General features: G+C 43.3%; 2 protein-coding genes and 1 pseudogene across 5 annotated transcripts; all 3 read left to right on the forward strand.

The window, feature by feature from the left end:
- Positions 1-5250: 5250 nt before the first annotated feature.
- On the forward strand, positions 5251-37152 carry LOC106584426 (histone-lysine N-methyltransferase, H3 lysine-79 specific). Of its 4 annotated transcripts, none has more exons than XM_014169747.2 (29): positions 5251-5612; positions 17075-17118; positions 17234-17308; positions 17729-17792; positions 17995-18223; positions 18326-18420; positions 18514-18576; positions 18672-18727; positions 18882-18964; positions 19373-19441; positions 19548-19654; positions 22612-22653; positions 22809-22892; positions 23040-23262; positions 23381-23494; positions 23592-23683; positions 23879-23980; positions 24086-24223; positions 24396-24521; positions 25629-26077; positions 26178-26280; positions 26425-26550; positions 26654-26696; positions 26806-27362; positions 27525-27727; positions 27825-27898; positions 30286-30966; positions 31757-32454; positions 32619-37152. In XM_014169747.2, exons 1-28 carry the CDS (start codon positions 5532-5534, stop codon positions 32341-32343), a joined length of 4710 nt encoding a protein of 1569 aa, XP_014025222.2. In that variant the 5' UTR covers positions 5251-5531; the 3' UTR covers positions 32344-32454; positions 32619-37152. The 4 variants fall into 4 exon arrangements, with proteins under 4 accessions (XP_014025222.2, XP_014025223.2, XP_014025224.2 ...); XM_014169748.2 differs by having other exon boundaries at positions 18885-18964; XM_014169749.2 differs by lacking the exon at positions 31757-32454 and having other exon boundaries at positions 5252-5612.
- Positions 37153-38617: 1465 nt separating this feature from the next.
- Positions 38618-40858, forward strand: LOC106584261 (uncharacterized; annotated as a pseudogene).
- Positions 40859-50742: 9884 nt separating this feature from the next.
- oaz1a (ornithine decarboxylase antizyme 1a) lies at positions 50743-62464 on the forward strand. The gene is given in 5 exon segments (NM_001142707.1): positions 50743-50902; positions 59992-60137; positions 60236-60411; positions 62002-62087; positions 62171-62464. Coding segments are annotated over 5 exon segments (657 nt in total). The 5' UTR covers positions 50743-50783; the 3' UTR covers positions 62302-62464.
- Positions 62465-72089: the final 9625 nt, after the last annotated feature.

Raw genomic sequence — 72089 nt, forward strand, 5'->3', positions numbered from 1 at the left:
AACTCATGACTCATCGACTACGGCAGTGGTTTTCAAAGCTCTCTTTGGGGACCCCCAGTTTCACAATTAGGTTGTAGCCCTGAACTACACTAAACAGAAATATAAACGCAACATGCAACAATTTCAAAGATTTTACTGAGTTACAGTTACAGAAATCAGTAAATTCAAGTAAATTAATTCGGCCCTAATCTATGGATTTCACATGACTGGGAATACAGATGCATTTGGTGGTCACAGATATTTTTATTTTTAAAGGTAGGGGCGTGGATAAGAAAACCAGGCAGTATCTGGTGTGACCACCATTTGGCTCATGCAGCGTGACACATCTCCTTTGCATAGAGTTGATCAGGCTGTTGATTGTGGCCTGTGGAATGTTGTCCCACTCCCCAATGGCTGTGCGAAGTTGATGGATATTCCCGGGAACTGGAACACGCTGTCGTACACGTCAAGCCAGACTCTAGAGCATCCCAAACATGTTCAATGGGTGACATGTCTGGTGAGTATGCAGGCCATGGAAGAACTGGGACATTTTCAGTTTCCAGGAATTGTGTACAGATCTTTGCGACATGGGGCTGTGCATTATCATGATGCCGGTGGATGAATGGCACGACAATGGGCCTCAGGATCTTGTCACGGTATCTCTGTGTATTCAAATTGTCAAAAAATGCAATTGTGTTTGTTGTCCTTAGCTTATGCCTGCCCATACCATAACCGCCACCATGGGGCATCTGTTCACAACGTTGACATCTGCAAACCACTCACCCACACAATGCCATCTGCCAAGTACAGTTGAAACCAGGATTAATCCGCACACCTCCAGCGTGCCAGTGCTCATCAAAGGCAAGCAGTTACCCACTGAAGTCGGTTACTATGCCAAACTGCAGTCAGGTCAACACCCTGGTGAGGATGACAAGCACGCAGATGAGCGTCCCTGAGACGGTTTCTGACAGTTTGTGCAGAAATTCTTCGGCTGTGCAAACCCACAGTTTCATCAGCTGCCCGGGTGGCTGGTTTCAGACGATCCCGCAGGTAAAGAAGCCGGATGTAGAGGTCCTGGGCTGGTGTGGTTGCATTTGGTCTGCGGTTGTGAGGCCGGTTGGTTGTACTGCCAAATTCTCTAAAACGACGTTGGAGGCGGCTTATGGTTGAGAATTTAACATTAAAATCTCTGGCGACAGCTCTGGTGGACATTCCTGCACACAGCATGCCAATTGCACGCTCCCTCAACAATTGAGACATCTATGGCATTGTGTTGGGTGACAAAACTGCACATTTTTATTGTCCCAAGCACAAGGTGTACCTGTGTAATGATCATGCTGGTTAATCAGCTACTTGATATGCCATACCTGTTAAGTGGATGGATTATTTTGTAAAAGGAGAAATGCTCACTAACATGGATGTAAACAAATTTGTGCACAAGATTTTTGATAAATAAGCTTTTTGAGCGTATGGAACATTTATGGGATCTTTTATTCAGCTCATGAGACATGGGACCAACACTTTACATGTTGCGTTTATATTTTTGTTCAGTGTAGCTGACCTAATCAAGGGCTTGATAATTAGTTGCTTAGTTGAATCAGGTGTGCTAGCTCTGGAATAGTTCAAATACATTACTGGAGGTCCCCGAGGAGAGGTTTGATAACCCCCTGGAAGGCACTATAGCATTCACTCGCGCAACATCGGTTGGCTACATTGGTGGCAGCGATGGGATGCCTATAGGTATTTGTTTACCTTAGAACAATGCCTAACGCCTAGTGACTTCATCAAGAGTTTTGGACCTTCTGGTGTAATGTGCAGTGACAGGTTTGAGCTGCCTTCACCCACCCCGAATTTGCTTCATTGGTCAGAAGTGGGGTTGCTCAAGACTTTATTTGGCTTTAATACACTATTGAGTCTTCACATAGGAATTAATAGTGGGAGATGATCAATAGCTTTGTCCATTCATATATACAGTCATTGAACTCAAGTTGAAGGTGTTAACTCTTGCAAGGCTGCCGGAACAGACGACATCCCTAGCTGCGTCCTCAGAGCATGCACAGACCAGCTGGCTGGAGTGTTTACGGACATATTCAATCACTCCCTATCCCAGTCTGCTGTCCCCACTTTCTTCAAGATGTCCACCATTGTTCCTGTACCCAAGAAAGCAAAGGTAACTGAACTAAATGACTCTTGCCCCGTAGCACTCACTTCTGTCATCATGAAGTGCTTTGAGAGGCTAGTTAAGGATCATATCACCACTACCTTACCTGACACCGTAGATAGACCCACTTCAATTTGGTTACCGCCCCAATAGATCCGTAGATGATGCAATCGCCATCGCACTGCCCTATCATGTCTGGACAAGAGGAATACCTATGTAAGAATGCTGTTCATTGACTATAGCTCAGCATTCAACACCATAGTACCCTCCAAGCTCTTAATTAAACTCGGGGCCCTGGGTCTGAACCCCGCCCTGTGCAACTGGGTCTTGGACTTCCTGACAGACCGCCCCCCCCCCAGGTGGTGAAGGTAGGAAACAACACCTCAACTCAGCCCCCTCCTGTACTCAGTCCCCTCCTGTACTCCCTGTTCACCCACGACTGCGTGGCCACACACGCCACCAACTCAATCATCAAGTTTACAGACAACACAACAGTAGTAGGCCTGATTACCAACAATGATGAGACAGCCTACAGGGAGGAGGTGAGAGCCCTGGTAATATCGACAAAACAAAGGAGCTGCTCATGGACTTCAGGAAACAGCAGAGGGAGCATGCTCCTATCCACATCGACGAGACCGCAGTTGAGCAGGTGGAAAGATTCAAGTTCCTCGGCGTACACATCACAGACGGTCCACTGCTCCATCGGAATTGGTCCAACCACACCGACAGTGTGGTGAAGGTGCAACAGCGTCTCTTCAACCTCAGGAGGCTGAAGAAATTTGTCTTGGCACCTAAAACCCTCAACTTTTACAGATGCACAATTGAGATCATTCTGTCAGGCTGTATCACCGCCTGACACGGCAACTGCACCGCCTGCAACCGCAGGGCTCTCCAGAGGGTGGTGCGGTCTGCCCAGCGCATCACCGGTGGCAAACTATCAGCCCTCCAGGGCAACAACCAGCCGAGCTACTGCCTGTTCACCCCGCTATCATCCAGAAAGCAAGGTCAGTACAAGTGCATCTAAGCTGGGACAGAGAGACTGGAAAAACAACTTCTATCTCAAGGCCATCAGACTGTTAAACAGCCATCACTAGGCGGCTTCCACCCGGTTACGTAACCTTGCACCTTAGAGGCTGCTGCCCTATATACATAAGACTTGAAATTACTGGCCACTTTAATAATGGAACACTAGTCACTTTAATGTTTACAAATTTGTGCTTTACTCATCTCATATATGTATATATGTATGTATGTATGTATGTATGTGTATATGTATGTGTATATGTATGTGTATGTATATATATACTGTATTCTATTCTACTGTATTTGAGTCTATGCCACTCCGACATTGATCATCCTAATATATTTATATATTCCTTAATTCCCTTTTTTTTAATTCCCTTTTATATATTCCTTAATTCCCTTTTAGGTTTGTATGTATTGTTGAGAATTGTTATATATTACTGCATTGTTGGAGCTATAAAACAAGCATTTCGCTACACCCGCAATAACATCTGCTAAACATGTGTATGTGACCAACTACCTTTTGATTTGAAGGCCGACTGGGGTAATCCAGGCAGCAATTAGCAACTAAATTATCATTATTACTTTTTCTGTGTGCGATTTTTTAAAATAATTGGTTCAAGGAAATACATCTGGTCTATTAGAAGCAATTATTGGTAACATGATTATCTTCAACATTTTTATTTACAAGAAGATTGACCATGAAGATCGCCATGTTTCGATTCACAATAATGGGTGATCCTGTTTTCTGCTAACAATGCCTCAGTACCATGGTTGGTCTTGAACTCCCTGGCTTCAATGATAGGGGGTAGTCGTTCACCCCTGCTTGAGTTCAAGGGCCCAGGGTTCGACTGCTCCTACAGTTTTGCTTCGGTACTGCTGTTTAACACAGAGCAGTAAGATTTTAACATTGCTAATAACACACATTAAGCATCACCTTTGTGCTCAAAACATCCATTGAATTATTCAAATCATTGTTGCTGAGGCCGATTTATTTTTTCTATCACTCACAGCCGAGATCAACATTTTCTATTCATACAATGTCTGCCATGTTTTTGGATGACGTGTTGACGTTGTGCGCATTTGACGTTGGTCCATATAAACCGGATGCAACCCGGATATAGCCGGTCCATGAATCGCCGTATACGAACGTGAGTAGATTGTTTTCAAGGTAATGGTCAGATATCTTGGGTGCATTCTCCAGTTGTTCTTATACCGCGGTGCTTAAGTTAGTCAATGCGAGGGGGCAGCGCTGACCTAGCCTGTAACGTCACTTCCTGGAGTAGCTCAAACGGTGCACGTTATGGGTGCGTTCCTCTGCCCACTCATTGCTGACACATACCATCTCTCTTATGTTAAAGTATTATTTTAGTCGATGACGTGGCATGCAACCATTGGTTGATGTATGCAATGTTTGAGCAGGGGATACAACCTTTGTCTCCATGAGAAACCATTTTTAGGGGCATATCTAGCTGGGATATAGCTTTTGTCTAATATATATATATATATATATATATATATATATATAAATTGGGGGGTTATTTTAGATCATCCTAACCCGCTGCGTTAATTCTCATGACCTGCTGAATAAATTAACCTAAACCTGCTTCAAAAAGTTAATTTTGACAAAAGCTGTAACCCTTCTAGACAACTCATTTTAATCGACTTAATTTGGCATCAATGCGCTATTGAGTCTAAACATAGTAATGAATGGTGTCACGTGATCAATGTCCATTCATATTATATACAGCCATTGGTTCCTTGATAAACACACTTTACGTAAATTGAGGAAAGCAAACGACCTCGGTCTGCTCCGTCCAAAACATTGTTTTTATTGTTCATTGTCATCACATGCAGTGAGTAGTCGAGTAAAATGGTATCTCCCGCCAGTTGTCCGTTATTGGTCCCGGGAAATTCTAATTCAAACTGTTTTATACAGAGGAGAATGGTTGGTTGTTTTCGTCATACTCATCTTTCGAAAAGTAACAATCCGGTTGTACAGCCCCGGTAACCGTTGATACTTCCCATGCTCCGACTGCCGCCCCCCCCACATAGACATTAAAACAGGTTCCCCCCTCCCTGGCGTTTCTGTCCCTTTGGTAGTGACCGATTTTCACGCCGGGCAAGATGGCGGCTGTACTGCCGAGGTGTAGGAGCCGCTCGGCATGAAGTCATTTTTTAAATAAATTGATTAAAATCAAACAAATATTTGAACACCGGCCTACAGGGAGCGTGTACCACTTACCACTCTTAACTTTCATCGACATCTAATTGTATTTGTTGTGATAAGGATTTTTTTCTGACAAAATGATAATTGTAGTAGCTCGCTAAACTAGCTAACGTTAGCAAACGCCGGAGAAAGTGTAGAATGGGAGAAAAGCTAGAACTCAAGCTGAAGTCGCCAGTTGGAGCCGAAGCTGCTGGCTACTCGTGGCCATTACCAGTATACGTGAGTATTTAATTAAATCAACCAAGTTGTCAGCTATAACTTGGCCAAGTGAGGATTAGATGTAGCTATTCTTCTCGTAATGTATCTACCTAGCTGTTGTTAGCTAGCTATGTGTATAGCTACTAGCTTGTGTGTTTGCTAAGGTTACATGCATACAGGCCAGACAGACGGTCCACCACAGGGCTAGCCAGAAGCTGTTCGAAGTGGGTAGCGTTAACGTTATATCCACCGATTCTCAGTGGAGTGTATAGCCAACAATGTAGCTACTGACTGTGCGGAACACCTTACTTGTAACTAGATAACTAACGGATTAAAGTACACACATCGTTAGATGGAGCATGACAAATTACACACGAGAAGCGCTGCACACTTGGCTGGCTAACTACACTACAGTCAGTATGTTAGCTAGTTATAGGTCCCGGTAACTCTGTCACAAGTCTAGAAGAAGTTCTCCATTTGGCTTCTGTTGGGTAAGTAAGTTAACTTAGCTAGGTACTGTAGCTAACTAGATAAGGTTCAACCACAGAAAGGGTTAGTTATTAATATATTTGGTAAAACTCGGCTAGCTAGCGTTCTTAACGGCTTTCTTTGATTCGCATTATAGTTCTGAGTAACGTTAAGCATTTATTTAGCTAATTTAGAACGCTAGCTCGCTAACTTTTTATTTTATGCGCCTATCCATGATTTAATGTAACTAGCTACCATGCCAGCGTTTTGAAGTGAGTCAGAGAGCGATGTTTTAACACCACTGTCATTTGCAATACGTGTAATTCGACTCATGCATGCAAGGAATTTTGCCAGAACTTAAACAATATATCAAATGTTGTACAATATGTTTTTCAAAATATTTTGCTGAAACATTATTACTACAGTAGCTGGACTTCAAATGGCTCTCTGCCTGGTGGTCACTGCCTTTATCTACTGTTATTGCACAGAAAGATTGTTGCATACTCCAGTCTGACTGAATCTAGGGTATAGCTGCCACCTGGAATTGCTCCTAAAATCCTGCACTCATGATGCAATCCTGCACTCATGCCAATAGGGTACAATCTGAAGGTATAATTTGCGTTAACATAGCAGGAACACTACAATTCCCCACAACTCTAGACCCTTATATGGATATATAAGTTGCTTTTCCACTAGGTCCAAGAAAACAAATAAATAGGGCTTCTGCAAACTACCATCCCATATGACTCACATGGTTTGACCAGTTATCCATCCCACTTCTAAAACCAGTTCCACAAATTCAGTGGATTAGCTGACAGACTTGAAACCTAGTTTCAACCATAAATGTGAACATCCAATACTGTTTTGCAGTATGTAGCTTACTCAAAATATGTTTTAGTTAGTGCAGAGGAGACTGCTAACAGCCAACTGAAAGGGTGTTAGACAGAAGCCTAATTACAACTATTTTGGGATCCAGAAGATAGCCTGTATACCTTGAGAAATCTTTGGAGGACTAGCCTACGTTTTGGTTGTTCGACGCAAATGCCACTGAATAAACCAGTAGTGTGGGTTGACTGTGGGCAAAGGCCTACTGAATTCCACTTCATTTTTTTGTTTTTACTTTTGCATGCACGTCATGGGTAGATTAAAAACAGTGATTCATTGCTGTGTATTATGACCAAGCTTCTCGATCTTCCATATATTGCTTTTTTGTTGTTGCATGCACACACTATGATGCTGTAGTATTTTAACCTATGTGGCTCTTACTAGATAGGCTATATGTAAAAACATATTTGCCTAGTTAGGCCCTAATGTGTTAAGGTAGAGTTGATTGTGTTTGCACCTTGAGTGTGTGCAGCATGCTTTGAACATATTTTTTTTTTTTAGCTGAAGTTCATGCAATAGTTTGCCAGATTGTACAAAGGGGAACGGAAATGGAAGCAGATGAAATAATTGTGGTTTCTCTGGTAGCTTCAAGTGTGTTTCAGCTGTTTTACTCATTTATAGTAAATTGCGGTAAGACGGTACTGGGGGGGACTACCTGAAAGTGTATTTCTCAGAATGGCGGAGTGTTGTCTGTGGCGCGTCTAGTGTTCTGTCACACTGGGTAATACCCCTTAACGTCAGAGTTCAGGAACTAAGCAGTGCTGCTGACGCAATCCTCTACAGTTGGCCTTGGCTGACTTCACTCCCATTACACCAGAGACTGATAACCGGACTGTTGCATGACTGGAATCCTCAGAAAAAGGCAACGCAAACAAATCAATAATATTTTATGTCACATGCTTCATAAACCGTTGTAGACTAACAGGGAAATGCTTGCTTACAGGCCCGTCCCAACAAAACAGAGAATAGTAGAAAAATAATAACACAATCAATAAATACACAATATGTACTGGTTTGGTGCTGGAGCTGCCTCACAACTGCTTCTGTGTTATACCATGGCATTGTTGAATACTCGTTTCTAATTGACTTGAAGGGCATTATAGAGCGTGCATTATTTAAGTGATAATGCCTGAGAAACTGATGTTTGGAGGATATATTGGCATGAGACTGCTTCGAGGGCATTATCAGTTTTACACAATGGGTTACCAACATATTCAAATAATGATTGCCATATTTTCATAAACTTTATTTTGATGAATTCATTCATACTATTTCATCCTTTCACAAGATACAGTCCCGACAAATATAGGGTTGCTACCTAAGCCGGCTGGTCGTTCATTCTATCGTTTCGGTTGCCAGGGACGCGTACCAGTTTTTGTTATAAATCTATGGACGTGACCAGATTGTTTGTTCTAAATGTTTCGTTTCCATGATGGCTGGCACCATTCATATCCCTTTCTAGCTAGCCAACTTTGGCTAACACAGTCATGTCAAACAGTGCAACCAGAATAACAGCGAAGTAGCTGCAGTTGCATTTATTGTAGCAATATGTAACTTTTTGGGCAAGCAATCAAATTCACATAGAAATGATAGTTACGGATCTCTCATTTTACTTGAAAGCAAGTTTAAGAAGCGGTAAATCTGTTCTATGTGTGCTATTTCTATGCTTCCCGTTAAGCACAGAGTTGTGGGGTGGCAGGTAGCCTAGTGGTTAGAGCGTTGGACTAGTAACCGAAAGGTTGCAAGATCGAATCCCCGAGCTGACAAGGTAAAAATCTGTCGTTCTCCCCCTGAAAACTGTTCCTAGGCCGTCATTGAAAATAAGAATTTGTTCTTAACCGACTTGCCTAGTTAAATAAAGGTAAAAAATAAACTGTCTTTAACATTCGGTTTTGTACACCAGCTTCAAAAAGCTGAAACAACATTATTTTTGGTTATGGAAAATATATTTCACAGCGGTTTTGATGGTACAATGATACTCTGAACTATACTAGCTTATTTTGTCACATAAACTGAAGTGAGGCAAACTATTAGTTTTAACAACCAGGAAATGTTGGAGCTATTTCGGTATAGTGTAACATTTTTTGGGGGGTGGGGGATACATCCATAACAATGCATGAGCTAGTGATGTGCAATTTCGCCTGGCATAGAACATGTTCTCTCTCTCCAGGCCACTCTTCAGAAGAGAGCCAACTAACACAATCACTTCAAACTGAAGCAGGAATGACAGCATACTTGCTGAATTTCGTTTTTTTTTATTGACATTTCTGTGTATATATCCATAAAATATTATGCCAGCTTATTCATGAATTTGCCTGGCGAGAAGCTGCCAGCCTGTCTGTTTTGTCCTAACTCCCAACGCGTTTACCATAGGACAGATGGAGATCGAATTTCAATATTAAAACAATGTTGCAGATATCGGAGAGACACAGCATGGTTATTACAAATCTCCGCTGTTGAAAACCAACTGCTCGTCGAACATCTCATTCCAAAATCATGGGCATTAATATGGATTTGGTCCCCCCCTTTGCTGCTACAACAGCCTCCACTCTTCTGGGAAGAATTTCCACTAGATGTTTGAACATTGCTGCGGGGACTTGCTTCCATTCAGCCACGTGTATTAGTGAGTGCGCGCACTGATGTTGGACAATTAGTCATGGCTCGTAGTCGGCTTTCCAATTCAGCCCAAAGGTGTTCGATGGGGTTGAGGTCAGGGCTCTGTGCAGGCCAGTCAGGTTCTTCTGCACTGATATCGACAATTTCTCTATGGACCTCGCTTTGTGCACAGGGGAATTGTTTCAGCATGACAAAGGGCCTTCCCCAAACTGTTGCCTCAAATGTTGGAGGCACAGAATTGTCTAGAATGTCATTGTTTGCTGTAGCGTTAAGATTTGCCTTCACTGGAACGAAGGGGCCTTGCCCGAACCATGAAAAACAGCCCCAGACCATTATTCCTCCTCCACCAAACTTTACAGTTGGCACTATGCATTCGGGCAGGTAGCGTTTTCCTGGCATCTGTCAAACCCAGATTGGTCCATTGGACTGCAAGATGGTGAAGCGTGATTCATTCCAGAGGATGATTTTTCACGCCCTTCCTGTTCTGTGAGCTTGTGTGGCCTACCACTTCGCGGCTGAGCCGTTGTTATGCCTAGACGTTTCCATTTCACAGTAACAGCACTTACAGTTGGAGGAATAATGATCTGGGGCTGTTTTTTCATGGTTAAAGCAAACAATGACATTCTAGACGATTCTGTGCTTCCAACTTTGTGGCAACAGTTTGGGGAAGGCCCTCCTGTTTCCAGCAAGGCAATGCCCCTGTGCACAAAGTGAGGCCCATAAAGAAATGGTTTGTTGAGATCAGCGTGGAAGAACTTGACTGACCTGCACAGATCCCTGACCTTGACCCCATCGAACACCTTTGGGATGAATTGGAACGCCAACTGCGAGCCTGGCCTAACTGCCCAACATCAGTGCCCGACCCCATTTATGCTCTTGTGGCTGAATGGAAGCAAGTCCCCGCAGCAATGTTCCAACATCTAGCAGAAAGCCTTCCCAGAAAAGTGGAGAGTTTTATATTAGCAAAAAAGCAGGACCAACTCCATATTAATGCCCATGGTTTTGGAATGAGATGTTCAACGAGCAGGTGTCCACATACACTACATGACCAAAAGTATCTTTTGGCATTTTCTAAAGGCAGATCTAAAATGCTTCTAATTGTAATTTCCGTACGGCATCAGACTAACTGGATTCCAGTCTTTATCTGTGTGGCGTTCTAGCCATGCTTTTAAAATAAGGGCCTCCTAGACTTCTCAATATGCACCACTGGGACTGGGAGGGGCAGAAGATAAGACCAGTGTTACAAAGCCCTTGATTAGCTGCAGATCCTGCCCGGCTCTGCAGTCTACGCATCACAAGCCTGTGGATGTTTCATTGGGGAGGTTTATTTTTTACAGTTTGATCTATTGAAGATGACTATGTGACGAACTCCTGAGCATATTCATGTATAATGGTGCAATATTTTGGTATTCATTGGGTTGAAGGGGTGTCACTCATTCCATAGATGACCTAGTGTCTGTTGGTTTTTGATTTTTCCTTTCAATGAAGACTTAGACAACCAGGTAAGGGGAGTTTCATACTAATCAGTGACTTTTTAATTCATGAAGTCCAAGAGAGGGGTGGAATCCCGCAGATCCTCGGCCCTCCGTGGAATGAGTTTGACACGTGCGTTAAGCCCAGTGGTCCTGCCCAGCCAAAAGATGCTGTACATCATACATATTCCAGTACTTCTGACCAAATTGCTCCACTCCCCCCACAGAGAAGGAACGTGCACTGTTCTGTTCACTGCACAACATTATAGTAATATATGCTGCTGCCTTGTCTCCCCATGCTGAAGCTGCTACCAATCACATGCTTAAACGCTCATTCTCTCACTGTCACCATCTGCGGATTTAAATCTGTAACTGCGTCCATATGAGGAACAGTTCTTGTGCTGCAGAGCCCTTTGTTCAATTATTTCCTTGGCTCTAACTAAAGCCAGAATGCTTTCGCACCAGACTGTATTTGAATCGATGTTATCTTGCCTATTTTGTGTTGTCAGATGTGTTTCTTCCAGTATTTCTACCTGTGTTGAAGTGAAACTAACAAGCCATACATCAATGAATTAAGAAGCACTCCTTGGGCCAACATGTGACCTGTGGTGTTATCAGGGAAGATCAGGCATGTTAAGGCAGTTCTGCCTAAGAACTAGACTGTGATGGATGGGTTGATGCAATCAGTTTTTGTCTGTGGTAATATCGCTGCTGCACCTGGTTAGTTATTTGTTCATTGGTCGTGAGTAATGCGTAGTGGAGCGATATTATTCCCCGGCAGTGCGTCATGGTGAGGTAACGAGAGAATGAAAAGGCGGGGAAGGTAGTGAGTGGTTGAGTCAGTTCCTTCGTCGTGCCCACAACAGGGGGCTAGGATGGGAAGAGCGAATGATTGGCTGTTAGAGTGCCTCTCAGGCGTCACACACATTCTTTCTGTAAGCCAGCATTTATTTTTAGAAGCAGCGCTGGTGTTGCTGCGTGCTGTCTGTGTGTGAGCGGCAGGAACTCCCCCTCTCGCCGCCTCCCACACACACACACACACACACACACACACACTGTGAAGAGGCTGATTTGTATGTGCACACGCTGTCTGTCTGGGACCAGCACATTAACCCTTCACACAATTGTAGCACAGTAAACTCATTGGAGCCCTCTAATTTTTGCTGCGTGTACAGTGCCTTCAAAATATTCATACCCCTTGACTGACTTCACATTTTTTTTACAGCCTGAATTCAAAATGGATTAAATAGATTTCTCATCCAGCCTTTTATTTTATTTTTTTACTAGTCAAGCCAGTTAAGAAATTTGTATTTACAATGACGGCCTACCCCGACCAAACCCTCCCCTAACCCGGACGACCAAGGGCCAATTGTGTACTGTCCTATGGGACTCCCGATTACTGCCGGAACCTGGGTCTGTAGTGACGCCTCTAGCACTGCGATGCAGTGCCTTAGACTGCTGCGCCACTCAGGATCCCTAAAAACAATACCCCATAATGACAAAGTGAAAACATGTTTCTAGAAGTATTGAAATGTGTAAATGAGATTTCTCATTTACCTGAGTCAATACTTTTGTAGAAGCACCTTTGGCAATGATTACAGCTGTGAGTTTTTCTGGGTAAGTCACTAAGAGCTTTCTACACCTGGATTGTGCAACATTTGCCTTTAAAAAAAATGTTTTTATTCTTCATGCTCTGTCAAATTGGTTGTTGATCGTTGCTAGATGAACCATTTTCAGGTCTTGCCATAGATTTTGAAGTAGATTTAAGTCAACTGTATCTCAGCCACTCGAACATTCACTGTCTTCTTGTTAAGCAACTCCTGTGTAGATTTGGTCTTGTGTTTTAGGTTAATTCATCTCCCAGTGTCTTGTGGAAAGCAGACTGAACCAGATTTTCCTCTGATTTTGCCTGTGCTTAGCTCTTTTTTTTAATCCTGAAAAACTCCCTACTCCTTGCCAATGACAAGCATACATGTAATATGATGCCACCATCCTCATGCTTGAAAATATGAAGTGGTACTCAGTGATTTGTTGTTGGATTTCCCCCAAACATATAATTATCAGGACGTGAAGTTAATTTCTTTGCCACATTTCCTGCCATTTCAAACGGCATGCATGTTTTAGAAATATATTTTTATTCTGTACAGGCTTCTCCATTTTCACTATATCAATTTAGATTATTGTGGAGTAACTACAATGTTGTTGATCCATTCTCAGTTTTCTATCACAGCCATTAAACTTTTAATGTCACTATTCGCCTCATGGTGAAATCACTAAACGGTTTCCTTCCTCTCCGGCAACTGAGTTAGGAACGACACCTGTATCTTTTTAGTCACTGGATAGTGTATCAATTCACCCAAAGTGTTATTAATTACTTCGCCGTTCTGTAAGGGATATTCAATGTCTCTGTATTTTTACCCATCTACCGATAGGTGGCCTTATTTGCGAGGCATTGGAAAACCTCCCTGGTCTTTGTGGTTTAATCTTTTTTTTATTTTTTATTCACTGCTCGACTGAGGGACCTTTACAGATAATCGTATATCTGAGGTACAGAGATGAGGTCATTCAAAAATCATGTTAAACACTATTGTACAAAAACTGAAGAACATGCGCACATCCAGGTGCTGGAGTTTTAGGCAAACTAATGGCAAACGGAGAGGAAAACGCTGCTTATGCTCCCAGGTGCTTTTATTTATAACATTTCGACCTTTAGGTCTTCATGGGGCATCCATTTCCCAGACGGGTTGAAGGTCCTATACAGTGCCTTAAAGTATTCAGACCCCTTGAATTTTTCCACATTGTTATGTTACAGCCTTATTCTAAAATGGATTGAATACATCAAACATCCTCATTAATCTACACCCAATACCCCAGAATGACAAAGCCAAAACAGGTTTTTATTAATGTTTGCAAATGTATTAAAAATAAACGGATACCTTATTTACACAAGTATTCAGACCCTTTGAGACTCTAAATTGCGCTCAGGTGGTCATACTTGATGTTCCTACAACTTGATTTGGAGTCCACCTGTGGTAAATTCAATTGATTGGACATGATTTGGAAAGGCACACACCTGTCTATATAAGGTCCCATAGTTGACAGTGCGCGTCAGAGCAAAAACCAAGCCATGAGGTCGAAGGAATTGTCCGTAGAGCTGAGACAGGATTGTGTCGAGGCATTTCTGCAGCATTGAAGGTCCCCAAGAACACAATGGCCTCCGTCATTTTTAAATGGAAGAAGTTTGGAACCACCATGACTCTTCCAAGAGCTGGCTGCCCAGCCAAACTGAGCAATCGGGAAAGAAGGGCCTTGGTCAGGGAGGTGACCAAGAACCTAATGGTCAATCTGACAGAGCTCTACAGTTTCTCTGTAGTGATGGGAGAACCTTCCAGAAGGACAACCATCTCTGCAGTACCCCACCAAATGAGGCCTTTATGGTAGAATAGCCAGATGGAAGCCACTCCTCAGTAAAAGGCACATGACAGCCCTCTTGGAGTTTGACAAAAGGCACCTAAAGACTCAAACCATGAGAAACAACATTCTCTGGTCTGATGAAACCAAGATTGAACTTTTTGGCCTGAATGCCAAGCGTCAAGTCTGGAGGAAACCTGGCACCATCCCTACGGTCTAGCGTGGTGGAAGCATCATGCTGTGGGGATGTTTTTCAGCGACTGGGAGACGAGTCAGGATCGAGAGAGAGCTGAACGGAGCAAAGTGTGTAGCGATCCTTGATGAAAACCTGCTCAGGACCTCCGACTGGGGGAGAAGGTTCACCTTCCAACAGAACGATGACCCTAAGCACACAGCCAAGACAACGCAGGAGTGGCTTCGGGAAAAGTCTCAATGTTCTTGAGTGGCCCAGCTAGAGCCTCAACTTGAACCTGTTCTAACGTCTCTGGAGAGACCTACAAATAGCTGTGCAGCAACGCTCCCCATCCCACCTGACATGGCTTGACAGGATCTGCAGACAAGAATGGGAGAAACTCCCCAAATATAGGTGTGCCAAGCTTGTAACGTCTTACCCTAGAGGAATCAATGCTGTAATCGCTGCCAAAGATGCTTCAAAGTACTTAGTAAAGGGTCTGAATACTCATGTAAATGTGATATTTCAATTGTATTTTTAATAAATTAGCAACATTTCTAAACCTGTTTTTTGGTGTGTAGAGATGACAATTTTAGAATAAGGCTCTAACACAATGTGGAGAAAGACACAAGGGGTCTGAATACTTTCCAAAGGCACTGTATAGGGGCAGTACCCAGTGACCTCACTTCCTGAAATAGGTGGTAAATGTAACATGGGTTCACAATATTAACATTCAATGTATCAAAATATATTATCATAAACCCTTGACTTTTTCCACGTTTTGTTACATTCCAGCCTTATTCTAAAATATATTTTATTTTTTTCCCTCCAATCTGCACACAATACCCCATAATGATGATGCGAAAACAGGTTTTTAGATTTTTTTGCAAATGTATAAATTAAATAAACGACCTTTATTTACGTTAGTATGCTATGAGACTTGAAATTGAGCTCCGGTGCATTGGGGTGGCAGGTAGCCTTGTGGTTAGTGTTGGGCCAGTAGACAAAAGGTTGCTAGATCGAATCCCCGAGCTGACAAGGTAAAAATCTGTCCCTGAACAAGGCAGTTAACCCACTGTTCCTAGGCCGTCATTGTAATTAAGAATTTGTTCTTAACTGACTTGCCTAGTTAAATAATAAAATTGTTTCCATTGATCATCCTTGATGTTTCTACAACTTGATTTGGAGTCCACCTGTGGTAAATTCAATTGAGTGGACAAGATTTGGAAAGGCACACCTGTCTATATAAGGTCCCACAGTTGACAGTGCATGTCAGAGCAACAACATAATTCAACCTTGACATTATGGGGTGTAGGCCAGTGGCGTCAAATCTCTATTTAATCCATTTCATTCTGGCTGTATGACAAAATGTGGAATAAGTCAAGGGGTGTGAATACTTTCTGAAGGCACTGTATTCATTTCTTATTTTCTTACTAGGCTATTCATAGCAGCGTTTTGCTCCTTTTGTGAAACGCTTTGCTTCCCTTGTGGCTAAATATATTTTATTTCATGGCATGCTCTCTGGTCCTGTAATCTCAGACCTGATGTTATTGTAAGTGTTTTCCTGGCGGAATTTGTTAAGGTATTGGGCAGGAAAAGCAGAGCCCTGTAATTGTAGCCTGCTGTTGTGCCAGAACCAGTCTAGCTGAGTGCAGCTAGGCCTGGCTTTCTACCTCCTTCCCTTCTTCCTTCCCGCTTAGTCCCTCCCAGGAGGTCCCACGTTAGAGCAGGGAGCAGAAAGTAGGTTACTGGGTCATCTTAGGCTGCTGGCAACCAGTCTGACTGGAATCCTGCAGTTCCTCCCATGTTGCAATGGCAGTAGGTACAGCAGTGGCCTGACAACCCAGCTAAGTTACTGAGCTTTAAATGCACTCATTCTCCCAAACCACAGCCATTTTAGAGAATGTCAGCTTGATAAGTGATACACTCAGTGGTCTCTTGAATTCTTATGCTGGCAGTCCTAGTGAATGAGTCACACTAACTACTGTGGTTTGCACTGTGTGGATTATTAAGTCATTGAGTGCTGCTGGCCTTATATGAGCCAGTTGTCTGAACTCGTGTTGGTAGCTGTTAGCATATCTGTGTACATTCTTTGTCTCCTCTATTTGGATTCTGACTACTGTCTGACTACTGACTAGGGCTGTTATGGTGACTGTTACCGCCACACCGGCGGTCACAGGTCATGAAGGCAGTCAACAAATATGATCTTAGCAACTGTTCAAGCAAGAATCATATCATTGTTTAGTGTATGAGAACCAAAAAAATCATTTTGTTTGGAAGTAATTAAAATGTGAATCTAGGCTATGTTGAATGGCAGCAGTAAGAAAGCCATCTGCAGCCAAGAGTCGTGTGTGTGTGTGTGTGTGTGTGTGTGTGTGTGACGTCAGTGTGTTATGTACTGGGAAAAGGGTCTATACAAACCCACTCTTTTCTCCCCTTTTTGTTTACTTTATCTCCAGGATAAACACCATGATGCTGCTCATGAAATCATTGAGACCATTCGGTAAGTAACTACCACCTTTCTATCTCAAAAGCATGGTGCATTGAGTGACTGCACTTCTTGACTAAGTTAGGCTAGGTCTTTGTAAACTAACCCCTGTATTGATCATTGTTCTCAGGTGGGTGTGTGAGGAGATCCCGGACCTTAAGCTGGCCATGGAGAACTATGTCCTCATCGACTACGACACCAAGAGGTGAGCTGAGCGTCAGACTATGAAGAACAAGGACTGTGATGCTGATCTTAAGCACAGTCTACCAGAGCACCCGTAGTCACAGTCCAATACCATAGTAACATCCAGAGTATGAACAGAATGGACTTGCACTCCACTTTTTTACATGTAAATGTTCTTCCCAGGGGAGTAATGCTGATGCTAATGACAGGGATGCTCATTTAGGATTATTTTGGTTTGGTGTGGCAGCAGCCCAAGAGATGAGTCTCGTAGAGTGGAGGCAAACTGATATGCAATTAGCATTCTTGTATCCACGGTCCTGACCAAACTAACATCAGCACAAAAATACAAGTCATGGGCTGCTAGCTTCCTTGTCCATGTCTTGTCATAAGATGTTGATAGTCATCCCCACCCATGTTATTTCTTTATTTCTGTGTGTTACAGCTTCGAGAGTATGCAAAGACTTTGTGACAAATACAACAGAGCCATCGACAGCATCCACCAGCTGGTGAGTTGGAATGTCACCACAGTTTAGTCGAAAGCTTATTTCTCAACACGTTATGTTAAAACGCTGAAATGTTACATTTAATGATCTTTCTTGTTGCCGTTTGTCACCGTAGGGAAAACCTAGCTCACTTGTGCACAGCGATATGTTTATAACCTAGCTATGTAATATAGTCATACTGAACTCCCTGTCCTGTGTGTCACAGTGGAAAGGCACCACCCCGCCCCTGAAGCTGAACAAACGGCCGTCCAACGGGCTGCTCAGACACATCCTGCAGCAGGTGTACAACCACTCGGTCACGGACCCAGAGAAGCTCAACAACTATGAGCCATTCTCCCCTGAGGTGTATGGTGAGACTTCCTTTGACCTGGTGGCCCAGATCATCAACGAGATGGAAATGATGGAGGACGACACCTTCGTAGACCTCGGCAGCGGTCAGTGTTTACCTCAATGTTTCGTTCCTAATGAGATAATCAGTCTTAATGTGACTCGCAGCCTGGTGCAATATTTGCCATCTTAATCATCTGTAATTGCAGGAGTGGGACAAGTGGTGCTGCAGGTTGCTGCAGCAACAAACTGTAAACACTACTTTGGTGTGGAGAAGGCAGACATTCCAGCCACTTATGCGGAGGTAAGTTCCTAACATCCCACACTGAGCTTGATGGGTTTTGTCATCTATTCCAGATGGTTGTCATAAAAGTAATGTGTGTGCTTTTTCTTTCAGTCCATGGACAAAGAATTTAAGAGGTGGATGAAGTGGTATGGGAAGAAACACGGGGACTACTCGGTAAGATTCTGAGTTGATCTGACAGAAGTGTCATTCAGAATCACACAAATGGTTTCAGATTGCAGACGTGCAACTTATGACTGTTTATTTTCAAGCTGGAGAGGGGTGATTTCCTGTCTGAAGTGTGGAAGGAGAGGATAGCCAACACAAGGTACAGTACCTCTATATAATCTGGAGGCTTCCACTCCCACTGAGGTGTCACTGTGTATTTACACACGTCTGAACACAAGGGAAACGTCTGCACAGCTTCAACTCTAAATCGTTTTCTCCTCTTCTCCCTTCTCTCCTCTTCCCTGTTTGTCTAGTAGTGTAATTTTTGTGAACAACTTTGCTTTTGGTCCAGAGGTTGATCACCAGCTGAAGGAGCGCTTTGCTAACATGAAGGAAGGTATGTAGAAAAATGGCCCTTTTGTTACCCTGTGTCAAGCCCACCCTGCCATATTGTTACAGCAAATTAAGAACCTTGGATCATTTCAATAGGTTATTGATTCAGCTGCTTTCATTAATAATAACAAGAGGGTAACATGCAGGTAGCTAATGTCAGCTGTGTCAATACCACACACTTGACCTCTGAACCCTCAGTCATTTGACCTCTCCTCCACATGACCCTTGTGTTTTAAAGCTAGACATGAAAGCATGATCTATGATGTCATTGATTATTTATTGCAGCCACAAACACAGATCAATCTGGGACTCATTATAGATGGCTCTTTGTATTGTTTAATTTTAAGCTGTCATTCTCAAATAGCCTTTTGTGAAGTGCCTTCATGGGAAGATCATGTCTTTTCTCTTTTAGGTGGGAAAATTGTATCCTCAAAACCTTTTGCACCTCTAAATTTTAGAATCAACAGTCGAAACTTGAGTGGTAGGTTTTCATCATGTGCATATCATTCTTATGGATCTCCAAAGGTTCTAGTGTGTTTTCATTAACTAAATGGATTGCCTTTCTGCACTTGGTTTCTCCTTTTCAGACATTGGCACAATAATGAGAGTCGTCGAGTTGTCTCCGTTGAGGGGTTCAGTGTCCTGGACGGGAAAGCCAGTTTCCTACTACCTTCATACGATAGACCGCACCATAGTGAGTCAAGCTTTGTCCTCTTATACTCTCATCCCCTCCGTCCCAATACACTCACAATGTTGCAATGGCAGTTGCTCTACAGTGCCACCATTTTACTCGTATGCGCCTAAATATTTTGCTGTACGACCTAGAATTTTTATTTGGGAGCACCCGTGCGCCTAGAAAAAAAAAAGGATTCTAGCTTTATTACCTCCAATATTTTTTATTGTGCTCCTACACTTCTGTGTGCCTACATGTTCCAACTTAGGTGCACATGTGCTCCTTGTAAAAAAAAAAAAAAAAGTCTGTTTATAGTAGGGAAACTTTGAATTGAATGAGAGCTCTCAATCAGTTCATGTATATAAAATACCAATGCGTACGGTAGCAGTATTCAGAACATGTTTAGTCGGACATATCCCTGCAGGAAACAACTGCATCTGCTGGTATAGCCCTGCAGTGGACAGAGGACAGGTGATACTGAGACAGGTGATGGCGCAACCAACATTACTACTAGCCTACATGTTGTACCATGAGTGTTTTCAACTTGTTTAGAAACATTAAAAACAGGACTTGCTTGCTTACTTTTGCACTCAGTTTGCCTGACTGCAAGCAGGAAATCTTCACTTTTCTGCCTGTTGGTCGTGGCGGGCATATTGTGCCAATAGAACCTAGAACAGGGCACTCCAACCCTGTTCCTGGAGAGCTATTGTCCTGTAGGGTTTCTTGCCAATCCTAATGTAGCGCACCTGATTCTAATAATTATACTGAACAAAAATATAAACACAACATGTAAAGTGTTGCTTTTATGAGCTGAGATAAAATGTCAAATTTGTTCCATATGCACAAAAAGCTTAATTATAAAATTGTCAATTAATTTGTTTACATCCCTGTTAGTGAACATTTCGCCTTTGCCAAGATAATCCAGCCACCTGACAGGTGTGACATATCAAATAGGTGCACCTTGTGCTGGGGACAATAAAAGGCCACTCTAAAATGTGCAGTTGTCACAACACAATGCCACAGATGTCTCAAGTTTTGAGGGTGCGTGCAATTGACATGCTGACTGCAGGAATGTCCACCAGAGCTGTTGCCAGAGAATTTAATGTTCATGTCTCTGCCATACGCCGCTTCCAATGTCGTTTTAGATAATTTGGCAGTAGGTCCAACTGGCCTCACAACCACAGACCATGTGGTTGTGAGGCCAGACCGGGGCGCGCGCATGTTGATTTCTGTCCATCCACGCCAGATGCGATCAGGACACGCAGGTTGAAATATCAAAATTAACTCTGAGCCAACTGATTTGGGGACAGGTTGAAACGCATCAAACATTCATTCTAATTTGTCCTGGGACATAAACATTGGGTTATTTTACCTGAAATGCACAAGGTCCTCTACTCCGACAATTAATCCACAGATAAAAGGGTAAACCTAGTTAGTTTCTAGTAATCTTTCCAGTCTTCTGTGGAATTTATATGGCAGTTGGCAACCAACTTTAAGGTGCATTACCACCACCAACTGGACTAGAGTGTGGACCTCAGTTAATCTTTCAATCATCCACGTGGGTATATGCTCCTAAAAACCAATGAGGAGATGGGAGAGGCGGCACTTGCAGCGCATCACTCTTTAAATAATATACCAAGTTCAGTGAGCAGTTTGGATTAAATAACATGTGTAAGTTTTTTATTTTGCAACTTGCACGTAACAAGAGGGGTGTGGTCTGCATGTTAGACCAGCTACATGGACAGCTGAACTGAGTATTTTTGTTCGTAATAAAGCCCTTTTTGTAGGGATACTTCTGGTTGGCTGGGCCTATGGCTGTCCAGTGGCTAGGCCTATGGCTGTCCAGTCATGTGAAAAACATAGATTAGGGCCTAATTATTTAATTTAATTTCACTGATTTGCTTTATTTGAACTGTAACTCAGTAAAATCGTTGCATGTTACGTTTTATTTTTGTTCAGTATTGCTGGTTGATAGGATGAATCAGGTTCGTAAGAACTTGGGTTGGAGGGAAAACCTACAGGACGGTGAGATCTCCAGGAACAGGGTTGGAGAATCCTGACCAAGAAATGTGTCCTTCTGTTTAGTTATGTTTCGTCTTGATACTGGTCTATACCGGTTTGTACCATCTCAGTGCAAGTGAAACAACTGGCTAAGTCTTTAATCCTTAAATCTATTGACGCATCCGTCAGTTTTAAGATGGAGATATCTGTTTTTTTGCATGGGCTGCGTCTCAATCCACCATCTGCCTATGTCGGCCTTCCGCATCTGCGGTGGAAGGTGGCCGAGCTACAGCGGTGTTTGTCAGACCATGAGACATCCTGAAAATCGGTCTTCTCACAAACGTCTCTAGCGCCCGAACGGTTTGGCCTACAAACTAATATGACCCCTCTATGGAAAGATGACTCTTTTGCTCTACGACCCCCACAAGTGTCACGGGACTCGTCTGAAGGTAACCCAAACAAACAAATAGAAGTATGGAGGTAGTTTAGTGAACAAAAATAAGGGGTTTAATGTGTCCAGAAAAACACATTTCCTGAGCTTTCTTATATCCTTGATTATAGGACAGACAATTCAAAAACGTATTCGTTATGATTTATCTTGATTGTCTTTTGACATTTATGAAGGAGTTATTCTTTGCATTTCTGTGGGCTGTAGTAGTAGTAGTAGCCAATTTATTATTAATATTGAATTAAATTGGAATAGTTAAAAAAAATAAAAAATAACTAGGGGCCCTAAAATTCAAAATAAAATGGATAAATGATCCAACGGCGTAGACTTAGGTTAATGTATCCATTCACTGGAGGCAGTGGAGACGGTGAGGTCATCGCTGCATTGTTTCTGTAGCTCCTCACTAACTCTCATGCACGTGTTGGAGGGCTTATGGACAGTGTCAAACAAGGTCACTGCACTTAGATAGCAGAGGTCACTCTCCCCTATGTCCTTGTGCAATACTTGATCCCTTCTTTTTCCTTTTCAGCTTGAAAACTATTTTCATAGTCTCAAAAATCCTAAACTCAGGGTAAGCTAAACTTTTTTTGTTCCTTTTGCACTATTTTATATTGTCATTACTCTGTGTGCAATCTTGGTCACCTCCCAGCTTGTCTTTACAGTTGCTCCTAGTTCATGCCCTGCTGAACGATTCACATGGTAAACAATGTTCCTATGTGTTTTTAGGAGGAGCAAGAAGCAGCTAGGCGTCGTCAAGAAAAGAATAGTAAAAGCAACACCACCACACCAACCAAGGCAAAGGAGCACAAGGCAAGTCCCTTTGAGTGACTTAGCTGACTTTAGTCTTTTCATGTCTCTATGCTAAGTTCTTGCGCTTTTCCCTATGATATGAGATCATTTCTAGCAGCTCTAGGTCAGATTTTTCTCTCTCATGCTGGTTCCCTGTATGTCTCTCAGGATTCCTGTGAGGAGGTTGAGCGACCAGGCCTGTTGGCAGTCGTGAAGGCGCCACCCAAACCACGGCGCGCCAAACTCCTCAACAAGGGCCGCAAGCTGAGTGCTCGGAAGCGCGGGCGTCCCAAGAAGGCTGCTGTGGCCGCAGCTGAGCGAAAGAGCAAGAGCAGCCAGAGTGCCCTGGATCTGCTGCATGCCAAGACCCTCTCAGCAGCACCCCCTCAGGGTGAGTCACCTGCTGACAGTTTTACTCAGGGCTGTGCCCATATACCCTTGTGTATTTGTGTTATTCAGCCTTTTATTCGTTGTTCTGTTTGTTTAGCTAACTTTCTGTGTTTCTACAGATGCATACAGGTCACCTCAAAGTCCCTTCTACCAGCTACCTCCCAAAGTTCAGCACTATGCGTCTGGCCAACTTCTGCTGGGCCCCAGTCCTCCTGGCCTACAACAGCTTCTAGGTGAGCCCCGCTACCCTGACCCCCACCCTTAGTTATCACATCCATCAGTCAGTCAGAGCCAGCAGTCCTGATAAGCCATCTCTCTCTCCTCACACAGACAACATTAAAGTCCAGTACCTCCAGTTCATGGCCTACATGAAGACACCTCAGTACCGCAACAACCTGCAGCAAGTCCTGGAGCAGGAAAAGGTAAATGGAATGTCCAAATCACTCACTCCATCTTGTGAACTCTGACAATCACTCTAATGGTATCGCCACCTTTTGAAACAGTAATACTCTCAGCCCTCTGTCATGTTGGATGAGACTGTCCTTCTGGGAATGTTGCCTCTGATTTAGCTTCAACCTGTGAACCTTCCTCTCTTGTGTTCCTCCTTCCGTCTCCAGCTCAAACACAGAGGGCTTTCTGGGCAGGCGGAGCATCTGCAGACTGTGTGTCAGACCCACAAAGAGAAAATCAAAGGGCTCTTCCACACCAAACTGGATGAGGTAGGCAGACAGTGGTGACTGTCTAATGAAACCAGCTGGTATTGAGACGCAAATAGTGGTTGAGTACTCGATCCCTGAAAGTCGTACCCTGTCTGTTCCACTCAGCTGGGAGTGAAGGCCCTCACCATGGAGGACCTATTGGAGGCCCAGAAGGAGATCTCGGCCCACAACTGTCAACTGAAGGAGCAGACCAAGCAGCTGGAGAGAGACATGGCCGAGCTGAGGGATCACAGCCTGCTCCTGGTGAGACCTCTCTACCTTTTTGTCATTTAGCAGACGCTCTTATCCAGAGAGACTTATACTGTACACCTGGCTGTCTTCTCTCTGGCCGCTTTCACATTGGATTTCATCTGCATGCTTGACACTGTTGGACCAGAGGCATGTAACTAACTGGAAGTGTCTGTTTTTGTCTCAGTTGAAGTCTCGGTGTGAGGAGCTGAAGCTGGACTGGAGCTCTCTGTGTCTTGAGAGCCTGCTGAAGGAGAAGCAGGCCCTGCGTAGACAGATCTCAGAGAAACAGCGCCACTGCCTCGAGCTGCAGGTACACCTCTCACCTGTACCCAGGGCTCTAAAGAGCAGCCATTTTGGTCGCTTATGCTATTTAAAATGTTACTGTGCGTCCTGGAATTTAATTTGTGAGCACGCGTGCGTCTCGGGGAAAAGAAAGCCCAGATAATTGTGGTGATGAGGCTTTTCTGTACTGTTGTTGCGAAGTGTTTTAAAGGGGGAAAAAACAGCACAGATTCGTTAGTGTTGTGATTGCTACATAGAAAACAGATTGTTGCTAGCCAGTTCAAAAGATTAATTTGCTTAAGTGTGTATCATAAGACATTTACAGAATGCATCAGTGATTTGTATTTCCTGCAACTTTCTGAAGAGGCAACACACAGGAATGCCCGTCTGTGCGGTTTGAGTATTTCTACCACTTTGTTGCGACGTTAATGGTAGATTTAAAGGCTTTCTCAAAAACCTCCTCAATTAAAAGTTAAGTACAATGTAGCTTATGCCTACCCGGCAGCAAGACATCATGATTATTTGCATCCATTTGTTTTGCAAACCCTGGAGACGTGAGCTACAGAAACACTGCTAACCAAACAATGGTCTGTTGCTATAGAGGGGCATGGTGCACACTTAAAGGAAAGGTTAACTACACTCAACAAGTGGTCAGCTGATGTGGTTTAAGCATTGTTGTGAACGTGGAACATCCTATTTCGTTTTTATTAAAAAAGGGTTTTGTTTTTTGAGAGCACAACCTGACAACTTACATACCCTACTATGTAGAAACCTGATATTCAACAAATTACTTGGTAATTTAAATCAGTTATTTGTATCATTTTTTGCTATTTGTAATAAGCAGATGTATTTACAGGGTTACCTTTTAGTTTGTAGGGCACAACATGTGCTATAGGCTATATCTCAATCTATTTAAAGAATTGTATTTTCTGGTGCTCCAACCTTTTATTTATTTTTTATTTAGTTATTTTTAGCCCTGCCTGAATCCCCTCTTTCCTCCCCTGCCTGTTTCTACTGACATACTCAGAAATAATTGAAGGAATCCGTCAACTGTTATTGTGAAGCAGTGGCATGTTCTCATAAAGCTGTGTTCCTTTCCTTACCTTATGCAATGGCTCCCCCTGTTGGTTCTCAGATCAGCATCGTGGAACTGGAGAAGAGTCAGAGGCAACAGGAGCTGCTCCAGCTCAAGTCCTACAGTCCCTGTGAGGGCTCCCTCTACCACAAGGGCCTCCCCGGCCTTGAGGCCCTCCCTCGTCCTCCCCTGGACCACCACACCCCCAAACTCAGCCTGGCTGCGGCCGGCCTCAGCGGTCTCAGTCCCGAGCTGTCCATCAACGGGATCGCCTCGCCCTGCTTCCACAGGGGTGGTGGGGGGACCAAGGGAGAGCTGCTCTCCCGCTACCTGCCCATCTCGCCCGACCACGAGATTGTACCCCCCACCCCAGATGCCCGGCACAGGCAGCTTGGTCACCCCCTCCCCGACTACACCCGCTACTCCCCAGCTAAGATCGCCCTGCGCAGACACCTGAACCAGGACTGTAGTATGGCACACTTCAGAGGCCTGGGCTTCACTGGTCTCAGGTTAGTCAGGTTTAAAATCTACAACCACTGTAGGGACTCTGCTAATAGGTTTGTTACATGTTTGTGGAGTACTGTATTTCTGACACTTCTGTTCCTGCAGGGATATGGTTGCCGTCACCTCTCCATTAGGAGCTAAACTGAGCTGCCTGTCTCCCAACTCATCAGACAGTCCGCAGAACAACACACCCAGGAGTGCTGAGAGGGTAAGTGTCTGTCCACTCTGTTCCCACACTCTCACTCCGTCGGTCCCCTGGCCTGACACACAGCCTACCATGCTGACTCAAACACTATTTACTCTCCCTGTATGTTCCTCCCTAAGTCGTCCTCTGTCTGTGTGTGATATCCAGGGGGGCCAGGGTGACACCATCACCAGCCTGCCCATCAGTATCCCCCTCAGCACGGTGCACCCCAGCAAGCTCCCTGTTAGCATCCCCCTGGCCAGTGTGGTGCTGCCCAGCCGAGCTGAGAGACTGGTGGGTACATGTAGAGCTAGGGTTTGATTTTGGACTGGGTAATAAAGGTCACGTGTGCTGTAATGAAACACTGTTGACTCGAATGCTCTGTTTATTTTTGTAGAGGAGCACACCGAGTCCTGTGTCCCAGATGGGCCAGACCAACGGTAAGCAGCCCCAAATACACTAGTACCTTAACCACATCCATTGAAACCTGCATGTGTTGACAGACATCTCCTGAAGGACCAGCGTCTAACGCTCTCTGTCCTTCCTCAGGGTACTCCTCTAGCGCAGGGCTGATGAACGGAGGCTCTCACTCTGAGGACCAGGACAGTGCTGCACCCTCCCCTCCCCCTCACGGTGCCCCTCTAACGGGACCAACACAAGGCCACAGCCCCCCTCTCAGCACCGGGGGGGTCCTCCAGTACGCTGACGGCCCCCCCAGAATCCTCCCTGAGGACTGGGCTGAGCGGCAGGGCGAGTCTGACTCTGAGCCCCAGGACAGCGAGTCCAGACGCCGCATGTTCTTCTCTTCCTCCTCTTCCTCGTCTTCATCCTCTTCAGGGGGCGCAGCGACTCGCCTACACCTCGGCTCGGCCAGGCAAGGCAAACATCACCACGGCAACCACAACACCAGTAACCACCACCACTCGCCGGGCTCCCAGCACACACACTCCCACGGCCATGGATCACAAGAGGGGCGCAAGCGTGGGAGGAGAAAGCGCAGCTCCACGGGGGCTCAACCTGCCAGCGGCTCCCCAAAGAGGAGGTCCTTTCCTGGGCTCAGCTCCACTAGCCAACCCTCAGGATCCCCACTCAACATCAACTCCATGGTGAGTCAAGTTGCTTCCCTGTCCTTCAGTACGTGGTCCATGGCTAAGTTGGTTGCAGCGTGGTACTTGCTACAGGAGTTGTTTGATTCCCAAATATCTACTCTATGCATATTTTAACAAGAGTTGTATGTTTGATTCCCTAATGTTTTCTGTGTTTGTCAGGTGAACAACATTAACCAGCCTCTGGAGATCGCTGCCATTTCTTCCCCGGAGCAGTCTGGTTGTAGCCCCTGTGGGCCAGACATGGACCAGCCTCCCGTACTGAAGAGAGAACGCCCTCTGGAGATCAACGGCTCAGGACACTACTCCTCTGCGCCCAGCTCCGACGACGACTCTGGCTACCCTGCTGACAGCTCCAGCTCAAGGTATAGTAAATGGTGAAGCAGAAAAGCCACGTGGCTGCATCTCTACACAAGAGTACATTTGAAGTTTTGTATTTTCTTTAATTTGTCTTTTTTTTAGAATTGAAAGGAAGATTGCCACTATTTCCTTGGAGAGCAGAGATGGAGCAGGCAGACCAGGGAACAGCGAGCGGGGTAAGGAACGTCCAAATGTGACCGCTGAAGCCTGCATAATAAACATGATATTATAGAGCTGGCCAATATGGACAAAGAGTCATATCATGATAAATGTTACTATTTTGTTCGATAACAATACATTCAATGATAAAAATGTTTACTTTACAGGGTTCTTTTTCAGTCCCAATTAAGACAACTGAGATCGTAGCCTATGGTTTAAAAACTAAGCCATTTCATCTCATATATCCAGGGAATGCATGATTAAACGGGGTCCAGAATTATCTGCATTATAATTTTGGGGGGCTCTTCAAAGAATTTGCTGACATCTTTGTGCATATTGGCCTTTAGGCTTTATTATTCACCACCTGAGGAAGTGGGAACTCAAAATACAAGCTAGATTAATATTATATTGTTGCTAATACATTAATCTATCAGTAAATGTAGGCTGATGACTTACAAAAACGTATAGAAACCATGTTTCATTAGCTGAAATAAAATATCCCAGAAATGTTCCATACACACAAAGCTTATTTCTCAACTTTTGTGCACAAATTTGTTTACATCCCGGTTAGTGAGCATTTCTCCTTTGCCAAGATAGTCCATCCACTTGACAGGTGGCATATCAAGAAGCTGATTAAACAGCATGATCATTACACAGGTGTACCTTGTGCTGGGCGCAATAAAAGGCCACTATAAAATGTGCAGTTTTGTCACAGCACAATGCCACAGATGTCTCAAGATGTGAGGGAGCGTGCAATTGGCATGCTGACTGCAGGAATGTCCACGAGCTGTTGCCAGATAATTGAATGTTCATTATTTATCTACCATAAACAGCCTCCAATATTGTTTTAGAGAATTTGGCAGTAGGTCCAACCAGCCTCACAACCCCAGACCACGTGTAACCACACCAGCCCAGGACCTCCACGTCCGCTTTCTTCGCCTGAGACCAGCCATCGTCTGAGACCAGCCACCCGGACAGCTGATAAAACTGGGTTTGTGCAAACAAGAATTTCTACGCAAACTGACAGAAACCGTCTCCGGGAAGCTCATCCGTGTGCTCGTCCTCACCGGGTTCTTGACCTGACTGCAGTTCGGCGTCGTAACCGACTTCAGTGAGCAAATGCTTACCTTCGATTGTCACTGGCACACTGAAGAAATATTTGGATTTATGATGGATCTCTATTAGCTGCTGCCAAGGTAGTAGCTACTCTTCCTGGGGTCTGGCAAAATTAAGGTAGTTATACCATTTTTAAAACATTACAATACATTCATAACAGATTCCACAACACACGAAGTGATTCCCGGTTTCAACTGTACCGGGCAGATGGCAGCAGTGTGTATGTGGGTGAGCAGTTTGTGGATGTCAACATTGTGAACAGAGTGCCCCGTGGTGGAGGGGTTATGGTATGGGCAGGCATAAGCTACGGACAACGAACACACTTGCATTTTATCGATGGTAATTTGACTGCATAGAGCTACGGTGACGAGATCCTGAGGCCCATTGTCGTGCCATTCATCCACCGCCATCACCTCATGTTTCAGCATGATAATGCACAGCCCCATGTCGCAAGGATCTGTACACAATTCCTGGAAGCTGAAAATGTCCTAGTTCTTCCATGGCCTGCATACTCACCAGACATGTCACCCATTGAACATGTTGGAGATGCTCTGGATCAACGTGTACGATAGCGTGTTCCAGTTCCCACCAATATCCAGACACTTCCCACAGCCATTGAAGAGGAGAGGAGAACATTCCACAGACCACAATCAACAGCCTGATCAACTCTATGCGAAGGTGTGTCCAGCTGCATCAGGCAAATGGTGGTCACACCAGATACTGACTGGTTTTCTGCTCCATTTATTTATTTATTTACAAATGCATATCTGTATTCCCAGTCATGTAAAACCTGTAGTTTAGGACCTGATTTTAATTTATTTCATTGACAGATTTTCTTATGACCTGTAACTCAGTAAAATCTTTGAAAATGTTGCTTGTTAGGTTTGTTTTTCAGTGTAGAACAAAAGTAGTTGCTTAAACTGTATTTCCCCCACAATTGCATTTTTAGCAACAGTCATCCTTGTGCTTCTCAGAAGGCATCTCTCCGTGCTCTCAGTGAGTGGCTTGCTCACACAGCAGGCGATAGTGAAACGGGGACAGGCAGATACTGTCATAGCAGGAATCAACATAATGCATAGGCTATTACTGTTGACCAAATAATGGTTTTAGAACAATCTACAGGAACATTGTGTAGAAAAATTACCCACGTACACAAACTGCTTCGGAAAGAGGAAGGCCGTGTCAGTAACTTTCAGTTTATTGTTCCAGCTCTGTCATTTGTCTGACGTCTACTGTCCTTTTGCTATTTTTTATCCCACTTGACTTTTTCTCTCTATTGGGTCAACAGGAAGGAGATCGGGAGGCAGCAGCGGGAACAGCACCGGCAGTGAAGTCTCCTCTTCATCCTCATCTTCCAACAGCAAGTGGAAGTCTACCTTCTCCCCCATCTCAGACACCAAGCAGCCCCCAGGCGAGCTAAGGCAGGGGGGCTCCCCCTTCGGTATGGGGAGAGAGCCACCGGGCCTAGGCACCGACTCAGACTCTGATCACAAACCGCAGCAGAGGAGGGGGGGCGAAGGGGGTGGAGGCGAGTCCTCAGCATCTCAGTACATTCCCCCTAGCCCCTTCATCAGCCATGAGCCTGGTGGCCGGCCAGGGGCAGGCCCCCAGGGAGGAAGCATCTCTGAGAGGCAGGCTATGCCCAAACAGAAGCCCAGGGGAGAGTGGGAGCTGAAGGCATCCAGCAGCCTAGGAAACAGTCAAAACCTCTTCATCTCTGCGGCTGCCAGCGGGGGTATCCTGAGCGGGAAGGTGGGGGGAAGCCCAGTAGCTGTGTCCTCAGCCTCGGGGGCTTCTGTGGGACAGTACCTGGGGGCCCAGTTCCCCCTCGGGGGGGCCTCTGTCCTTCAATCCCTGTTTGGGGCCCAGACGCCCAGCACCTCGGTGAGCGGGGCCTCTCGCCTGGTCAACGGACACTCTTCCCTGGGGAGCTTCTCCAGCGCTGGGCTGGCAGGCGGAGCAGCTGGAGGTGAGGCCCACTGACATTTTCTAACCAGTTACCTTCCCTTCAGCAGCACTGTTAGCTATTGGTTGGGATAGAGGATTTAGCATTTATTAGGATTCCCGTTAGCTGAAGCAGGAGCTACTCTTCCTGTGAGATCAGTCCTCAGATAGGGTTGCTGTGTTAGGGATTCAATGGACAGGCCAGCTGTTGGACACAGGTAAGTGTGGGAGCCCTGTGCTGCTGCCTGTCTCAATGCCATTGCTGCTTTGCTTTGCCATGGACTGGCTGTACAGAAGCTGAGTTAGACACCCTTGGGAAATGCCTAATACTTCAATGAGAGTACAGATCCTTAAGATGACAAACTTGGTTCATGAAGTCATGGCCACGGACATGGGAAATGTCCTTTTAATATAATAAAGACATACTGCATCTGTGATAATCTGTGTTGGTAAGATGTAGATCTCAAGCATTGAAAATTGATGAATCAAAGAAACCTAATCAACATGGTCATTTTCTATGGGTGTTGGTGTCACTGGTTTTCTGTGTAATTTAGAGACATTTCACTATGATTTGCCACATTGCTGTTTTATTAGTACTCAACAATACATTTAAAGCAGAGGAATGGCCATTGAGCTATATTGTAATACTTGATTGAGTTGATGTTTCAAAGTGAAATGTCTGTCTGCTTTCTGTGTGCTTGTCTGTATGACTTGCTTGGCGCTATGCAAATCCTGGCTCAGCCCCTCTGTCTCTCTGTCCCGCCCCCCCATCTCTCTGTCCTCCCCCCATCTCTCTCTTGCTGTTTAATCCGCAGGTATTTTTCACCACGTGGTGCCCTCAGTGTCGTCCCATCAGTTTGGGGCTGTGCTGCCAGCCACAGGAGGCCTCAGCTCTCTGCTCAGTCTCTCCTCCTCCCAGCAGCATCAGCACATTGTCCCCCACTCATGTTCCTCCTTCCTGGCCTCTGTGTCCTCCAACCTGCCCCTCTCACAGGCCCAGCACAGCCGCACCCAGACAGTACTGCACACTCCTCTGCCCCCCATGCGCTCCCTTCCACCTCCCCCGCCTCTACTTAATATCTCCTACTCTTCCTCTGTCCCCTTTTCCTCTGAGCCCACTCCCTCGTCTCGCTCTGAGTCCTTCCTCTCCTCCCGACTGGTTTCCTCTTCCCTCCAGCATCAGAGGGTACAGTCCTCCTCCATCTCTCTCTCTGGCTCCTCTGCTGCTGCTTCTGCACCCCTTCCTCCTTCCTCTCGTAACTTCACAGTACACCACCCCCCTCACCTCCCCCCTCCAACCCCGGCCAGTATATCAGGAGGTGGGGGCATCATGTGGAGGACTCTGGGCTTGCCTGCTTCCTACATGTCGTCCTCTCAGCACACCGGTTCCCGGCCTAGATAGGGCACGGTGGGGGAGGGGGGAGAGGAAGGGGGGGGGGTGTCAGTCAGAGGGATAAGGAGGAGAGTTCTGGTTGTCCCTGTTCTCCCCAAGCTGCTATTCAGTCCCAACAAGGTAAGTTAGACTCCTACTGTAGGTTTGTATTAGATTATTAGCTCTCTGATAAATCCGTTCTTCATGAGCCGTCTCATGTCTGCCATGTCCTATCCTGTTATGTGCTATTGGTCACGGCAGAATTGTCTTGTTTTCTGAACCTGGCTCTTTCCTCTCCCTGGCAGGTAACTGAAGAATATCTACCTCAACCCAACGTAACCTATGCAAATGGCCAGGTGTGGACCAAGGAACTCTTTCACTGGTGCTCCTAAGCCTGTTAAATTGCCACTGATTTGGGACTCTATATACACACACACACACACACACACACACAGCTGAGAACACACACACTCTCACGTTGACACACACAGCATGGCATCCTGAGCGGAGTTGCGCGGTCACGGGGGTTTTTGTGTCGTGGGTTGAGGCTGACCGTAATCCGTGAGTTGTGTACCTCCCATCCTGAATGAATTGCTATGCTGCCTGCTCTGAACATTAACGTTAAAGAGACACAGGACATGCACTGTTTCCATGGCAGTAAGTTGTACAGGTACATCACTGTCACCATGTAACCTGGTGCTAAGTATGAAATATAGATAACTATATTGAGCTTTAAGACTCAATTCAGACATTTGATGACAGAAGAAAGCACAGTTAGCAGTGTAGTTGTACATGTTATATTACTAAATACAGCCTGTATATGGCGGAAGACTCCTGTGGTACCATCATCCCAGTATCATCTTTGTTCTGTCATTATCTGACCACCAGGGTGCTTTCTTAGTCCCCCCCCCCCACACCCAACACACACACACACACACACACACACAGGCTGCGTTTACACAGGCAGACCAATTCTGATGTGATTGGTCAAAAGACCAATTAGTGTAAAAAAAATAAATAAATGTGTCTGCCTGTGTAAACGCACATATACATACATACATACATACATGCATACATACACAGTCTAGACCAGTTTAACCCGACTCTGTACAGGACTAGGGACCATGCAGCTGTGACTCTGCATCTCTATCGCTCTGCTAGCTAACCTTTAACCCTGATCATTTCTTCAGTAAATTAAATATGATTTGACCACATTAGCTTTTGGCTACAGTATGAAACGAGAAGCTGTTGGTTCAAACACACTGGATAACATATCTGTGTACCCTCACTGTGGCAACATCCCTGGTGCAGGGACAGCACTATAGTCAGCTCAGAGTAAAAAAGTTTTTGGTGTGATCATTTATGTGAATAACGACAGTTTCTGGAAATGTAATAGTAGGGTGTTCTCATTCATTTGAATGCTGTGTCAAAATGTATGGAAGTGAACAGCAGAAGGACTTGAGGATGTAATGGGGAAACAGGATTAAATTACTGAGACAGTCAGTTGATAATCACTACTTATAGAGCCAGCTAGGGAGTAGGGACCTGCAACGCAATGTGCATTCTTCACAAGTAGGAATCTCAACTACTCTAACTTAATTAAGCTTCTTGGTTTTATAGCCCTGCTGAAACACTGATACAATGAAAAATGCAGGTGTAATTTGGGGACTCTTAATATTGTCCGTGTTGTATTCAGGCAAGTCTCTGGAACCCTACCTCACGGTGTTCACAGGGGACGGGTAAACATTTGTTTGGACGTGTTAGCTTTGGTCCACTGAAGGCTGTAGTGGTACTTTCTGCAGCCTGTCCAACCTGCACACACTGGTATACAAACATCCTCACCCACACACTGGTATACAAACATCCTCACCCACACACTGGTATACAAACATCCTCACCCACACACTGGTATACAAACATCCTCACCCACACACTGGTATACAAACATCCTCACCCACACACTGGTATACAAACATCCTCACCCACACACTGGTATACAAACATCCTCACCCACACACTGGTATACAAACATCCTCACCCACACACTGGTATACAAACATCCTCACCCACACACTGGTATACAAACATCCTCACCCACACACTGGTATACAAACATCCTCACCCACACACTGGTATACAAACATCCTCACCCACACACTGGTATACAAACATCCTCACCCACACACTGGGAAATGCATGAATAACAACAAACTACTGGGCAATTTTCACATCTTTTGATTTATTTCATTTCTGTAAACATTGTACTGTGAATGGGAGACATTCTGACTGTTTAATTGTGTATAATTTTGATTATATTTATGCTGTCACGTTTTTGTTTATTTTGTTCTCCTGAAATGTGTAACAGTGTAGAATGCAATAGGTATAAGTGTGTACTTAACGTAGTCTGAAAACATTGGTGCTACAATCTGTATAACTCTGGACTGTGCCTAATATTATTTATACAATATTAAGAACATCAATAACTGTCGATACTTGGTGCTTCTTGTACACAGGGACGTTTTAAATGCCATTTTCTGGCATTCTTTCTCGTATTTAAAGTGTAGTTATCAGATTTTTGAATTGTTGTACTAGTGTACAACTGCAGACGATTTGGCTCAGACTTAAGACAACAGGTAACGCTCTCATTAGATGTGTTTTCACACAGTATTTTTGGCATACTGCGAAACACCCTTTTGCTTTCAGAAACTTGCCACTTGTTCAGGACTATTTGTAAATGTTTGTTTTTGTTTTGATTTATTTTTTTAACCGTTAAGTTTAAGGGTGTGTTGCTGAATAAGAAATGCCTAGATTGCTTTGGGCTATTGTTGAATTATTGTATTTTTTTGGGGTGGGGCTGCTTCTCCAACCTGTCAAACAGGTTGGGCCAACACCCAAGGGAGGCAGAGTTGTTAAGCCAGTGCTTTAATGGTGAGAAACACCATGACTATTCAGTGTCAATGAGGGCTCCTCTGAGATGTACTGTACCAGTTAAAAGTTTGGAGACTTTTTTTTGGTTACTGCATGATTCCATATGTGTTATTTCATAGTTTGATCTATTCACAATTCTACAATGTAGAAAATGGTAAATAGAAACCCTTGAATGAGTAGGTGTAAACTTTTGACTGGTATTGTGTATATTTATCTAGAGAAACTCAACGCTTGTACTATGTGCTTAACACATGCTGACAGATTTTGTGCTGAAATTAGACTGTCTGGATTGTATCAGATTTACTTTATGCTTTTTAAAGAAAAACGTATACTGGTGCTCTTTCAACCACACAAACCGATTTCAGAAAATGTTCTGGGTGCATCCAAAAACCAAATGTCATCTCATTTCTACTGCTTGTCCTGGGATATGTCTTAAAACTGCCTCCTTCCCATAGCGTGAGCATATTACATCTGTTTGTAATTACAAGTTAATTGTTCCAATATAACTGGTAGTAGAATAACTAGTAGGTATAATGTGAGTTTGCAACAATCAGGCTTCCTTTTGGTCTGATTGCCAAATGAGTCTTTAGTAATTGAGGACATGAAGCAGCAGGACATTCATTTCTCTTCATTGTTTTGTTTGTTTCACCTATGCCCTCAAAGAAAAATTACTCCAAAGCATTAGTCACAATGTGGTTCGGTAGACAAGTGCTTTGTAACCAGGAATGTGTATATCAACCCTTCTGTTCAAGTGAAGTGAGGACAATGATTTGTTCATGTCAGACATGAACCGAAAAGCGAATTCCATTGTTAACAGCGCTGACAGGCCTGTTTGTAATTGTTGTTTTCATTTTTTTCCCTTGGTGTTTGATATAATCGCAGTTTATCAATTATGCTTTTACTATGACAAGATTCAGATCAAGTTTTAATACTCTTAAACAGACAGTGCGGTGCTCTCCTACACGTAAAATGAGGGAAAATGCAGCTATTGATCAATACACTTCTCCTGTTGTGCTAGAGGGGAAAGGTTTAAACTTCTACACAGGCTCTCGTTTACTTTTTAATCTGAAAATATACTTCCTAGTTGGCTGGAGTGGCAATGTGTGTGGGAGTGAGAATAGTATTGGGTAGTGAATATTGTTACTTCAGGTTTCAACAAACTTTTACAACATGCCCCATTTCTAATATGTCCACTGAAAAACTACGCCTATGATCTCTCTGGCAAATATGGATGAATTATATTGAACTCGTATAGTGCTCTATACATTTTCTCAATGAATAACTTTCCATTTAATACTTTTCCACATACCAAGACTGAATCCTGCCAAGTGTGTCTCTCTCTCTCAGGAACTTATCAGATATCTTAATGCTATAACACTTTGAATAGTGTATATTTTCATTTGTCTTTAAACTGGGACTTATGTTTCTCCCTTTCTCAGGACCAGGGACCACGTTTATATTTTGATGTAACTTAAATTGGTGCTTTTGAGTTGACAAACTGCCTTAGATGTATGTTTTGTCTCCTCAATTTCTCACTGTCACACACATCCAGCCACACCAGCAAAAGACTGCAGGTTTGTTTGACTAGTCTGAAGATGTAGTGGAAAAGCCTCATCTCTTCCTACTCTCTCACACATGTCTCAATCCCTCTCGTCTTTCTCAAAATGAAATGTCCTTTGACCTTCAGTGTTGTGATCCTTACATAGGAGAACGCTGTGTAGTTGAAGGAATTATTTTAACTCTCAGTAAAGCCAGGGCAGGTTTGAGGTGCAATAGGCAAACCTACTTTCCAAAACACCCTGGGTTGTCATGGAAACTCTTGGTGTTGGTGCTTTATCTTAAATATGATTAATGACAAATTGAAATTAGTTTGGCCTTTTATGATTAATAAAATGTTTTCTTAGTGTTTCATTTGCGTCTCTGTTTATTGGTGATATTATGCATTTTAAAAAGGTGATTTTTTTTTTTTTAAATTTAAAACAAAAGTAAGCTTTAAAGTGAAGGAGCCCAACAATGACGCAATGTAGGTGTGGGATAAGTTCATAATTTTTCTACCACTATTAGAGTAGTACAAAGCTAGGCTTATCGGTTTGCCCAAAAATGGACAGTAGTGTTTGAGAAATTGCTCTTCAGTTCTGTCTGTAGTGGGGAATGCACATTTCGGGGAAATAAGCGACTTTTTTACTATTTCCCGTAGGCCTAGTAAATAAAAGCAATATTTCATGTCATGTTCTGGGATTACTCAAATACACATTGTTAAATAGTGTTTTGCATGTGTGTGTGTGTTTGCAAGCTGTTAAATTATCATTATTGTAATTTTTGGGGTGGATTTGTGAATCCCTGCAGGAATTTGTAAATGAACCTTGGTTTTATCACTTGGCACGGTTGACCAAGCAGGACAGACTCAACTCAATGACCTTGGTCGTCTGCAAAAGAAGGCTGTAGCTGTGGAATTTGTCCATGAGGCCCTTCTCAACCCCAGAGGTCTCAACAGCAGCATCTCATGGTCTGGCCATCAGATCCTTTAATCGGTCAGATGTAAAGAATGCTCCTATTTAGCACACACACTTGTAATCTATCTGGCATGTAGCACATCCATACTCCACCCCACTGTCCTTAGAGTAACTGCTGACAGGACTTTTGAATGCAAATGGATCTAATCTATCATCCAATTACAGTCATCTTTAAAAGCAGCCACTTGTGGCAATTCAATGAACATTCCAATATCTGTGCATTGGAAGAAAAAACATTGTGTAGAAAAACTAAGAAAAGGCAGGAGATTGAAACGATAGGATGGTGTTAAGAGTCGGCCAGTTGTCTATGAAAGGACTTTAGAAATGTGATTACATTCATGTTTTTGTGTCTCCTTCAAACGTCCTTATCTTTGTTTAGGTGTTCGTCAGTCCCCAGTCCATCCTCACCCACAGGGAGGGCAGGTGTCAATTTGCAACACACACAACGCTCCGTAGTCTTGTGCTTCCTTTCCATAGCTTTCTCAGCCCACCATAGTATTCACAGCATTGGGCGGCAGGTAGCCTAGCGGTTAGTGTTGGGCCAGTAACCGAAAGATTGCTTGTTCGAATACCTGAGCCGACAAGGGGAAAAATCTGTTGGTATGCCCTTGAGCAAGGCACTTAACCCTAATTTGCCCAAGGGGGGCCATACTACTATGGCTGACCCTGTAAAACAACCCATTTCACTGCACCTATCCAGGTGTCTGACGGACCATTTATTTTAGCATACTGTTCCTCTACATGTTGAGGAAACAATGTTTCCCCCATCTTTCAATGGACACATCACATGGTATTGAGGCAGTGTACAACACAAAACCCTTCTCCCTTGCTGACCTGAACCAAACCAAGTGTTAGATCCAGACATGACAGGCTGCCATGAGGCTGTGGTGTGCATTCTGCCTGATACTGATGCTCTCCAGTGTGGGGACACTCCATATTTTGGAAGTACACCAGCTCATGTAGAGGTAGATGAGGATATGCTTTCAGCAATTTGTGAAGTTTAGGTCCAGGAAAGCGAGCTGAGAGAGGATTTGACTTGCTTTTGGAGTTTGCTCACACTGATGGTGCTCCATTCTAGCTGAAGAAGCCAACGAAGAGAAACATGGGCTACATGTTTGGCACCCAACCAGATATGGATCTGATTCTGAATGAAATGGTATGTTATGTCTTGTCTACTCTCCGCCTCCCCTCCAAGATCAAGTTCATACTGCTCCTTGCCTTTAGAAACCCTAGAACAGCAGCCTTAAGCGCCATCACTTTCACCAGTCAATCTCCAGCCTTACAAACAGGTTAGAACTCATTACCTACTCATTTACAACATTACTGAATTTCTTGTCTCACATTTTAGAAGTCTCTTGTCTTACCATAGACCATTTAAAGACTGGTGTGATGCTGTTGGTATCAGACTCCCACCTTTCCCCATTTCAGACGGTATGCATTTTAAGGGAACACAGTTCCTCATCCTAACAGGAAAGCTATCAGAGGGCAAAAGTCACCTGAAATGGCGAATCAATGTTGACACAAAAACACAAGGTACAGGTAAGAAGAATGCTTCATCTTGTACAGCTTATCGTGTTCCAAGTTACACGCTGATGGAAGGAAAGCATATTGTAAAGCTTATTTACCCTTCTCGGCAAAATTTGTCTGAACTACAAAGTATCATGAAGGAGCAAGAAGTGATATCAGTGTCATTCCCCTGGTGCTTTTCTCAAAGGCTAAAGGAATTAATGAAAAGGCAGTTGGCTTTGGCTTTAAAAAAATAATTATGAATACATTTTGTTAAATATTTTAAGTCATCGATTCTTAAATTGTCCTTCTCCCAGTGACAAGTCGAAGTCCCTCCCCTGCTTCCTCCAGGACCTATGCTTTTCTGTGTGAGCTGCAGGAGTTCCTCAGTGCTGTCCAGCCACCACAGACGTAGTCACGACCACGGGCTGCTCCGGTCCCGCTGTATACTCTGCATTCTCTCCCCACCCTGTCCCTTGGGCTGTCATCCAGTGAGACCGTCCTGGCCGGGCTGCTCAACTCCTCAGCTCTCACACTGTTCTCCTTTCCCAAACTGGGCTCTGTTCCAGGGGCACCACAGGGAGCTGGTCCTACAGCCTGCCCTGCTGGAGGTGCTCAGGCAGAGGCTGGAGGAGGTTGTGGTCCAGATGAGGACGGAGGAGGTGGGCAGGGATGAACGGGCTGTGGAGGCTTCGGGAACTGTTCTTCCCAAAGAAGGTGAGGAACCACCAGCAGGTGAGCAGGCCTCAATGTAAATTCATGATACAGTCATTTAAAATATTTTTTTCTTTCACTCCCATAGGTGTGGAGAGGGGGCAGCAGGCCAGGAGGGCCCAGGGAAGGGACACCTGTGTCGGCTGCAGAGCCTCAACGTGTCCCTGGAGAGATTCCGGCTGGCTCATCTACAACTACCAGGGAGTCTGCCGCTTTCCCCTGACCAACGGTAACAACCAGGCCCTCCTGATCAGCCAGGTCCAGAGGGGCCCTGGAGCGCTCACCTTTGTGTGCCTATAAACACTGAGGACCTCAAGGTGGTGGAGTTGGCTCAGGATGGAACCAAGATCTCCATCAAACCCAACATGGTGGCCAAGGAGTGTGGTTGCCACTGTTTCCTCCATGTGGTCCAATGACCGTAATAATGGCAAGGGCCAGGCCAACTGAATGGGTGGACCATTACTCATAAGTCAATTTTGTTTATTGTAAATACATCATCACCACATCTAATTCTCCATTTGTGCTCAATCATGTTCTGCCAAATATTAGATGATTTTACATTTTAATACACTTTTTGTTACTCGTCAATTGCAAACTCAATGGCACAGTGCACATATTGGATCTTTCAAATACAATTTTATCATTATCAATTTGCATCCAATGAAAGGGCATATTAAAGGCTAAAATAATATTTCATTGAATATGAGATGGGAACCAGCAAATGTTATTCATTTGTATTGATTTTTGTATACCCTCTAAATATGAAAAATATTTATGCAGACAGATTATACATGATCAGATAAGACTGTGTATGGGTCTAATTTAAAATCATTGTGAAGTATGTGTGACTTACTTTTTGACTCTGCATTGTTGGGAAAGAGCCCGTAAGTAAGCATTTTGCTGTAAAGTCTACCCCTGTTTATATTTGGCGCATGTGACAAGTAAAATTGTATTTCATATTTGGTAATTGTTCTGTAAATTGTTTCTTTCTACAGTAGTAAACTAATATATATATATATATATATATATACTAATACTAATATATATATTAGTTTACTACTGTAGAAAGAAACAATTTACAGAACAATTACCAAATATGAAATACAATTTTGCTTGTCACATGCGCCAAATATAAACAGGGGTAGACTTTACAGCAAAATGCTTACTTACGGGCTATATATATATATATATAAATAAATAAATAAAACGTATTTTTGATAGAATAAACACCGGGCAAACTGACATTATTTGATTATTCTTTCTGAAAATGTCAGCCTATTTGTTGTATTAGCCTCTTTACCATTCTCCATAATGCTCTCTATCATTTCTTCACAGCCCTTAGACACATCTCTATTTCTGATCTTCAAGACTCCCCCTCTTCTCTTTGGTTTTCCTTTTGTTCCATGGTCTGATCCCCAACTCGGCAAGCTGTCCCACAGAGAGGCTGGAGGGCGAGAAGAGGAAACACCAGGCACGCAACAAAAGGTTCCAAAGCAGAGCACTTATAACTAACACACTGAATAACAAATGAGAAGGACACAGAAAATACACTATTTATACAAAACATTAGGAACACCTAATGCTCTTTCCATGAGACTGACCTGGTGAATCCATGGCAAAGCGATGATCCCTTATTGATGTCACGTTGCAACTCAGCTGACATCACAAAAACGGGTCAGAAGTCTGACTACACACAATCTGGATGGCCAGAGAGCTAGCAACAATGACAAGAAGCTGCCATGTGAGGAATCGTAGGTGCTTGTTCATGTTGTTTGGTATACTCAGTTTAAGCTAGAAGTCCCAGTACCTGAGCTGTGCCATCTGGCTGTGGATCTGTGCCTCCAAGTAACATCATTCTCCTCTAGAAATACTTCCAGAGCATCTAAACCACAAGAGATAATGCATGAGCTAGTCTGTGTGCATGGATTATATTTTTAATATCATACGTTTCAACACTCACCATGTACTTCATTCACCCCTGAGCTCACAAGCACAATGATGATGGCCAACACTATGCAACGGTTTAGAGTAATGCCTTTCCATGGGTTCTCAACCTGCTTCAAACTTTGGATGGACAAAATACCTTCATATGACACTAGAAGTAGACAGAGTAGTAGGTCAATATGGGACAAAATATACTATTACTGAATGTAGAAATGGAAATGTAATGAATAAGGATTTTATTACTGCTAAGACACTCAGATGATGATGTTCTGGATCTGTTGTGTCCTGTAAATTCAGGTAATATTGGCGTTTTGTTAATGCAAGATATTTGAAAGGTAAACTTATTAAACATCCCGGTGAAGGTATAGATTAAATCTTTTATTTTCAGAGTGTTAACTCAACTGTACATTTGCTCTAAAATCAAATAGGCAATGAGGACTGAGCACAAACAAGGATTGGAGTTACGGTGCCTTCCGAAAGTATTCATACCCCTTGACATACTCCACATTTTGTTGTTACAGCCTGAATTCAAAATGGATTAAATAGTTTTTCCTCACCCATCTACACACAATACCACATAATGACAAAGTAAAAACATGTTTTTAGAAATGTTTGCAAATTTAGTGGAAATGAAATATCTCATTTACTTATGTATTCACACCCCTGAGTCAATACAGGGGTAATTGGCAGCAATTACAGCTGAGTGTCTTTCTGGGTAAGTCTCTTAGAGCTTTGCACAATATTTGTACATGATGCTTTTTAAAATTCTTCAAGCTCTGTCAAGTTGGTTGTTGATCATGGCTGGACAGCCATTTACTAAACTTGCCATAGATTTTCAAGCCGATTTAAGTCAAAACTGTAATTAGGCCACTGGAACATTCAATGTCATCTTTGTACTGTAAGCAACTCCAGTGTATATTTGGCCTTTTGTTTTAGGTTATTGTCCTGCTGAAAGGTGAATTTGTCTCCCATTTTCTGTTGGAAAGCAGACAGAACCTGTTCTTTTTTTCTTCTAAGATTTTGCCTGTGTTTAGCTTTATTCTGTTTCTTTTTATCCTAAAAAAAACTCCCTAGTCCTTGCCAATGACAAGCATACCCAGAACATGATGCTGCCACCACCATGCTTGAAAATATGAAGAGTGGTACTCGGTGATGTGCTGTTGGATTTGCCTCAAACATAACGATTTATTTTCAGGACCAAAAGTTAATTTCTTTGTCACTTTTTTGCAGTTTTAGTTTAGTGCCTTATTGCAAACAAGGAATATTTTTATTCTGTATAGACTTCCTTTTCACTCTGACAATTAGGTTAGTATTGTAGAGTGACTACAATGTTGTTGAGCCATCCTCAGTTTTCTCCTATCACAGCCATTAAACTCTAACTGGTTTAAAGTCCCCAGTGGCCTCATGGTGAAATCCTTGAGCAGTTTCCTTCCTCTCCGGCAACTGAGTTAGGAAGGACATCTATTTCTTTGTACAGTAGCAGTGGAGGATGCTGAGGGGAGGACTGCTCATAATGACTGGAACGGAGCAAATGGAATGGTACCATTCCACTAATCCCCTGCTCCAGCCATTACCATGAGCCCGTCCTCCCCAATTAAGGTGCCACCAACCTCCTGTGCTTTGTATTGACTGGGTGTATTGATACACCATCCAAAGTGTAACTAATAACTTCACTATGCTCAAAGGGATATTCAATGTCTGCTTTTTGAATTGACCTATCTACCAATAGGTAACCTTTGCAAAGCGTTGGAAAACCTCCCTGGTCATTGTGGTGTTTGAAATTCAATGCTCAACTGAGGGACCTTACTATTATCTGTATGTGTGAGGCACAGAGATCATGTTAAACAGTATTATTGCACAGTGTCAGTCCATGCAACTTATGTGACTTGTTAAGCAAATTTCTACTTCTGAACTAATTTAGGCTTGCCATTACAAAGGGGTTGAATACTCTTACTAATTTCAGCTTTCCATAATTCCACTTTGACATTACAGGGTTGTGTGTTTGTGTGTGTGTGTGTGTGTGTGTGTGTGTGTGTGTGTACCAGTGACACAAATTCTCAATTTAATACATTTTACATTAAGGCTGTAACACAACTAATTGTGGAAAAGGCTACTTTCTGAAAGCACCATGTTTATGCTGATGTCAAGGACACGATCAGTCGCAATAAAGCATGAGGCATAGACCAATAAAACATTTCTTAAAATAGACATAAGTCAAATAAAAGTCCTTGTCAAATTATTCTCAAACTACATTCTAATGCAAACCTATAAGAACTCAAATGACAGAATGAGTCTTACCTGTGTTGACCTTTTTCTCCTATGGAGGGAGAAGTTTGTGGATAGTGATTTCAATTCACTGGTAAGTGTCTTATAGCCTGCCCTGCTTTAGATGCCTTCGTCCCTGACAGGCTGGCACAGCTGAGAGCTTTTGAAAAAAAATACAAATATAGCACTGGAGAGATTTAAAGTGCATTCGGAAAGTATTCAGACCCCTTCACTTTATCCACATTTTGTTATATTCTAAAATTGGAATTCAATCTTGGTTTCATCAGACCAGGGAATCTTGTTTCTCATGTTGTGAGATTCCTTTAGGTGTATTTTGGCAAACTCTTAGCGGGCTGTCATGTGCCTTTTACTAAGGAGTGGCTTCCGTCTGACCTCTCTACCATAAAGGCCTGATTTGGTGGAGTGCTGCCGAGATGGTTGTCCTTTTGGAAGGTTCTCCCAGCTCCACAGAGGAACTCTGGAACTCTGTCGGAGTGACCATCGGCTTCTTGGTCACCTCCCTGACCAAAGCCCTTCTTCCCCGATTGCTCAGTTTTCCAAGAGCTGGCTGCCCGGCCAGAGTCACTTCTTGGTGACCTTCAATGCCGCAGAAGTTCTTTGGTACCATTCCCCAGATCTGTGCGTCGACACAATCCTGTCTCGGAGCTCTACGGACAATTCCTTCGACCTCATGGCTTGGTTTTTGCTCTGACATGCACTGTCAACTGTGGGATCTTATATAGAGAGGTGTGTGCCTTTCCAAATCATATCCAATCAATTGAATTTAACACAGGTGGACTCCAAGTTGTAGAAACATCTCAAGGATGATCAATGGAAACAGGATGCACCTGAGCTCAATTTAGAGTCTCATAGCAAAGTATCTGAATACTTATGTAAATAAGGTATTTCAGTTTATTTGTATTTTTAATACATTTGCAAAACTTTCTATAAACCTGTTTTTAGTTTTATTTTTTTAAATATTTTTTTTAACCAAATGTCTAAAAAGTCTGAATACATTCCGAATACAATGTATACTGTTGATTGCTGCTACAGACTATCAACTATACAACAACAAAGTGTTCTGTATGGTGGGGAAATTACAAGATTGTTATAATGCTGTTATTGCATCAAATTGTTTTTTGCAACAGAATAGTGGGTTCTTAGAACACTTTCATCTGTGTGTGTTCTACTGAGGATGTGCCTCTGGGAGATTTAACACTGACAGAATATTTACGATGCTTTGGGTGATAAACCTAACAAGACCGCTTTCCATAGCATGAGTTGTTGTTTCTGTTCTTTAAGGTACAATGGAGATATGGCTCGGTGCCAAACCCTGGTCTCTACACAATGAGGACAGTATTTACAGCAGATACTGTTTGCTGTGAATTATTAGTAACCTTGTGACCCATTCCATACTTCTGTTTGTCATGAACATCCAGGAGGATGGACTTTGCTATAAAATGCTCGTTGATGAATGTTTTCTCTGGCCCAGGAGTGTGAAGGTGAACGGAAAGGCTGGAGCAACGAACCGCCCTTGCTGTCTCTGCCTTGCCGGTTCCCCTCTTTCCACTGGGATTCTCTGCCTCTAACCCTTTTACAGGGGCTGAGTCACTGGCCTACTGGTGTTCTTCCATGCCGTCCATGGGAGGGGTGCGTCACTTGAGTCGGTTGAGTCACTGACGTGGTCTTCCTGTCTGGGTTGGCGCCCCCCCCCTTGGGTTGTGCCATGGCGGAGATCGTTGTGGGCTATACTCGGCCTTGTCTTAGGATGGTAAGTTGGTGGTTGGAGACATCCCTCTAGTGGTGTGGGGGCTGTGCTTTGGCAAAGTGGGTGGGGTTATATCCTGCCTGTTTGGCCCTGTCCGGGGTATCATCGGATGGGGCCACAGTGTCTTCTGATCCCTCCTGTCTCAGCCTCCAGTATTTATGCTGCAGTAGTTTGTGTCGGGGGCTAGGGTCAGTCTGTTACATCTGGAGTATTTCTCTTGTCTTATCCGGTGTCCTGTGTGTATTTAAATATGCTCTCTCTAATTCTCTCTTTCTCTCTTTCTGTCTTTCTCTCGGAGGACCTGAGCCCTAGGACCATGCCTCAGGACTACCTGGTATGATGACTCCTTGCTGTCCCCAGTCCACCTGGCCGTGCTGCTGCTCCAGTTTCAACTGTTCTGCCTGCGGCTATGGAACCCTGACCTGTTCACCGGACGTGCTTGTTGCACCCTCGACAACTACTATGATTATTATTATTTGACCATGCTGGTCATTTATGAACATTTGAACATTTTAACATCTTGACCATGTTCTGTATAATATCCACCCTGCACAGCCAGAAGAGGACTGGCCACCCCTCATAGCCTGGTTCCTCTCTAGGTTTCTTCCTAGGTTTTTTGGCCTTTCTAGGGAGTTTTTCCTAGGGAGTTTTTCCTAGCCACCGTGCTTCTTTCACATGCTTTGCTTGCTGTTTGGGGTTTTAGGCTGGGTTTCTGTACAGCACTTTGAGAATATCAGCTGATGTACGAAGGGCTATATAAAAATACATTTGTTTGATTTGATTTGAGGGACATGATTTTAGAAACTACACTGCTCAAAAAAATAAAGGGAACACTAAAATAACACATCCTAGATCTGAATGAATGAAAAATCTTATTAAATTATTTTTTCTTAACGTAGTTGAATGTGCTGACAACAAAATCACACAAAAATAATCAATGGAAATCCAATTTATCAACCCATGGAGGTCTGGATTTGGAGTCACACTCAAAATTAAAGTGGAAAACCACACTACAGGCTGATCCAACTTTGATGTAATGTCCTTAAAACAAGTCAAAATGAGGCTCAGTAGTGTGTGTGGCCTCCACGTGCCTGTATGACCTCCCTACAACGCCTGGGCATGCTCCTGATGAGGTGGCGGATGGTCTCCTGAGGGATCTCCTCCCAGACCTGGACTAAAGCATCCGCCAACTCCTGGACAGTCTGTGGTGCAACGTGGCGTTGGTGGATGGAGCGAGACATGATGTCCCAGATGTGCTCAATTGGATTCAGGTCTGGGGAACGGGCAGGCCAGTCCATAGCATCAATGCCTTCCTCTTGCAGGAACTGCTGACACACTCCAGCCACATGAGGTCTAGCATTGTCTTGCATTAGGAGGAACCCAGGGCCAACCGCACCAGCATATGGTCTCACGGGGTCTGAGGATCTCATCTCGGTACCTAATGGCAGTCAGGCTACCGCTGGCGAGCACATGGAGGGCTGTGCGGACCCCCAAAGAAATGCCACCCCACACCATGACTGACCCACCGCCAAACCGGTCATGCTGGAGGATGTTGCAGGCAGCAGAACGTTCTCCACGGCGTCTCCAGACTCTGTCACGTCTGTCACATGTGCTCAGTGTGAACCTGCTTTCATCTGTGAAGAGCACAGGGTGCCAGTGGCGAATTTGCCAATCTTGGTGTTCTCTGGCAAATGCCAAATGTCCTGCACGGTGTTGGGCTGTAAGCACAACCCCCACATGTGGACGTCGGGCCCTCATACCACCCTCATGGAGTCTGTTTCTGACCGTTTGAGCAGACACATGCACATTTGTGGCCTGCTGGAGGTCATTTTGCAGGGCTTTGGCAGTGCTCCTCCTGCTCCTCCTTGCACAAAGGTGGAGGTAGCGGTCCTGCTGCTGGGTTGTTGCCCTCTACGGCCTCCTCCACGTCTCCTGATGTACTGGCCTGTCTCCTGGTAGCGCCTCCATGCTCTGGACACTACGCTGACAGACACAGCAAACCTTCTTGCCACAGCTCGCATTGATGTGCCATCCTGGATGAGCTGCACTACCTGAGCCACTTGTGTGGGTTGTAGACTCCGTCTCATGCTACCACTAGAGTGAAAGCACCGCCAGCATTCAAAAGTGACCAAAACATCAGCCAGGAAGCATAGGAACTGAGAAGTGGTCTTTGGTCACCACCTGCAGAACCACTCCTTTATTGGGGGTGTCTTGCTAATTGCCTATAATTTCCACCTGTTGTCTATTCCATTTGCACAACAGCATGTGAAATTTATTGGGAATCAGTGTTGCTTCCTAAGTGGACAGTTTGATTTCACAGAAGTGTGATTGACTTGGAGTTACATTGTGTTGTTTAAGTGTTCCCTTTATTTTTTTGAGCAGTGTATAAGAGGAAATTGTTTGTCACACCCTGATCTGTTTCACCTGTCTTTGTGATTGTCTCCACCCACCTCCAGGTGTCACCTGTTTTCACCATTAGTCCCCCGGTGTATTTATCCCTGTATTTCCTGTCTCTCAGTGCTAGTTGATCTTGTTTTGCCAAGTCAACCAGTGGTTTTTCCTAGCCCTCCTGGTTTTGACCCTTGCCTGTCCTGATGCTGAATCCGCCTGCCTGACCACTCAGCCTGTTCTGACCTCGAGTCTGTGGGTTATGTACTCTCACCTGTCCCCGACCTTCCTTTTGCCTATCCCTTTTGCTATAATAAATATCGGAGCTCAACCATCTGCCTCTTGTGTCTGCATTTGGGTCTCGCCTTGTGCCCTTATAGTTTCTATAACTTTGTACAATCACTGGTACGGCTGATTAGCTGTCCTAATAAAAGTATCTAGAAAAGCAAACTGAAATGGAACCATTCTACTACTCGGCTCAATCCACCGTAGTACGCTACTCTCATCACCCCAATGGGAACCATCTACACCGCTGGCTAGCCAAATCTTCAAAGAAGCATCTTTCAGAGCGAATGAAAGTAAAATAAACTCACAAGATACCGGACTACTGCAGAGGAGAACAACAGTATAAGATGGGTGGGGACCTCTTTCGGACAATCAGAGCCTTACAAACGTGCCGCGAAAAGGGCCAACACTTTCCAAGAAGGCCTGATTCCGACATAAATACACAAAGAACCACAAACTTCTTACTCCAAGCGGGCGGGGTTCGTGTGCAAAGTATATGATTACTGTGAGAGTAGTTTCTAAATGTACCAAAGTATTATGTCTGTCTCTCTGCCCCCCGCCAACCTCTCTCTTTTGTACAAGCAGCCATGTTGTGGTCAGTCCGCTAGGGACCTGTTTCTAATGTATTGAATGTGTATGTCTATCCTGTGTTACCATTTTAATTAGCTAGTAAATAAATAATTAAACCAATTTGTGTAGTACTGAATCATAAGGCTCAGGTTTTTGCAGATGCATGAGGTTACGACTCTTCAGAATAATGATTTGATACGAGGTTATGATAAGTTGACTGTTTATGGATGTGATAGATAAAGATATTTTTTTGAGTTTTTAATTCAGGAGATGGTAACTCTTTAACCTCTACGGGGTGGGTGTCCCTAAACCGGGACGGTTGTTGCTAACGTGCGCTAATGTGACTAGAATGACGTTGTATACAACAGCCAACTTTCCGGGACATAAACGTGTCTTATATGGCCAGAAAGCTTAAATGATTGTTAATCTAAGTGCAGTGTCCAATTAACAGTAGCTATTACAGTCAAATACCATGCTATTGTTTGAGGAGAGTGCACAACAACAACAAAAACCAATCACGGCAACAGGTTTGATACATTCATCTCTGAAGGTAAATGATGTACTTACATTCAGTAATCTTGCTCTGATTTGTCATTCTGAGGGTCTCAGAGAAAATGTAGCATAGTTTTATTTGATACAATCAATGTTTATGTTCAAATGTAGGAACTGGGATCTACAGTTTGACCCCACTGCTGTCTCTGGCTCCACACCCACCCCGCTCGGGCCATCGAGATTTGTGAAAGTTAGCTTATACACTAATGATCCATTATGTATGACATTTCTGTAAACTTACATTTTTTATTACCATAGCATTTTTGTATGTTCTCAATAGTTATGTACTTAAATGTATAAATTGACCAATTCGGCACATTTGGGCAAACTCCTGGCAGACTTGATACAAAATATTGTGCAGTAATGTAATTATTCCCTGGATCAGTCTGAAACTTTGCACACACTGCTGCCATCTGTTGGCCAAAATCTAAATTACACCTATCTGAAAGTATGGCTTTTCTCTTGCATCTTGCAGTTCAAATGTTTTTTTGTTTGTATTATCTTTTTAACGGGTCTAATGTATTATTTTCTCCTACATTAATTTCACATTTCTACAAACTTCAAAGTGTTTCCTTTCAAATGGTATCAAGTATATGCATATCCTTGCTTTAGGTCCTGAGATTCAGGCAGTTAGATTTGGGTGTCATTTTAGGATAACATCTTTTTTAAACGGTACGATCCTTAAAGAACCGCTCTTGTGTTCCCCCAAATCCTAATGAGTTAATTGTTACATGATTCATTTAATCGGGTAATAATTAAACCTAGTTAGTTGATTAGATAAATAAATCACCAGATTAATGAAAGAAAGTAAAGTCACGACAATAGAGATCCTATTAAATAATTGTAATTCCCAAGTCTATGGTTTAATTCCAAATTTCAATTCATCAAACGTCATGGTTTTAGGACACTCCTTTTCCTTTGTGACTGCTGACTCGAGTAGCCCTCCCCTTATGCTCTGGCAGCCTGAGCCAACGATAAAAATTATTTGGTGAGGAGAGAAGCAAAAGGCATCTGCAGTCTTGGACGCTGTTGGCCTTATGGTTAAATCCAACCTTCAGACGATATTAAATAGCCACTGTTTTGTCAGAGAAAAAGAGAAAACCACATCCACAATGCCAGTTAACGAACTGCCCGGTAATAACCCCGAGAGTGAAAGGTAAGTTGAGATCGTGTTGTAATTGTCAGAAGAACTATGATTACTCATTGAGTCAGTAGCCACAGAGGCCTAGCTAACTGTAACGTTTACTTAGATAGCATAACTTGTTTACTGTTTTTACAGTTGATATTATGTAAGTCAGTGGAACAATATTGTGCTGAACAGCCTTTATCTCAAAGTTGGCTATATTTAGCTGTAATCGAAGTCTGTATAATTTGTTATTAAAGTTGGTTGGGGTTTATTTCGAACAAATTGTCATTTAGCAGTACGCTAACGTGTTAACGTTAGGTAGCTAGTTAGGTTACCAGCTAATGCTAACTAGCCAACTCGTTCTTTAACTAGCTACCTTTGGCTTTGTCAATGCACTGTTTAACGCTAATTGCTTCCTTTGCGATGCATTAATAAACCAACAAACGTTAGCCACGGCAACATGTTTTCACAATAATGTTGGGATAATTGGAGTGACACCTTATTTCGTCGAATGTTCTGGAAGACGTCTGTCGACGTTAGGAGCTAGAAACGTAGTGACAGTGCGTTTTAAGCAATAGTCACACAGCCAGTTAGCTAACGTTAGTTAGCTATTACTAGCCATTGCGGCAAATATGTAGCTTCAACACTTGTAGCTTCTCACCTGCAGGTATCAATATATATGTGCACTCACATATGTTTGGCCAATAAAAACCCTTGACGACTTGACTAGGTCGACAATATACTTTCGAGCTAGGTAACATGAGTGACAACTAGTTAACTTGCCTATTGGCGCAGTTCCCAGTCAGTACTTGTCTAAAAACTAAAGTACACGATGTGCAGTCTAAAAGTAGGTTATTTAGCTAAGGAACAGCAGTGTACCCGTCGTACACTATCAGAATTGACATCCCTTCTCATCTGTGTGAATTAAAATTAGTATAGACCAATAAAACCCTTGCCCTAATACAAGTAGGTTCACCATGGAGTATTTTCCATTGATTATTCTCAATAGTTGCAAATCGTCATGATTAGCCTCGACAGTCTGAGTTCTCACTAAGTACAGCTACTGTTGACTGGTGTAGTATGGTTATAATATTCTATCAGTATGGACACAGCACTATTTGCACGTTTTGGTCAAGTCTGTACCCAATGTGTGTGAAATGCTGTTATGGTTTGTTGTATGGGTGGGGCATTGAGCAGCTGTCTGTTACTAGAGGAAGAGGGCTCTTGAAACTTAGTCCCCAGCATCACCATTTAAGTGCTTTGAGTACAGGTTGCAAGGTGTCCATAACTGCCCCAAAATCATTCCCCTTTGTCCAAATATCTCATATATTTTTCTGCCAGGCAGTATTTTTCCACATCAGATTCATTCAACTGGTAAACGCTGTTATGCAAGTGGTGGGGACTCATCTCCCACCTGACTAAGCCAGCTGTCAAGTTAAGGTGCTTCATGAATGGTTTGTGTCTGGGGATTTTGAGGAATATTGTGAATGGCGTAGAATAGAAGTGCAGTTGAATCTGTGAGAACAATTTACAGGTGGAATGTGAACGGCCAGGGATTTTACATAAGGATGCTAGTTGGATATTATTTGCAATTATCTGGTCAGGTTGTTTCCAAAGCCTTTGGAATATCACTGTTACTCTGATTTTGAGCTCCAAGGTTGACAATGGTTCTTACTTTGCTTTCACATGTCTGCGCCACATATAACACTGGAGTGGCGTTTGCGTATGAGAGTCTGTGAACAGTAACACCACCGCTAATGGGTTATGGGTTTTGTTCCGGCTCGGAGAATAGACCTACTCTCAGCTCTGCTAGCGCAACCCCAACAGAAAAGCTTATTATGGACAAGATCACACTGTTGTGGCTTAGGCAAAATGGCTGATCAGTGCAGTCGGTAATCTGGCACATGTCTTAGTGATGTAAGAGGTTGGCCTTTTTTGTCACTAGTGCAGACTTGAATTAGGTTAAGAACTCCACCTTTTTTTGCCACCCTCATTTAGCCCGGGTAGCTGAAATTGTTCTCAGTATTTTTCCATTAATGTTGTTTCCCGAAATGATGCCGACAGCGGCACTCGTCTCTTCCCCCATAGGCTACTCCCACTGTGACAGTTCACTCTGCTTAATCAGTGATATATCAACAGGGAATCAGTCACCATGGCAGCCATCTCTGACAACCAAGCTGAGTGAAGGCAGTCATTTTGTTTATTGAATCATCACCAGGGACTGAAACTAACATTTTGGTCCACTAGCCACTGTGGGAGGTAGATTTGTTTTTACCAGCTGTAATTGTTTTTGCTATATTTACCCCCGAAAACCACATACGGATGAGCATGCTTTGAAATGTTTCTAAAACAATGCATGTATTAATAGTCAGAAGTGATGTGGTACAGTGCCTTCTGAAAGTATTCACACCCCTTGACTTTTTCCAAATGTTGTGTTCGACTGAATTTTGAATTGATTAAATAATGTTGTCACTGGCCTACACACACTACCCCATAATGTCAAAGTGGAATTATCTTTTTAGAAATGTATACTGAAGAAAAATATAAATGCAACATGTGAAGTGTTGGTCCCATGTTTCATGAGCTGAAATAAAATATCCCAGAAATGTTCCATAAGCACAGAAAGCTTATTTCTCTCAATTTGTGCACAAATTTGTTTACATCCCTGTTAGTGAGAATTTCTCTTTTGCAAAGATAATCTTCTATCCACCTGACTGTTGTGGCATATCAAGAAGCTGATTAAAACCTCTCTGGGGTATGTGGGACGCTAGCATCCCACTCGACAACAGCCAGTGAAATTGCAGTACGCCAAATTCAAAACAGAAATCTCATAATTAAAATTCCTCAAACATACAAGTATTATACACCATTTAAAGATAAACTTCTTGTTAATCCAGCCACAGTGTCTGATTTCAAAAAGGCTTTACGGCGAAAGCATACCATATGATTATGTTAGGTCAGCACCTAGTCACACAAAAACATACAGCCATTTTCCAGCCAAAGAGAGGAGTCACAGAAAGCAGAAATAGGGATAGAATTAATCACTAACATTTGATGATCTTCATCAGATGGCACTCATAGGACTTCATGTTACACAATACATGTATGTTTTGTTCGATGACGTTCATATTTATATCCAAAAATCTCAGTTTACATTGGCGCGTTATGTTCAGTAATGTTTTGCCTCTAAAAAACATTCGGTGATTTTGCAGAGAGCCACATCAATTTACAGAAATACTCATAAACTTTGATGAAAGATACAAGTGTTCTGCATAGGATTATAGATACACTGCTCCTTAATGCAACCGCTGTGTCAGATTTCAAGCAAGATTTACGGTGAAAGCACACCATGCGATAATCAGAGTACAGCGCTCAGCCACCAAAACAAGCCATACAGATACCCACCATGTTGTGGAGTCAACAAAAGTCAGAAATAGCATTATAAATATTCACTTACCTTTGATCTTCATCGGAATGCACTCCCAGGAATCCCAGTTCCACAATAAATGTTAGTTTTGTTTTCGATAAAGTCCATATTTATGTCCAAATACCTCCTTTTCTGTTCCCAATGCAAAAGGCGCATGCACTAAGTTTAGACAAAGTCAAAAAAGTTGCATTACAGTTTGATTCTATACATCGTTTGACATGTTTCTACAATCTTTAGGATGTTTTTATCATAAATCTTCAATAATATTCCAACCGGACAATTCCTTTGTCTTTAGAAATGAAAAGGAACTCAGCTCGCTCTCACGGCTGCGCGTGTGACTTAGCTCATTGCATTCTGCCAGACACCTGGTTCAAACAGCTGTAATTCTCTCCCCATTCACAGTAGAAGCATGAAACAATCTTCTAAAGACGGTTGCCATCTAGTGGAAGCCTTAGGAAGTGCAATATGACCCCACAGACACTGTATATTGGATTGGCAATCACTTGAAAAACTACAAACCTCAGATTTCCCACTTCCTGGTTGGATTTTTCTCATGTTTTTGCCTGCCATATGAGTTCTGTTATACTCACAGACATCATTCAAACAGTTTTAGAAACTTCAGAGTGTTTTCTATCCATATCTCTGCATATCCTAGCTTCTGGGCCTGAGTAGCAGGTAGTTTACTCTGGGCACGCTTTTCAACCGGACGTGAAAATACTGCCTCCTACCCCAAAGAAGTTAAACATCATGATCATTACACAGGTGCACCTTGTGCTGGAGACAAAAGGCCGCAGTTTTGTCACACAACACAATGCCACAGATGTCAAGTTTTGAGGGAGCGTGCAATTACCATGCTGAGTGCAGGAATGTCCACCAGAGCTGTTGCCAGATAATTGAATGTTCATTTCTCTACCATAAGCCGCCTTCAATGTCATTTTAGATAATTTGGCAGTACGTCCAATCGTCCTCACAACCGCAGACCACGTGCAACCAGGCCAGCCCAGGACCGCCACATCCGTCTTCTTCACCTACAGGATCTTCTTGGACCAGACACACGGACAGCTGATGAAACTGTGGGTTTGCACAACTGAAGAATTTCTATACAGACTGTCAGAAACGGTCTCGGGGAAGCTCATCTGCGTGCTCGTCGTCCTCACCAGGTTGTTGACTTCACTGCAGTTCTGCGTCGTAAACCGACTTGAGGGAAAATGCTCACCTTCGATGGCCATTGGCACACTGGAGAAGTGTGCTTTTCACCGGTGGATCCTGGTTTCAACTGTACCGGGCAGATGGTGTCATGTGGGCTAGTGGTTTGCTGATGTCAAATTGTGAAAAGAGTGCCCCATGGTGGCGATGGTGTTTTGGTATGGGCTGGCATAACCACGGACAATGAATACAATTGCAATTTATTGATGGTAATTTGAATGAAGAGATGCCATGACGAGATCCTGAGCCCCATTGTCTTGCCATTCATCCGCCATCAACTCATGTTTCTGCATAATGCATGTCGCAAGGATCTGTAAACAATTCCTGGAAGCTGAAAATGTCCCGGTTATTCCATAGCCTGCATACTCACCAGACGTGTCACCCATTGAGCATGTTTGGGATGCTTTGGATCGACGTGTACGACAGCGTGTTCCATTACCCGCCAATATTCAGCAACTTCACACCGCCATTGAGGAGTGGGACAACATTCCACAATCAACAGCCTGTTCAACTCTGAAGGAGATGTCACGCTGCATGACTCAAATGGTAGTCACACAAGCCGCTGACTGGTTTTCTGATCCACACCCTTATCTTTTTTTTTAAGGTGTCTGTGACAAACAGATGCATATCTGTATTCCCAGTCATGTGAAAGCCATAGATTAGGGCCTAATGAATCTACTTGTATTGACTGATTTCCTTTATATGAACTTAGTGAAATCTTTGAAATTGTTGCGTTTTTGTTCAGTGTAAAATGAAAATCTGTAATGTCTTGAGTGTATAAGTAAGTAACTCCTTTTATGTTAAGCCTAAATAAGTTCAGGAGTAATGTGCTTAACCACCCAGAGTTGATTGACACACCGGTTGATTTCGTGTTTGACCCTCATTGCCATTTTATGAATGTGTTATTCAATGCGTTTCTATGGGCTTTAGTAATAAAGGCCAAAATCAATATTTTATCAATTTAAAAATATATTTCTGATACCGAAAGGGGCCCTAAAATCAAATACCTAAATGATCCATTGTATGACCATTTTTAAAACAATTCCATATGTCAGCTTAGCAACCCCCTTCCCCCAAAGACATTAAATATCCCTTTGAGCATGGTAAAGTTATTAATTACACCCAGTCACTACTAAGATACTGGTGTCCTTCCTAACTCAGTTGCCGGAGAGAAAGGAAACCGTTCTGGGATTTCACCATGAGCCCAATAGTGACTTTAGAACACTGAGTTTAATGGCTGTGATAGAACTGAGGATCAACAACATTGTACTTACTCCACAATACTAAGCTAAATGACAGCTGGGGGGGCCTGTACAGAAAAAGAATATTCCATAACATTGATCCGGTTTGCAATAAGGCACTAAACTGCATCAAATTTGGTAAAGAATTTAACTTTGTCCTGAATTTGGCTGCATCATGTTATGGGTATGCTTGTCCTCGGCAAAGACTAGGGATTTTTTTTGGGGGGGGGGGATAAAAATAAACTGAATAGAGCACAGGGAAAACCAGGTTGTCTGCTTTCCAACACACTGGGAGACATTCATCTTTCAGCAGGACAATAACCTAAAATACAAGGCCAAATATACACTGGAGTTGCTTACTAAGATGATATTTGAATGTTCCTGAGTGGCCTCGTTACAGCTTTGACTTAAATCATATTGAAAATCTATGGCAATGGTTGTCTAACAATGATCAACAACCTACTTGACAGAGCTTGAAGAATTTTATAAAGAATGTACAACAATGCTGTTTTCACTTTGCTTCTTAATATAAAGTCACAAGGGAAAGGGGGATACCTAGTCAGTTGTACAACTGAATGCATTCAACTGAAATGTCTCACGCATTTAACCCAACTAAACTCTGCAAAAAAAGAAACGTCCTGTCACTGTCAACTGCGTTTATTTTCAGCAAACTTAACATGTAAATATTTGTATGAACATAAGATTCAACAACTGAGACCTACACTGAACAAGTTCCACAGACATGCGACTAACTGAAATTGAATGTGCCCCTGAACAAAGGGGTGGGGGGCGGGGGGGCTCAAAAGTAACAGTCAGTATATGGTGTGGCCACCAGCTGCATTAAGTACTGCAGTTCATCTCCTCCTCATGGACTGCACCAGATTCTCGTGGATTGCCAGTTCTTAATGTGAGATGTTACCCCACTCTTCCACCAAGGTACATGCAAGAACCTGGACATTTCTGGGGGGAATGGCCCTAGCCCTCACCCTCCGATCCAACAGGTCCCAGACGTGCTCAATGGGATTGAGATCCGGGCTCTTCGCTGGCCATGGCAGAACACTAACGTTCCTGTCTTGCAGGAAATCACTCACATAACGAGCAGTATGGCTGGTGGCATTGTCATGCTGGAGGGTCATGTCAGGATGAGCCTGCAGGAAGTGTACCACATGAGGGAGGAGGATGTCTTCTCTGTAACGCGCAGTGTTGACATTTCCTGCAATGACAACAAGCTCAGTCCGATGATGCTGTGACACACCGCCCCCAGACCATGACAGACCCTCCACCTCCAAATCGATCCTGCTCCAAAGTACAGGCCTCGGTGTAACGCACATTCCTTCGACGATAAACGCGAATCCGACCATCACACCTGGTGAGACTAAACCGCAGCTCGTCAGTGAAGCGCCAATAGATGATGGTGTTGCCGGTGATGTCTGGTGAGGACCTGCCTTACAACAGGCCTACAAGCCCTCAGTCCAGCCTCTTTCAGCCTTTTGCGGACAGTCTGAGCACTGATGGAGGGATTGTGTGTTCCTGGTGTAACTTGGGCAGTTGTTGTTGCCATCCTGTACCTGTCCCACAGGTATGATGTTGGGATGTACTGATCCTGTGCAGATGTTACACGTGGTCTGCCACTGTGAGGACGATCAGTCTGTCCTGTCTTCCTGTAGCGCTGTCTTAGGCATCTCACAGTACGGACATTGCAATTTATTGCCCTGGCCACATCTGCAGTCCTTATGCCTCCTTGCAGTATGGTAAGGCACGTTCACACAGATGTGCAGGGACCCTGGGCATCTTTCTTTTGGTGTTTTTTAGAGTCAGTAGAAAGGCGTCTTTAGTGTCCTACGTTTTCATAACTGTGACCTTAATTGCCTACAGTCCAAGCTGTTAGTGTCTTAACGACTGTTCCACAGGTGCATGTTCATTTAATTGTTTATGGTTAATTGAACAAGCATGGGAAACAGTGTTTAAACCCTTTACAATGAAAATATGTGAAGTTATTTGGATTTTTATGAATTATCTTTGAAAGACCGGGTCCTGAAAAAGGGACCTTTCTTTTTTTGCTGACTTTAGAAAGGTGTGGGGGCTGCCTTATTTGACATCCACGTCATTGGTGCCCGGGAACAGTGGGTAGTTAACGGGGGCAGAACAACATATTTTTACCTTGTCATCTCAGGGATTTGATCCAGCAACCTTTTGGTTACTGACCCAACGCTCCACTAGCATTATATAATTACACTATTAGTTTGTGTTTCTTACATCTGCAAACGGCTAGTTTCTTAGAGTTGAGCCTAAGTTGTTAGCTGCTAATGCTAGTCGATAGCTAGCCGGCTGAATAGCTAGCAAATAAATGTACTGAGTCAGAGCAAACGTAACTAGCTATACAGCCTGATAATACCAGTGATGGTGTAGACCTAAATCAGCATGTGCAACCGTATCTTCTAAATCAAAGAGGAATATGCGAAGCATGAGTATGTTAGCTGCTTCATGTAGCTAACAGAACATTCAATGTAGCCAAAGATTATAGATTCACCTAGTCAACACTTTGGTTCTTACCCTGTCACAATAACTCCTCCCTGGTATTTTCATTCGTTGTCATGTCAAACTCTGTATTCGAAGTGCCCGCTATTATATTCTAACTATAGAATTAAAATAATCATTCTATTTCCATGATTCAAATCGGAATTGCAACATTTGGTTAAGAATAAGGCCTAGATTGTTTGCCCAAGTCATGCAGCCCTACGTGGCAGTGTGGAAATGATTTCAAATGAGCACAAGAAATGGATAAATGCAAAAAACTATATGGTTTTATACGGTTCAATTCAATCAAAATGGAGAAAGACCCATTGAAATCACTTAGAATGTGTTGCCACCCTAGGTTCACGCAGAACTTTCATTATTGAAATAACGCCATACTGTCCAATTTCTTTTAAACACAGTGATATTATATTTCGGCCATATCGCCAGCCCTAGACTTGGGTGTGAATACGATATTTCTTTATTTCATTGTCAATAAATTTGGAAACATTTATAAAAACATGTTTTCACTTCGTCATTATGGGGTATTGTGTAGATGGGTGAGAATTAATTGAATCCATTTTGAATTCAGGCTGTCACAACAAAGTGCGGAATAAGTCAGAATATATTCATACCCCTTGAAGATACTATACATTGCTCAATGTAAAAGTTGTATGACTCCTTTAGTAATAATGGCTCTGTTCTTCTTCTGTGTTCTCCAACACCTCCAGTCAGAGGCGGTGTTCCCGCTGTTGCAGTAACCCCTGTCCGGGGCCTCTGTGGTGTTCCTGATGCCCCTCGCCCACCCCTGAAGATCCCAGGTGGGCGAGGAAATGACCAGCGGGATCGCAATCTTTCAGCTAAGCTATTCTACTCTGTGAGTCCACTCTCCTTCACATCCTCTGGCATTAGGATACCTACCTGTGTCAAACCTCTCTTCGTACCTGCTCATTTCTAAAAAAAGAAATCTTGCAGGATGCTCGGTTGCTGGTTCTTGAGGAGCCTCCACCCATCAACGGCAGAGTGCGTTTCCTGCTCTTTGAGCCCCGTCGCTCAGTGGGCAAGCACTGTGTCTGGAGGGGGGCGCTGAAAGGGAGGAACATCTACATCGAGATCCCCCCTGGAGCTCTGCCTGAGGGCAGCAAAGACAGGTCAGTGATCCAATGCAACCTCTTGTGTCCTCTGGTTTCCTACATTGCCCTTTTCAGCTCATTTATCACCTGATTTACTTAAAGGAAAATCCACCCAAAACAACTCATTCCTTTTAGTTAATTAACACTAATATGTGAGAACAATATTTTGTGAACAATGGTTTCATTTTGGCGGTATAATAAGGTTGGTAGCAACGTGGTAAATTATTGTGGGAATCTGTTGCAGCTCAAGTCGACTACAAAATCCACAATGCAATGCTCTATTTATGGGCTGGCTAGGTAGCTAGCTAGAAAATGTAGCTACACACAATAATCCCAAAGATAATATCAGCATGTAAAGTAGCTAGTTAGTGCCGTTTGTTTAGGCAATTTTACAGCTATCAATTTAGGAGTCAACAATCCCACCATGTTCAACCTGCAAATCGATGTGCCTCAGTGGAGTCCAACATTCACAAGTACATATACTTTTGAGGAGATGGGGTAACGTTGCCCATGCTACGTCAATGGGCCTTGTGGTGCATTCTGGGCGATTCTGGGACAAAGAGCGCTCCTTCAAGGAGTGAATGGGAGTCTTGGCCACAATCTAAAAAAACAACAACATTGGCACAAATTTTGTCAACAAGAAGTACAACATTACAAATCTTTTCAGAGATGTAAGATAACTATCTGTAACGTCGTATAGCTTTGGAATCGAGACATTTTGCAGGAAATAGGCACGTTTCTTGACATATACCCTCACTTTGAGAAGGGATTGTGTGGCGATTAGCTTAGCAACTTTGTGATGCAGCGTGACAACGTGAACGCGATTGGTAACCGCACCATACAATGCACCCTTGACTAAAGAGGCAGACATATAGGAACATTTGCTAGACCCTCTGTTAAATTAGTTTTCTCAAGGTAGGAATATCGCAAAAAAATATGATCAATGGCTCATTCGAGAGAAGGCATCCTCTCGAGTTATGACATCGGCCAGTATTGAAATCTGTCATGTATGATAGACGTTTTCGCAATCTAAAAGTCGTTTCCTATTAACTTTCAGTGTAATGAGAGCGACTTTATCGCAGTACTACATCATACCGGACGGATTTCTGCCAGCTTGAACGCCAATAACTCAGATACACATGAAATGACCCCAGGAATCTATAGAACATCTATGAGATGCACAAAAACAATATAACGTTCAAAACGGGTGACCCTTTAACAAAAGGCACATCTCGATAAGTGGTCCAGGTATCCTCATGAAATAGTGGGCATTTACTCTTTTCTCTATTGTTCCTCAAGCAAGCATGGAGGCCAATGACATCACCAATCCCCATTAGTCCAACTTGAATGTCCTACTCTTTCTGCAGTTGTCTAAAACCTTATTTTGTTCAAAATGTATTTTTTTTACCCTTTAGTGTGTTTTACTGTATTTATTTATACTTGGAATATTGCTTTACAACAGGAAACCTTTTTTTTTTATCGCTGGATGATGTCTTTTTAAATACTGTTTTTGTTGTCTTTAAACCAGTTTTAAATGGTTGTTTCATGCTAGAGGGACTCTTTCTATTGCACTGCCTTAATAGCTCATGATTTGCTTCCCTTCTCCAGTTTCGCTCTCCTGCTGGAGTTTGCGGAAGAGAAGCTGCAAGTTGACCATGTCTTCATCTGCTTCCATAAGAACCGAGATGACAGAGGTAAGTGTGTGTCCAGTCAACCCTTCTTTTTATACTTTCTTTTTTGTTATTAGTCTTCTCACACTACCTTTCTCTCGCTCCAGCATCTCTGCTGCGTACCTTCAGCTTCCTGGGCTTTGAGATTGTGAGACCAGGTCATCCCCTCGTCCCTACCCGTCCTGATGCTTTCTTCATGGCTTACAGCATCGAACGAGACTCCTCTGACGACGAATAACTGATCACACACAAGTTTGCTTTTTATGTACCCTTCCCCATCCCACTCTATCACTTAGGGAAAATGCATATTATCAAAACTCAGTAAGGTTGAGGTTTCCTGTGAAATTGTTTTTGTTTATTACCTTTGATGTGCTGTATTACAATGACATTTGCACTAGTGTGTAATGTTAAACCAGGAATGTACACATCTGGAAAATGTTTCCTCACCACTGTAGTAACTTCCATGTGTAGTGCTGATTTTCCCCCTCCCCCATCCACCACAATGATAATCTCTAGGATGTAATATATATGGTAATTTCCATGCTGCATACTCATGTAACTAGTTTTTTTCTGGCTATTTCAAGTTGATTTTCATGTTTAGTTTTAAAAAAAAAGTGTGCATGAATTTTTTTGTTTTAGTTTTGATTCACTTGACTGAAATCTGCATGTAACAAGTGCGCGAATAAAAGTGCTCACCTTAACAAGTGGATTTTGATTTCTAGTTATGTTGATTGGATACAGTGCAGTGAAATATATAAAGAATTGTACAAGAAGTACAATTTTGGGATATGTAGACCAGAGGATTATACCAGTTGTAAAAGCATCATCTTTTAAAATTGATAGACAGTCTGTCAGTGTTGAATTTCACCTAGTGCACTGTAAGTTGATATTTTAAAATCATTACTGTGTGCTAATGGGGCTCCTTGGATCCATGAAAGGTTAAGTGCATATACACTGAGTATAGAAAACATTAAACACTTTTCAGTTTTTTTTTATTTAACCTTTAAGTAGGCAAGTCAGTTAAGAACAAATTCTTATTTACAATGACGGCCTACACTTTCCATGACGTAGACTGACCAGGTGAAAGCTTTGACCCCTTATTTATGTCAATTGTTAAATTCACTTCAATCAGTGTAGATGAAGGGGTGGGGACGGGTTAAAGAAGGATTTGTGTCAAGGACTGCAACGCTGCAGTGTTTTTCATGTTCAGTCTTCTGTGTGTCAAGAATGGTCCACCACCCAAAGGACAGCCAACTTGACAACTATGGGAAGCATTGGAGTCAACATGGGCCAGCATCCCTGTGGAATGCTTTTGACACATTGTAGAGTCCATGCCCTGACAAATTGAGGCTGTTCTGAGGTCAAAAGGTGGTGCAACTGAATATTAGGAAGGTGTACATTTGATTAGCTTTAATTTGGGCTTTTTGATATGGTTAATATCCTTGGAAAACCCTTTAATGGAAAAAAAAAAAAAGCTAACCTTTTATGTGTTCTAGATACATGAAGGTTTAGTCATCCACATTTTACATTAGAGGATCAGTGAAGCAGTGAACTTTAACATATTTGAAATATGAGTATTGCTGTGAATAATGACAACTTCCAGTCCACTGTGGTCTAGTCTTAGTCGTGCGTTGGTCCTCATCACAGTCCCGGAGTCAACGAAGGAGAGGTACTGCAGACACGGTAAGCATTCCCAATCCAGACTGCGCTGGTCCTGAATCAGCCCTATCTCTACCAGCTTCAGCAACAGAAGGGCCTGCTTGACTGACAGTCAGTTGTGCAGAGTGAAAGGTCCAGTGGGATTTAGCCTGAAGAGCTTAGTACGTGGACCCCAGAGCAGAGCCTGCAGGATCCAAACTACGTCTGCTATTTGTAGCCCATTACACCTATCCTGAAGCCAAGAGACAAGCTCGAGAAGCCATGGTAGATATGGGGAGTTCTAGGTGGCATCATCTGAACTCTGTGTCTGCTGAGAGGTAGCATTGTCAGGGTGGTAAAGGCAGTACTCTAGCAATGCTCAGAACTGAGACTATGGATGGAGCAGCATGAACAGGCTGAGAGTAAGCTTATGGATCAACACCACATGAGAGGCTCCCCAATTTTTCCATAGGGTCTGAATCACTCCCTTTGTCTTTGCTTTTTCATACTCTAAGAACTCTTCACTTCTTCCACTTTCTCCTGCTTTATATGCCACATTGCCCACTTTCTCCTGCTTTATATGCCACTGTGCCCACTTTCTCCAGCCCTTATATGCCACAGTGCCCGGCGTTGATTGTACTTTTTTTAATAATTTGCCTTTCCTGCTGTTTCCTCTCCCTGTTTTCACCCCTTGGCCGTACCAGTAAGAAGCGCTGTGCCCTCACGCAGGTGGCTGCGTTGCTGCACAGGTGTTGCAACCCCAAGGCCAACTGTAGCAGCAGAATACTCACTTGCCTCTCATAGACTAGTAGTTCAAAGCTCTGCAGGACCCTTACCTCTTGTATAAAGTCTTCCAAAGTAGCCTCTGGTTGGTATATCTCTCCAGGGTTGGGGAGTCCGTTACACTTAAGGGATTACAAAAAACGGTAACTGTGATTGGTTACGTTACCAGCAAAAATATTGTAATTAGATTAGAAACTTGTGAAAAACTAGATGATTACTTCAAGGATTACGTTTAAATTCAGAAATTATTTTTGAGAAAAATATGACACTTCTCTGTTTTCTCACTGACATTCAAATCAGCATTTAAAAAAGGCGCAAATTGAATTTTGTTCCACCTGAGCGTGTCTGACCACAAATCAGAGACCTCTACAGTATGATGACACACCAAATGTGTTTGATGGATCGCGGGAAAAGAGCAGGAATAGGCTTTGGTAGGCTACAGTCCAAGCTATGTCTTCCAATGGTGCGAATGCTGTTGGCATCCAAAGATGATCTAACTTGAATAAACGCTTGGAGGTAAGGATGAGAGTAGTGGTGTAGTCTACGGCGATACGGATATCAATTATTATTGATATCTACAAAGCGCATTGATGTGAATCACACTGCTGCGATCTTATTTAGCTAATTGCGATTTACGTATTGTGGTTGTTGTGAATTCAAGAAGTTTACGCTGCCTATCAATCATTGTTTTTGAAACCAGTGGACTGCCATTGACAAATGCGTTCTTGCATAGTGCAGATCCCAGCCTATGGAATAAAAGTGTGGCTTTATTGCTCAATCTAATTCATGCTGATAATTATTTTTATCCATAGGTCTAATGGACACATGCTCAAACTAGCACACTTTTGATAAACTTAAATGGGCAATCTGTGGTTGCTACATCCATTTTTGGACTTAGAAATGATATATATTAATGTACAAATATAATTTAAGCATATTATTATATGTAGTAGAAAGCAATGAGTTAGAAGAAGCCTACACATCCAACCCATAATGTAAAATTGAACATCTATATATGGCCAGCTATGTAAACTTTAACATTGATTTATCCTGCAATAGATGTCCTTCAACTGGTAACATACATTGTTGTCGTCTTCTAATGCCTTTTAAGGGGAAAGTAATCTAAAAGTAACTGAATGTAATCAGCATAGGTGGGCCCAAGTCATTGTTTTACAAGTCACATGTAAATCTTAAGTCTTAGCACCCAAGTCAAGACCGACAAGTATCAAGTCAAGAATCAAGTCCTAAACTTTGAGTTTTGAGTCCTAAACAAGTCATAATGTGCACTTCACCAAATGTAGTACCATTTCATATTTTTAACAAGAGTAATACTTAGTATATTACATTTATGCAAATCATGAATGCTTTTAAAAATATCTATATTTATTACTTTCCAAATAAATGTTATATTTTAATGGAAATACATGGGTAGCCATGAGAAAGACCCCCCCAATAGTGATCAACTATCAAGGATTGCTATTGGGCACAATAGAGCAATGTAGGCTTGTACACAATTGCCCAACCTTAACACACACACACACACACACACACACACACACACACACTCTGTATGTGGTTACAGTAGGCTAACGCATGTCAATGGTTTTAGGAACAGCAGTAACATCAGGCAGGATTTAGGCTACCAACTGCCTGGCCAGCTGTAGCTCAATATTGGGTGCAATGATAACGTTCCCACACTGACTGACTGTGTGGAGGCTCATTGATTTAACGTTACGTTATTTACGTTAGCCTACACCCCATTATTTCTATTTCTACTTTACACTTTCTTCCACTACAAATCTACCATTCCAGTGTTTTACTTGCTATATTGTATTTACTTTGCCACCATGGCCTTTTTTGCCTTTACCTCCCTTATCTCACCTCATTTGCTCACATTGTATATAGACTTATTTTTCTACTGTATTATTGACTGTATGTTTGTTTTACTCCATGTGTAACTCTGTGTTGTTGTATGTGTCGAACTGCTTTGCTTTATCTTGGCCAGGTCGCAATTGTAAATGAGAACTTGTTCTCAACTTGCCTACCTGGTTAAATAAAGGTTAAATAAAATAAAATAAATGCTACACTAGCAAAGTTATAAATTATATAGCTGTCGGCTATATTAGTCACGACTTACCGTTCTTTGTGCAGCTTCAAATGTCAAACAAAGTTGGAAATTGCTACGCCTCTATCTGTAATTTTCTTCCCGCATGTTTTGCAAATTGCAATCCGTTTTTTGTAGATACAGTGTTGTCTTTATATCCGAAAATAATAATTTTGGGTATCATCTTTCCAAGGGCTCCATCTGAATTCACCCGCCGACGTTCCACTGCACTATCACGTACAACTTTTTCTCAGCTGGCACAATTTGTTTGGCTGCTGTCCGATTCAAACTGTAATCCGTTAAATGAAGAGTTGATGCGGTGCACCCTTTTTTTAATAGCATCATTTTTAATATTTGGGTTTGGGGAGGGTTTCAAGTCAGGTCGAATCAAAAGGCTCAAGTCCAAGTTAAGTCACGAGTCATTGGTGTTAAAGTCGAGTTGCAAGTCATCATATTGTGACTCGAGTCTGACTCGAGTCCACACCTCTGGTACTAATCAGATAACGTTACTGAGTTTAGGTAATCCAAAAGTTATGTAACAATTTTGGACAGGTAACTAAGGGGAATACCTAGTCAGTTGTCCAAGCGAATGTATCTTCTACATTTAACCCAACCTCTCTGAATTAGAGAGGTGCAGGTGACTTCATTAATCAACATCCACAGCACCCAGGGGAACAGTGGGTTTACTGCCTTTCTCAGGGGCAGAACAACAGATTTTTACCTTGTCAGCTCAGGGATTTGATCCAGCAACCATTTGGTTACTGGCCCAACACTAACCACTAGGCTAGTGTTGGGCCAGTACGGATTACATTTAGAAAGTAACCTACCCAACCCTGAGTCTCTCTCAAAAGTCACTGTGTGTCCCGTGTGCAATAGTGAAACAACTGTAGGCCGGGACAACGCTGTCCTCAGATTTTTGTCTGCCTCAATTTGGTGATTCTGTCACAATGATCAGACTGTGAGGAGTCTGAAGTGATTTTGGTTTTGGTTCCAGGTTCTTTCTCCAGTGCTGGTCATGATGGGAAAGATACAATGACCTACTGGATGTTGACATGGGGCGACACTGAGGTAGGATGAGACGAGGGGGAAACTTCACTGTTTACCTGGGAATGAAACCAGAGAGAAAATATGAACATCCGAAAACCTTTCCTTTTGTAAACAAGTCGCATCAAAGTTGGTTGGCTTCTCTCAAAACAGCCTTTTCTAACCCATGGATGTTTGCTGTTGTTTTTGCAGTCTGTTGGGTTGCTCAACACCTGTTGGCAGTTCAGAGAAAGTGTATGTCACTGGGGTTTGAACATGTGAGTTAGGGGTTACCAAACTTGGCATAAGGGTGCAGATCATGACTGTGGCTTGAGGTAGAGCATAGAAATGCCACTTTTTTGTAATTATCTCCTATTTTTGATTGTGGCTGTTTGCTGTGTTTGCATTTTGCTTGATTTTTGCACTGTGCACATGACAAGTATGAATACTGTGTAGGCTATATATTATGAGTATAACCTATATATTATGAGTATAGCATCTTCCCTGGAAACGTTGGGGTATTCGGGCTGTAGGACAGTGAACCTGCTATCTGCATGGGCTGGTAGTTTTCACAGAACAGGAAATCTTTGAGCCGAAATGCACCAACTTATTCACTGGACTCTCTCATCAGGAGAACCCCAGCCTCCAGGTGCTGTGCCATATTTCTCAGGAACAGTAGGTGGCGATGCTGAATGCCTAGAGAAATATTCCCCTGATTGTAGAACTTCTGAAGAAATCGTGAAGCTGTTTGTCAGGTGTATCGAAGTTCAGTTGAGATAGGGGCTGCAAGTGGCGAGGGCTCTTCTGGACTGGTCTTTCTTCATCTCTCTCTACATGGGCCTGAGTGTCTGTGATGGGGACCGGCATGTAGAGAGTGTTGTCATAGTTTTGGTAACGGCAGGGTAGCAGGCACTGGGGAGATAGGACACAGATAGACCCCTGGTAGGGATAGAGTGCGAGCCAGCCTCTTCTTGGGCACTGGTGGTGGGGTGGTGCTCTTTGAGAAAAATCTCTCACAGTAAGAGGGTACTGAGAGTTAGCGGTAAGTATAGAACAAGTCATCGTCAGAACAGAAACTTTCCAGAGAAATCATTGCCTAGTTTCACACTTTGACTCTCTATGATTATTGAAAACGTCTTCAGAATAAGGAAGAGAAAATACAGAAGAAGACTACTTAAGCAATACGGCCCAGGAGATGTGGTATATGGCCATTATAGTGCCTGAATACAACCATTAGCTATGGTATATTGGCCATATAGCACAAACTCTCGAGGTGCCTTATTGCTATAATGAACTGGTTACCAATGTAATCAGTAATTAGAACAGGACAAATACAGTTTAAGTCGGAAGTTTACATACACTTAGGTTGGAGTAATTAAAACTTGTTTTTCAACCACTCCACACATTTCTTGTTAACTAACTACAGATTTGGCAAGTCGGTTAGGACATCTACTTTGTGCATGACACAAGTAATTTTTCCAGCAATTGTTTACAGACAGATTATTTCACTTATAATTCACTGTATCATAATTCTAGTGGGTCAGAAGTTTACATACACTAAGTTGACTATGCCTTTAAACATCTTGGAAAATTCCCGAAAATGATGTCATGGCTTTAGAAGCTTCTGATAGGCTAATTGACATAATTTGAGTCAATTAGAGGTGTACCTGTGGATGTATTTCAAGGCCTACCTTCAAACTCAGTGCCTCTTTGTTTGACATCATGGGAAAATCTAAAGAAATCAGCCAAGACCTCAGAAAAAAAATTGTAGACCTCCACAAGTCTGGTTCATCCTTGGGAGCAATTTCCAAATGACTGAAGGTACCACGTTCATCTGTACAAACAATAGTACGTGAGTATAAACACCATGGGACCACGCAACCGTCATACCGCTCAGGAAGGAGACGCGTTCTGTCTTCTAGAGATGAACGTACTTTGGTGCGAAAAGTGCAAATCAATCCCAGAACAACAGCAAAGGACCTTGTGAAGATGCTGGTGGAACAGGTACAAAAGTATCTATATCCACAGTAAAACGAGTCCTATATCGACATAACCTGAAAGGCCGCTCAGCAAGGAAGAAGCCACTGCCAGCCACTGCTTTCTGGAGAAATGTCCTCTGGTTTGATGAAACAAAAATAGAACTGTTTGGCCATAATGGCCATTGTTATGTTTGGAGGAAAAAGGGGGAGACTTGCAAGCAGAAGAACACCATCCCAACCGTGAAGCACGGGGTTGGCAGCATCATGTTGTGGGGGTGCTTTGCTGCAGGAGGGACTGGTGCACTTCACAAAATAGATCGCATCATGAGCAGGAAAATTATTGAAGCAACATCTCAAGACATCAGTCAGGAAGTTAAAGCTTGGTCGCAAATGGGTCTTCCAAATGGACAATGACCCCAAGCATACTTCCAAAGTTGTGGCAAAATGGCTTAAGGACAACAAAGCCAAGGTATTTGAGTGGCCATCACAAAAGCCCTGACCACGATCCTATAGAAAATTTGTGGGCAGAACTGAAAATGCATGTGCAAGCAAGGAGGCCTACAAACCTGACTCATTTACTGTCAGGTGGAATGGGCCAAAGTTCACCCAACTTATTGTGGGAAGCTTGTGGAAGGCTACCCGAAATGTTTGACCAAAGTTAAACAATTTAAAGTCAATGCTACCAAATACTAATTGACTGTATGTAAACTTCTGACCCACTGGGAATGTGATGAAAGAAATAAAAGCTGAAATAAATCATTGTCTCTACTATTATTCTGACATTTCACATTCTTAAAATAAAGTGGTGATCCTAACTGACCTAAAACAGGTAATTTGTACTAGGATTAAATGTCAGGAATTGTGAAAAACTGACTTTAAATGTGTTTGGCTAAATTGTATGTAAACTTCAGACTTCAACTGTTTTGTCATACCTGCGGTATACGGTCTGTTGTAAACTGGGTGGTTCCAGCCCTGAATGCTGATTGGTTGACAGCAGTGGTATATCAGGCCGTATACCATGGGTATGACAAAACATTTCTTTTTACTGCTCTAATTACGCTGGTTACCAGTTAATAATAGCAATAAGGCACCTCGGGGATTTGTGATATATTGTCACGCCCTAACCTTAGAGATCCTTTTAATTCTCTATTTTGGTTAGGTCAGGGTGTGACTAGGGTGGGTACTCTAGTTTTGTATTTCTATGTTGGCCTGATATGGTTCCCAATCAGAGGCAGCTGTATCTCGTTGTCTCTGATTGGGGATCATATTTAGGCAGCCTCTTCCCACCTATTTTTTGTGGGATCTTATTTTTGAGTCAGTGCATGTAGCACCTCTGTCGTCATGGTTTGTTGGTTGTAAAGTTTCACAAAAATAAAATGTGGAACTCAGAGCACGCTGCGCCTTGGTCCTTCTCTACACTCAATTGTGACAGAAGATCCCACCACCAATGGACCAAGCAGCATGCCCAGGAGGAGCAGGGATCCTGGGCCTGGGAGGAAAGCCAGGAGTGGAGGACATCCGGGATTTGGGAGGAAATGATGGCAGGAGACAAAAGCCTGCCATGGAAACAGGCGGAAGCAGCAAAGGAGGAACGATGACGACGCCAGGGTGCGCGGCCAGGACGCAAGCCCAAAAGACAGCCCACATTTTCTTTGGGGGGGGCACACGGAGTGGTCGGCGGAGCCGGTCGGGGAGTCGAGTGAGGAACTCGACGAATGATTCCGGAGAGAGGTGTTGGCGTTGAGAGCGCTGCAGAGCGGGCATGCTGAGGAGCATGACACCAGTCCGGTGTCATATGCACCAGTTTCACGCATCTGGCCTCCAGTGTGCCTCCCCAGTCCCGTACGTCCTGTGTCTCCGCCACGCACTCGCCCTGAGGTGTGTCTCACTGTTCCGGTACAATGTGTGCCGGTTCTACGCACCATGTCTCCAGTGCGCCTCCACAGCCCAGTGCGTCCTGTGCCAGCCCCCCGCACTTGCCATGCGAAGGTGGTCATCTGTCCAGGACACGTTGTGCCAGCTCTACACTCCAGACCTCCGGTGTGCTTTCACAGTCCAGAGCTTCCGGCGACAGTTCCCAGTCCAGAGCTTCCGGCGACAGTTCCACGGTCCGGAACCTCCTGAGACGACCCACGGTCCGGAACCTCCTGAGACGGCCCACGTGTTAACCTCTTGAGACGGCCCACGGTCCGGAGTTCCCGGCGACGATCCAAGGTCCGGAGCCTCCGGCGACGATCCTCGCACCAGAGTGGCCACCGAAGATGGCAGAGCGGGGTCTACGTCCCGAACCGGACCCGCCACCGAGGCTAGATGCCCACCCGGACCCTCCCCCATAGAGTCAGGTTTTGCGGCCGGAGTCTGCGGAGTCGGAGTCGGGGGTACTGTCACGCCCTGACCTTAGAGATCCTTTTAATTCTCTATTTTGGTTAGGTCAGGGTGTGACTAGGGTGGGTACTCTAGTTTTGTATTTCTATGTTGGCCTGATATGGTTCCCAATCA

Source organism: Salmo salar, chromosome ssa23 (assembly GCF_905237065.1).
Source record: "Salmo salar chromosome ssa23, Ssal_v3.1, whole genome shotgun sequence".
Classification (NCBI taxonomy): domain Eukaryota; kingdom Metazoa; phylum Chordata; class Actinopteri; order Salmoniformes; family Salmonidae; genus Salmo; species Salmo salar.

Bases quoted from the DNA above. Each gene is read 5' to 3' on its own strand.
- LOC106584426 (XM_014169747.2), top strand. From the start codon at position 5,532: ATGGGAGAAAAGCTAGAACTCAAGCTGAAGTCGCCAGTTGGAGCCGAA. The intron at 5,613-17,074 runs GTGAGTATTTAA...CTTTATCTCCAG, and splicing joins CGTGGCCATTACCAGTATAC to GATAAACACCATGATGCTGC. The intron at 26,697-26,805 runs GTAAGCAGCCCC...GTCCTTCCTCAG, and splicing joins CCAGATGGGCCAGACCAACG to GGTACTCCTCTAGCGCAGGG.